The sequence below is a fragment of the Paracoccidioides lutzii genome (genome assembly GCF_000150705.2).
Source record: "Paracoccidioides lutzii Pb01 unplaced genomic scaffold supercont2.21, whole genome shotgun sequence".
Lineage (NCBI taxonomy): Eukaryota > Fungi > Ascomycota > Eurotiomycetes > Onygenales > Ajellomycetaceae > Paracoccidioides > Paracoccidioides lutzii.
Genome location: NW_015440967.1, coordinates 259,957 through 329,926, shown reverse-complemented (window position 1 = coordinate 329,926; position 69,970 = coordinate 259,957). Strand labels below are relative to the sequence as shown.

At 41.3% G+C, this 69,970-nt stretch overlaps 17 protein-coding genes and 1 non-coding gene across 18 annotated transcripts in view; 6 read left to right on the top strand and 12 right to left on the bottom strand.

Moving 5' to 3' along the window:
- Positions 1-380, bottom strand: part of PAAG_07008 (hypothetical protein) — a gene marked incomplete at both ends in the record, with an annotated part of 1,196 nt that extends 816 nt beyond the window's left edge. Inside the window, one exon of the mRNA XM_015846092.1 lies at positions 1-380. This exon is cut by the window's left edge and continues 19 nt beyond it. Coding sequence (XP_015700527.1) covers positions 1-380 — 380 coding nt within the window.
- A 1,420-nt stretch (positions 381-1,800) lies between these two features.
- PAAG_07007 (vitamin H transporter 1) lies at positions 1,801-3,770 on the top strand (the record flags this gene model as incomplete). The annotated part of the gene is made up of 4 exons (XM_002791050.1): positions 1,801-1,937; positions 2,075-2,386; positions 2,463-3,057; positions 3,195-3,770. 4 exons carry the CDS (start codon positions 1,801-1,803, stop codon positions 3,768-3,770), a joined length of 1,620 nt encoding a protein of 539 aa, XP_002791096.1.
- Positions 3,771-4,282: 512 nt separating this feature from the next.
- Positions 4,283-6,296, bottom strand: PAAG_07006 (hypothetical protein; the record flags this gene model as incomplete). The annotated part of the gene is made up of 3 exons (XM_015846091.1): positions 4,283-4,790; positions 4,943-5,923; positions 6,031-6,296. 3 exons carry the CDS (start codon positions 6,294-6,296, stop codon positions 4,283-4,285), a joined length of 1,755 nt encoding a protein of 584 aa, XP_015700526.1.
- Positions 6,297-7,363: 1,067 nt separating this feature from the next.
- On the top strand, positions 7,364-7,891 carry PAAG_07005 (hypothetical protein; the record flags this gene model as incomplete). Its single annotated transcript, XM_002791048.2, has 1 exon — positions 7,364-7,891. The coding sequence occupies one exon, from the start codon at positions 7,364-7,366 to the stop codon at positions 7,889-7,891; it is 528 nt and encodes a 175-aa protein (XP_002791094.2).
- Positions 7,892-14,385: 6,494 nt separating this feature from the next.
- PAAG_07003 (glutamine synthetase) lies at positions 14,386-15,695 on the bottom strand (the record flags this gene model as incomplete). The annotated part of the gene is made up of 4 exons (XM_002791046.2): positions 14,386-14,403; positions 14,483-14,904; positions 15,013-15,517; positions 15,606-15,695. The coding sequence occupies 4 exons, from the start codon at positions 15,693-15,695 to the stop codon at positions 14,386-14,388; spliced, it is 1,035 nt and encodes a 344-aa protein (XP_002791092.2).
- A 3,868-nt stretch (positions 15,696-19,563) lies between these two features.
- PAAG_12314 (hypothetical protein) lies at positions 19,564-20,157 on the bottom strand (the record flags this gene model as incomplete). The annotated part of the gene is made up of 1 exon (XM_015847821.1): positions 19,564-20,157. The coding sequence occupies one exon, from the start codon at positions 20,155-20,157 to the stop codon at positions 19,564-19,566; it is 594 nt and encodes a 197-aa protein (XP_015702565.1).
- A 9,540-nt stretch (positions 20,158-29,697) lies between these two features.
- On the bottom strand, positions 29,698-32,024 carry PAAG_07000 (hypothetical protein; the record flags this gene model as incomplete). Its single annotated transcript, XM_015846090.1, has 2 exons — positions 29,698-30,312; positions 30,399-32,024. The coding sequence occupies 2 exons, from the start codon at positions 32,022-32,024 to the stop codon at positions 29,698-29,700; spliced, it is 2,241 nt and encodes a 746-aa protein (XP_015700525.1).
- Positions 32,025-32,585: 561 nt separating this feature from the next.
- Positions 32,586-33,545, top strand: PAAG_06999 (hypothetical protein; the record flags this gene model as incomplete). The annotated part of the gene is made up of 5 exons (XM_015846089.1): positions 32,586-32,681; positions 32,766-33,190; positions 33,245-33,315; positions 33,392-33,422; positions 33,476-33,545. 5 exons carry the CDS (start codon positions 32,586-32,588, stop codon positions 33,543-33,545), a joined length of 693 nt encoding a protein of 230 aa, XP_015700524.1.
- Positions 33,546-35,137: 1,592 nt separating this feature from the next.
- On the bottom strand, positions 35,138-36,662 carry PAAG_06998 (hypothetical protein; the record flags this gene model as incomplete). Its single annotated transcript, XM_015846088.1, has 3 exons — positions 35,138-35,889; positions 35,998-36,526; positions 36,603-36,662. 3 exons carry the CDS (start codon positions 36,660-36,662, stop codon positions 35,138-35,140), a joined length of 1,341 nt encoding a protein of 446 aa, XP_015700523.1.
- Positions 36,663-36,982: 320 nt separating this feature from the next.
- On the top strand, positions 36,983-38,422 carry PAAG_06997 (TPR domain-containing protein; the record flags this gene model as incomplete). Its single annotated transcript, XM_002791040.2, has 1 exon — positions 36,983-38,422. The coding sequence occupies one exon, from the start codon at positions 36,983-36,985 to the stop codon at positions 38,420-38,422; it is 1,440 nt and encodes a 479-aa protein (XP_002791086.1).
- Positions 38,423-38,816: 394 nt separating this feature from the next.
- PAAG_12313 lies at positions 38,817-38,932 on the bottom strand. Its single transcript, XR_001551855.1, has one exon. It is a non-coding gene; the product is annotated as a 5S ribosomal RNA (ribosomal RNA).
- Positions 38,933-39,717: 785 nt separating this feature from the next.
- Positions 39,718-41,085, bottom strand: PAAG_06996 (G-protein comlpex beta subunit CpcB; the record flags this gene model as incomplete). The annotated part of the gene is made up of 4 exons (XM_002791039.2): positions 39,718-40,143; positions 40,380-40,697; positions 40,796-40,922; positions 41,006-41,085. The coding sequence occupies 4 exons, from the start codon at positions 41,083-41,085 to the stop codon at positions 39,718-39,720; spliced, it is 951 nt and encodes a 316-aa protein (XP_002791085.1).
- A 476-nt stretch (positions 41,086-41,561) lies between these two features.
- Positions 41,562-42,581, bottom strand: PAAG_06995 (TPR repeat protein; the record flags this gene model as incomplete). Its single annotated transcript, XM_015846087.1, has 2 exons — positions 41,562-42,019; positions 42,122-42,581. 2 exons carry the CDS (start codon positions 42,579-42,581, stop codon positions 41,562-41,564), a joined length of 918 nt encoding a protein of 305 aa, XP_015700522.1.
- Positions 42,582-43,168: 587 nt separating this feature from the next.
- On the bottom strand, positions 43,169-44,380 carry PAAG_06994 (endoplasmic reticulum vesicle protein; the record flags this gene model as incomplete). Its single annotated transcript, XM_015846086.1, has 4 exons — positions 43,169-43,187; positions 43,337-43,634; positions 43,725-43,854; positions 44,150-44,380. The coding sequence occupies 4 exons, from the start codon at positions 44,378-44,380 to the stop codon at positions 43,169-43,171; spliced, it is 678 nt and encodes a 225-aa protein (XP_015700521.1).
- A 1,395-nt stretch (positions 44,381-45,775) lies between these two features.
- PAAG_06993 (hypothetical protein) lies at positions 45,776-49,782 on the bottom strand (the record flags this gene model as incomplete). The annotated part of the gene is made up of 2 exons (XM_015846085.1): positions 45,776-47,320; positions 47,398-49,782. 2 exons carry the CDS (start codon positions 49,780-49,782, stop codon positions 45,776-45,778), a joined length of 3,930 nt encoding a protein of 1,309 aa, XP_015700520.1.
- A 5,339-nt stretch (positions 49,783-55,121) lies between these two features.
- Positions 55,122-55,991, top strand: PAAG_06991 (hypothetical protein; the record flags this gene model as incomplete). Its single annotated transcript, XM_002791034.2, has 4 exons — positions 55,122-55,411; positions 55,548-55,622; positions 55,694-55,738; positions 55,814-55,991. 4 exons carry the CDS (start codon positions 55,122-55,124, stop codon positions 55,989-55,991), a joined length of 588 nt encoding a protein of 195 aa, XP_002791080.2.
- Positions 55,992-59,975: 3,984 nt separating this feature from the next.
- On the bottom strand, positions 59,976-61,264 carry PAAG_06990 (hypothetical protein; the record flags this gene model as incomplete). The annotated part of the gene is made up of 2 exons (XM_002791033.2): positions 59,976-60,652; positions 60,721-61,264. The coding sequence occupies 2 exons, from the start codon at positions 61,262-61,264 to the stop codon at positions 59,976-59,978; spliced, it is 1,221 nt and encodes a 406-aa protein (XP_002791079.1).
- Positions 61,265-65,998: 4,734 nt separating this feature from the next.
- PAAG_06988 (regulatory protein wetA) lies at positions 65,999-67,627 on the top strand (the record flags this gene model as incomplete). The annotated part of the gene is made up of 1 exon (XM_002791031.2): positions 65,999-67,627. One exon carries the CDS (start codon positions 65,999-66,001, stop codon positions 67,625-67,627), a length of 1,629 nt encoding a protein of 542 aa, XP_002791077.2.
- Between the last annotated feature and the right edge of the window lie 2,343 nt (positions 67,628-69,970).

The following is a 69,970-nucleotide window of genomic DNA, read 5'->3' as shown; positions in this document are numbered from 1 at the left end:
GAGTGGTATCTGGAGTCACTTCCGGCCATAGTGCCTAAGATTAAACCCCAGAGATGGCGCTCTGAGAGCTCCGAGAGCACGCCATAGACAACTTGCATCCTCCGATACCTGCCCCGATGCCAACAGTCCCAGATTACGTTGCCTATGAATACACCCGCCGTGTTGGGAAGTTTCCCATGTATGTCTTTATCAATCTGTCTTGGAATTGTGTAGTCCCCGATTTCAGAAGCTGCCGCATGCTCACCGCAACATCGAACTTCCTTCCTGTAACATCGTTGTAGTGCCTGATGGGTAAAATATGTACCCAGCTGGTGGAAGTAAAGATGACGAAGGCGATCCAAAGTAACGTTAACTGTTTGCGGGATAATGGAAATGGTCATTCACATACAATAGTTTCCGTTCGAGCCTTGTTGAGTGATCCCGGGTTGAGTTGTCAACAGTTGCTCGTTAGATCTCCAAAGGTACATACGAAGTTCGTAGGAACTTAACTTCCACAACAACTTTCGGAAACTTAAAAGGTTGAAGGTCACTGTGCTAGTAGTTAATAACTTTCTGCCAGTAAATAGAAGAAATTTCCCGGGTTTTACCATAATTTTAACGAAAGTAACGCGGGGGAAGATCGCATGTTGCCTGGAGTTGAACTAACCTCCGACTTTTCCACCAGCAAGAAGAACATGATAGTTATCGCATATCGCGCATATATAATTGCCAGCCGTATCATTGCCAGTGTGTCTGTCATTTACTTTTCCTTCCGCTTCTTCATCCTTTTGATTCCGCGAGTAACAAGAAAAGTTGAATGGCTTCCCCGACCCCAGCACTTGGATAACCACAAGGCTCCCCCTCGGTGATTGAAGTAGATTAGGGACTCGATTGGATGCCGAGCATCAAAGGAGGATCCTGCGAGGTAAGTGACATAAGACAGAGTTGATCGTGAATAGCTATTGCATTCCTTGTACTCTGCCTTGCATTGCAGTTTTGAGGAGAAGCCAGTTCAATTGCACTATCCCACCTCTGTTTTGACGCCCCGGGCTCTGAGAACAATATTTACTGCAATAAAAATCTCGCAGAACCGAATTGCCTTTAATATTTCTCCGGAATGACTGACCCGCTGTGCAAAGGTTTACATTTCTCATCTTGCTGGGGGCGCATGGGAATTCCGGAACAACTTTGTTTCTCTTGTCTAGTTGTAGAGAGAGCAGAATTGAAAATTCTGAATCTCGAAGTTAACCAATTTTGCCTTCTCCACTGCTGCGGATACTCCACTTTTTAAGACCTCGGGAGCTTAGTTGAAATCTATGTAGCTTTCTGCTTTAAGGAACGAGAACAAGTCCATTCCGCACCGCTAGATTTATTTATTTATTTATTTATTTATTATTATTATTATTATTATTATTATTATTATTATTATTATTTTGCATTTTTTACTTTTTGGTTGGACGGTAACTACATACGGATCCTGCCTTCGCAGTCTTGATTTTAGTATTATCCGGTATTTGTTAACTTGGCTTTTGAGAACGGAGGGATTGAACAAAAAGGTAAAGTCGATTTACCGCAAATTAGTACAAAATGAACAACTTCATTATTTTCCGATCATGCTGCCCACTAACTAATTAGTGCATGAAAAGGTCTCGAAAACCCGAAGTTACACTGTCCAACTCCACTGTGACACACCCATCCGCGTAAAGCGAGCAGAAATTGCAAATGCCCATAGAGTTCATTTTTATCGGATTACCCCGGTATATATAGATAGTACTTGTTCACTGCACAAGACCACTCATTTCATTCCCCATCATTGACACCATGGGGAAAGACCTGGTAGAGGAGAGGGCCCAAGAGCAATTCGGGAGCGGGACCATTATTGAAGATAACTCAACTAGCTTCCAAGATGCCGAACAGGGTGATGAACCTGACATGGAGACGATTGATCGCATTTATAGGTATGGAACTCCCTGTTTTCTTAATTTATGAATCACAGAAAATAAACGCCTTCAATCGAGATAAAGTGTTCTTTTTAGTTAAAGACCAGATCGACAAAGTCTAAGGGGAAAATAATGAACACTAACTTCTGGCCTAGGAAAATCGATTGGAGGATAATCCCGCCATTTTGGACCCTTTATTTCCTGTGCGCGGCTATCAGGTCCAGTATAGGGCTGGCTCAAACGATGAATATTGACAAAAAGCACGACCTTGGCAGCGTGCTAGGCATATCTTCTCACCAGATTTCAACCAGCCTGGCGCTGTTCTATGTCTGCTATGTGATTTTCGATCTTCCGTCCAATCTAGTAATGACGAGGCTAAGTCCTCGTGTCTGGATGAGTCGCATTGTTATCGGCGTTGGCGCCATCGGGTGTTGCTTCGCCGCAGCCAAAGCTGCGTGGAGTTTATAGTAATTACTCCCATTATATCCTTCATATATGTCATTTCACTCCACAGAACTACCCAGGCTAATTCAATATCCTTAGTTTACTCCGACTCCTCCTTGGAGTGGTCATCGCGGGCATGTGGCCAGGTATGGCGTATTATCTCACACTTTTCTACCCACCCTCACGCACCGGAAAACGAATCGGCCAGTACTTCACTGCAGCCCAAGTATCCGCCGCAGTCGTTGGCCTTGTCTCTGCCGGCTTCCAAAAAATGGACAGCTTGAAAGGCCTCGTCGGATTCCAGTGGATGTTTCTCCTATATGGTATCGCGGGTACCCTTACTGGAATAAGCCTCTTCTGGTGGCTCCCGGAGCGCCCGCTTCCACCGGGAGAGAAATTACTACCGAGATCAAAGTTTTTACGGTGGGTTCCCCAAACGACTCCTGTGCTCAGAGGGCGGGATGCAGAAATTCATTTTCGCGATTTGAAGCGGGCATACCATAGCACCCGATGGACCCTGCGGGACCTCTTCCACGTGTTGATTGATTGGCGCCTGTGGCCACTTGTAATCATGTACTTTGGAGTCGTTGGCGTGGGAATCGGGGTGCAGAGTTACGGGACTGTTATTATCCGAGCGGCGAATCCGTCATTAACGGGTGTTGAGTTGAGTTTATTATTCGCTCCAATCTGGATTGTATGAAGTCCCTATTACTCATTTCATTTTTCCATTTTCAGAAACTCTTTTCCATCTCCTATCCCCGACCCCAATTAACCTGCCTAGATTAAAATATGAAAGGAACCACCGGTCTGACTAACACTAACCTCCTACAGATGGACCTAATCGCCATTCTCCTCATAACCCCAATCTCGGACCGCTTCCACCACCACCGCGCCATCTTCTTCGTCGTCCCCGTCCTAATCCAAATCGTAGGCCTGCTCCTGACAACCTACGCCGGCACAGCCACAAATACCTGGTGGCGCTATGGTGGCCTGCTCATCGTCGGTTTCGGCCTAGGCCCCACCGTTCCAATAACTATGACGTGGACAAACGAGCTCTTCCAGTCACGCCATGGGGAGGTGGGCGTAGCAGCAGCATCTGCGCTCGTCTCGGGTCTAGGTAATTTGGGAAGCATCCTCACTACATATGCACTGTATACGGGCTGGGCGAGCGATCGTGAGGCCAAGGGAACTAAGAAGTATCGGAAGAGTAATCTGGTTATGGTTGGGATATTGTGTGCAAGTACTGTGGCAGCGGTGTTGCTGGAGGTGCTGTTGAGGATTTTGGATAGGAAGAATGGAGCCGGTAGTGGGGATGGGGATGCGAATGGTGGTGATGGTGCAGCGAGGAGAGAGGTGAAGCAGAGGGGGTTGAAGGGACTGTGGGTTTTAAAGTTGTTTAGGAAGTAGGGATTTTGTTTACCAAACTAATTCAAAAGTTGCTGGGTTTGCCGAAGGAAATTTTGGAAATAAAGTGTTAGTATTAGCATATTCCTAGCCGGTTTCGTCGTAAACGTTGTATAGATGTCGATATAATGTAAATAAATGCATAGATTCCTTCAATGTTGATTGAGGACCATGAGATAACAATTGGGGGATGATGCTGGCGACAACGGATCGGAGCGATTGCTTGATAATTAATTTCCCCAAGGTCTCTTTCAAAGCTCATCATGGAATTTCATGGGCAATCGTTGTTCTTTGGATGCCAGTAAGCCCCGGCTTTGGGCATTCAACTGATTACAGCGAACACGGTATTGCGGCGTTTAAGCCTAACTACCGCGCGCTTATTTTACCCAATCACAGAGAGACATCATTAGCCGCCATGCATCAACCTTACCCAGAGCCAAAACCTCCTGGGGCACATTGGCGAAGATGGTATCAAGAGCATTTAAAAATAATACAGCGTCCCACATTCTCTCAATTCAATTCGGTTGTTTACAATAAGTTGAAGAACCCATCACCCCACCGTGTATATTCTCATAACTCCATTTATCACCAGCACCAGCAGCAGCAGCAGCAGCGGCGGCGCGAGAACTAGCAACAGGTACACCGCTAGCAGCTATAGTAGTCTCCGCCGACCAACTCGAGAACTGCCTCGTGGGAACCTTCTGCTCAAACATTATATCTAATTCTGCAGCAGAACGACCCATCATTTCAGGCACAAGTTTCCAAATGAGGTATCCAGTCAGCGCGCACAGGCCAAAGTAGATAAACCCTGTTTTGGCTCCAAGATTGCCCTTGTCCGTGTTGTATATGTATGGCAACGCAACTGCGAAGATACATGCATAAAAGCTATGCACAGCCCATCCGATAGCCTGAGTCCTCCCACGGAGACGAAGGGAAGATGTCTCCGCCGTGCCAAGGACGGAAGCTGGCCAGACGCCGTTCGCGCAGACAAATATGACGCCAATCATACTTGCGGCCGTGAACCTATATCATTGTGAGAAGAATGTTGAGTTAGAAATTATCGCTACCAATTTTCCTTTCAAGGGGCGCAGTCGCTACATCCATGCTGCCTTGCTTTTGCGCTCACGATGTGAAAACTTGTGGAATGAATGAAAATGAAAGAAAAATCGACATACCACATCGTCACCGGGCTATCAAAGCAGCCCGAAATCCCCATTGCACCCCAAAATGCTCCAGCAATACCAAGCGTCCACAGCATAAGCGGCCTGCGCTTTGTAACAGACAATGTCCACACAGATATGATGTTCGCCACCAAGCCAACTGCAACACCAATCTGTAAAAGCAGAACACTGAGGATCGGCTTCATGCCAATGGTCTGTGCAAAGTAACTGGCTGTCGCAAGCAAGCCCAGGCCAAAATTCTGCGGTACAACGTGGCAAACAAGCACGATGATCGTCCTCCGAAGATCCACACCCCTAAAACAATCGATGAACCGCACCTGGGAACCTATCCTCTTCTGAATCTCCCTCTCCAGCTCCATGGTCTCACATAGCTTATCCACCATCTTATCTGTATCGACTTCTTTCCGGTGGAGACGCCGTTGCGACTTGCGAGCATCATCCACTTTACCCACACGGATAAGATGTGGCGGACTCTCCGGTATTAAAACCGCAATACCCAACAAGATCGCCGAAAACACCCATTGGGACGCAACGGCGATCAAATACCCCCACCATCCATCGACAGACAAACAACCAAAGACCACCAAGGTCCCAAACAGCTGTCCCATCATGGTCATCACGGGTAGAAGTGCCTGGCTGGACCCTCTGAGCGCACGCGTCACGATCTCAGAGGTGTATATCTGCACGGTACATATAGCCTGACCTGCTGCAAAGCCCTCGACAAGCTTGCCCAGCAAGAATATGCCCCGACGAACGTCTATGTCGGGTGAAAAGGCGGACACAAAACAGATTGCGATGCCAAGGGCTGATATCACAGCGCCCAGTGCGAGGGAGAAGCGGCGACCGTACCGATCAGATACCCAGCCGGCAACGGCAGCCCCTGCGATGTTGCCAAGGGGTGGTGCGGCGGTCCATACACCCAACCACGCGGAAGGGATGATGTATTTTTTGCCGAACATTTGGCCGTAGTCGCGTCTGTTGTGGATGGGGTTGGCTTTGGATTAAATAAATTTAAAAGGTAAAAGAGGTAGCCCTTTTGCAAGGACAAGGTAAAATGCAGAGAGGCGAGTCATCTAACTCACTGGAACTCAGGCATTGCAGTCAGCGTACTGACAATGACCATGTCAAATCCATACAGGAGAATGCCCGGTGTTGCGGCGAAGGTATATGCAACAACTCTAGGGAATTGTTTAATAGCCTTGAAAAGAGGCAGTTTGGCGGGATCAGCGCTGTCGAACTCGTAGATGGAATCGCTACTTCCACTGCTATTACCCATTGTCATTGTCGACTCCGTGGACTCAGTCAGTTCCATCATCGTCAGTGTAGCGGTACCCTTCTCCTTCTCCATGACTACTCTCGTTTTTGACAAATTATATTTGTCTTGGTCTGCCTTGACGAAACCCAGGGCTGAAAATGCGACGATGAGTGTGTCCTTCGTTCCTTCAGAGCTTGGTTGGTGATCAATATGTGGCGGATAACGCGTAGTCAGACACCGTACGTCGACAGGGTAAGACCGAAGGGGGCATGTACCGAACAACTCTAACCACAACAAATGATACAGCAACTCTCAAATGACAAATATGCGTCGAATATAACCAAACAAGAAGAGATGTATAAACAGATATATATATATATATATATATACAGAGGGAGGATAAATCGAGTCGTGTCATTCAATATCCTAAACTCGCCCTCCAGAAGCCCCAAGCTGACGAACCTGCCGAGAGCTCAACAACAGATTGAGATGCAGTCTTCTCACCCATGGAATATGCTGCTGAAACAGACCAGTTGATTCCCCAATATCCTATCGAGAGGAAACAAATATCATAAAAAATAACTTGGAACTTGTCACAGTCAAGGTATATAAACTCAGATACAGATTTTTGTACATTTGCAGGATTCTTATATTTTGCAGGGTATACTGAACATGGAATAAGGGCCTGAAATCCCGGACCCAAAGCCAAGCGAATCGGCGCAAAAACCTCATGCACCAGTCCAACTCAAAGAGAGCCTTCAGGGGTTAGTGCTCGTTGGATTACTCTACAGAGTCTAGTGCTGTTAAAAATAATCGAGCCCTATGGAATTGCTACTGGGCTTGGAATTTAAACTCTACCGGAGTTCCGAGTATCCTTGCCCCCTGCAGTGGGTTAATTTTGATTTTACCAATCAGCAAATTCGAGCGCCTAGAGGATGCTGATTAAAGACGGGACGTTTTTGTTGGAGGATTCCCCGGCTTCCCGACGTCACGTGCACCTATGTATTTATTAGTAGCTAGCTAGCTTGATAACGGTCCTCTAAGAGGTTATGAGACCCTCGAATTAGAGGTCTTTCGCTGCGAACAACGTGAGGAGAAGCTACAAACGAACAGCTACAAACAACGTGAGGAAAAACACGAACAACAATTGGACGACATCGATGGTCAATCTACGTTCGGGTAGAACGCCAGATTTGACAGAAGAATACATGCCAAAAAGGAGACAAAACCAAGGATCTGAGAATAGGACCCCAGAGATTAGGACTTCAGAGCCCACAGGTTCGCTGCCTACACCTATTACAGTCTGTAGAAGTGCCCCTGGAGCATTTGAAATAGACAAGATGATTCCAGAGAAATCAGATGAGTCTAATAACACATATGAAGACCTGGTTGATGAAATGTCAGAGAATATAATTGACCCTAGTGGCCAGGTGTCAGGAGTTAGTGAAGAAACTCTGATAAGATTAGAGATTGCAAAACTTCAGCAAGAAGTTGAAATGATAAGAGCTAGTAGGGAGGCACTTATTACCAATGCTAGTGATAATGAAATAAGCAAAGATCTTGCAAACTATCTACAGAGAAATGATAGCATTATTGTCATAATAAAGATCTTGACTGAATTTAGAGATCAAGTGAAGCATATCAAGAAATCTGTCATTCTGATTAATTTCACAAACTATTTAATGTGAAGAGAAGAGATAATACTGGTTGCTAAGCAATCTGAAATTAATAATATTTTCAATGAGAAGCAATCTACCTCAGAGGATGATGCCAGTATGAATATACAATATTTTTGAACTGAAAAAAATATATAACTCTATAATTATATGTTGTCTTCAATCTTTCTATAAGTAAGATCTCATTTTATAATACTCTCAAATCATCAGTTGTCAGTATATATTCTATGAACAATCATAGAAGAGAACTTTTTAAAAAGGTCTGCAGTTCACTACATTTATTTTTTTGAGAAATTAATTAGCTTGACAGCTAAGATGAAAGATTTAGATAGAGCTTTTATAGAATGTCTAATCATCATTCAGACTGAATATACTTATTTGAAATATAAGATTGAAGATTTTGTTCTTTTCAACTGCTTGTTAACTGATGTCAGTGCTGAATGAGCATTATTCATCAGAGATAGAATGAATCACACTAAAAAAGATGCCAACACTTATAATATTGAGATAGATTTTATGAGACTGTGTTGAGATATTCTATTATGTCTATCAGTCTCTGAACAGAATATTGTCTTGATAAATACAAGAAATTCTACAAATAATACTCAAGATTCATGAAAAAAGAATAAAAGTAAGAATAAGAATTTAAGAACTAAAGATAAAGATAAAGATAAGAAGTTCAAGCAGCATAGCAACAACATGAAAAAGATATGCTATTACTGTCAGAAGACAGAACAACTCAAGATTGACTATTGAATAAAATATTCAGAAAAACATTCTGCAGATTATAAAGAAAAGAATAAACATAAGAACAAGAATAAAGACTACACTACTTCAGTTCATAATATTGTGAAGCAAGTATTCTCTGCAAAAAAAATGATTTATTTCAGTGATAAAGTGATGAAGAATATCTGAGTTCTAGACTCTGAATCAGAAGCTCATGCTACATCTCTGAAGAATATTGTTGAGGTTATACTTCAGAGGATGAATGTCATATTGAAGATAACAGATGAATCTACAACATCAGTAGCAGTTGTAGAGAGAGTGTGCATTCCAACTGAGAAATTAGATATTGAACTGAATAATATCTGTTATGTTCTGAAGCTGAAAATCAATTTAATAAGTCTTAGAAAACTTGTATGCAAAGGTTATACTTTCAAATAATTGATATATAACAATAATCATTCAATTTTGATGATACTTTCTGACAGAATAACAGGTTTCACAGTGTATTTGAATGAAAAGAATATCTATATGATGGAGAAATCATCAGCATTAAGAGATTTAATTTATTTTGCAATGTCAAATGATGATTTTGAACCTACATGTGTCTTGTAATCAAATAATGATTCTCTAATGAAGCTGCTCAAAGAGAATATCAAGACTTTAAAATACATGATGATACAGTAGCATCAAAAGCTGAGTCATTTAAACTCAGTAGATATATCAAGAATAACTGCAGATTCTAGACAAGAAATGTGAATAAGAGATCAAAGGACTTTGTCATTCTGCAAGACATGTATACAAGTAAAAATGATCTATCTATCTTTTGTTTCAATGAGCAGAGCTGTCAAATCAGCAATGAATTTTTTTGTGAATCTTGCAGAAAGGGAGAAAACACTATATGATGAAGAAAATCTACTCACTGAAGAAGATGCAAGATATTGAATAAGAATTACTAATAATATCACTCACTTTAGATAAATTATTCTGATTATCATAAAAGTAGAGATCATATCAGTACTCATGAGCTTTATTAACATGATTGAAATAATATCTTAATAGTTTGTAGGAACTCTACACTGAAATGATGACAGAGAGTTCAAAAGTGATGATCTCAAGATATTTTATAAGAATAAGAAGATAGTATATGAAGCGGCAACTTTAGATACATCTCAATCAAATGACTCTGCAGAATATGTGAACTGATTAGTGATGAATAAGACAAGAAGTTTACTATTTGATAGTAAGCTTGTCAGAAAACTTTGAGATGAAGTAATGCAGGCAGCTGTAATATTGATAAATACATTTTCTACATCAATAAAGATTTTTAACTGCAAAGATGACAGTTTATTGACATCTTTTGAAATCTGAATAAAAATTTAACTGTCAGCTCATTGAATCTACAGGTAAGAATGTAAGATTTACAAGAAGAATCTGAAAATGACAAATAAACTCACAGACAGAACAGATGATAAGAAATGACAATTGATGAGTTATCAAAAATTGCATCAATATCATATATGAGACTGAAAAGAATATAAATTAGAGATTGTTAGAGATGTTATTTTTGATAAAGATCTTGTTACAAAATCTGTTCCTGTGAATGCTGTGAGTGAAGCTGTTGAGATGATGAGAAAAGATATCAAACTGTCAAAAAAATTAGATATTATTGACTCTCTGAATGATTAATATTACTGTCTGCTAGAATAACTAACAAAAGATAAATCAGAGGTTCTGAAAATATTAATTAATAATAATCTGAAGAATATCATTAATTCAGTTTATCTGCTTAATGAGATAGAGCTAGTTAAGGATAATGAATCTGAAATACTCATCAGTAACACTGATTCTGTTCTGAATATGTTTATAAATCACTCAAATAATCTGACAGAGATGAAGAAAAGTCCAGATTAAAATCACTGACTTGAGATAATGAGAAAAGAAGTCAAAACATTCAAGAATAAGAAGACATATATTATCATTGAGAAGATGTCTAAGATGAATGTTTTGACAGACAAATGAATGTTTGATCATAAGTTGAATAATAGAGATGAGATAATTCATTTTAGAGTCTGCTGAGTGATTAAAGAATTTCTGCAACAGCAAAGTATTCACTACTTCAAGTTCTATGCTACAGTTGTCTCAGAGTCTATAAGTCACTTTTTATTCACTATATTAACTGCTAGAGGTTAAAAATCAAAGTTGATTGACTATATGTCAATATTTTTGAATGATATACTATCACAGGATGAAATAATTTATATGCAGTTATCTACAGGCATTAAACATGAAAGGAAAGGACTGATTAGTCTTCTCAGACAGAGCTTGTATAATATGAAGCAAGCTGCAAAGATCTGATATTTTGTGATAACAGAGCATCTCATATTACTAAGATTCAGAATTTCAAAATATGATGAAGAATTTCTATTTCATTCTATCTACAAGATCTATCTAACACTACATAATGATGATTGCAAAGTTATAAGCCCCAAAGAGACAGAATTAGATTGAGTGTTAAGTGAGATATGAAAGAAATTTGATACAAAAGATATTGAAGAAGACAAGTCTTATCTTGAAATGAAGATCAAATGCAGGTCAAATGATGATTTAGTGGTCTCACAGACCTACTATATTGAAGAGATTCTTGAAGATTTTAAGATGTATAAGATTAACCCTGCTGGCACACCTATGATGACAGGTATACAACTTGAATTTACCTCAGAGAAGAATAGTAAATTGAAAGATGAGTTTACAGCTATAAAATATCATCAGGAACTTGAATCACTTTAATATTTTGTATCAAGTACAAGGTCAGATTTAACATTTACTATGAATTATTTGTCAAAATTCAACTCACACCTGAATAAGAACTGCTAAGCAGCCCTGAAGCATGTCCTTCACTATGTAAAAAAGATGAAAGCTCTGAAGATAGTTTACAAAAATAAAGGAGATAATAGAAATCTACAGTCAGTTGCTTATTGTGATTCAGATTGAGCAGATACAGACTCTTAATATAAATCAACATCTGACTATATCATCATAATTAATGAATCCTCAATATCATGACACTCACAACATCAAACATCAACTGCAAAATCAACAATAGAAGCAGAGTATATCACTGCTAGTGAGATTGTATGTAAGCTTATTTAATTGAATGATATGCTGCAAGATGCAGGCCTGATAAAAGGGAAGTCAAAGATCTGCACAATATTGCAGATGAATAATAAAGATACCATTGATCTGGCAAAGAAGGAGTCCTTAACAAAAAGATCCTGTCATATAGAGATTCATTATCATATACTTCATGACCTAGTTGAGAAGAAAGAGGTAGAGCTCTCATATATAGATTCTACAGTGAATAAAGCAGATGAATTTATGAAGTCTCTGCCAAAGCCAGCTTACAATGAATTTGTGGAGAAAATAAGATTGATGGAGGTCTGGTCTCATTGATGAGAATGATTGATTTTACATGATTTTGTAGCCCCTAAGGAGGTGTAATAAGAATACAGGTTAGGAGAATAATTGTGTGCTTTCTTTGCAAAGTTACAGTACAGAGGTGTAATAGAGCTTTTCCTAATAGGGAAACTAGCATCTGATTCCTGTATTTAATTTTTATTGCGGATTTGAGGGCATTCAGCAGCTAGGGGATAGGTGGCAGAGCTCAGGCTCACCGTGGCATGGGGGGGTGTTAGAGGATTCCCCGGCTACCCGAGGTCACGTGCACCTATGTATTTATTAGTAGCTAGCTAGCTTGCTTAGAGTCACACAATGCAACAAGGTTGATAACGGTCCTCTAAGAGTTTTGGTGTTGGGTTTGGTTGGTGGGTTGCCGAATCTTGAGGCGTTGGTATCGACATTGGCATTATTAATTTGGCGTTGAAGCGTTGGTTTTAGCAGTGCGTGCGAGCTGTTGGTCCAAAAGCCATCGCCGCCCGCTGGTCGATATTCCCGAGCGTGGATCCACCCCGAGGTTGAATATCACTCACTTCCCCATATCAAGTTGAGGAACTGCTAATGTTCATATTCCACATTGTAGAGAAAGAGGAAGTGTGGTATCTTGTTCAAATGGTTTTGAAGGGTAATTCCATCCATAGACGCAAGGGATAGAAACATTCTTCGTAAACGGATTTAGACCCGGTTTCGAGAGAGATAAAGATTGGACCCCCCCCTTTTTTTATTTTTTTATTTTTCTCTCGAAACCAGCAGCACAAGAGTATGGGGTACCCGGTAATAACTTCACATGAAGAATCGTAACAAAAAGCAGAAGAGTTGGCAAGTTAATCGAACCCACTTTTTGCACGCCATACCCCGCACAGAGTTAGCCGTTCATATGCTTCCCCTTTTTTCCATCTCTCTATTGTGATGGATAGGTGGTGAACTCTCCAGACCCTATCCACCTAAAGAGATTTCACATGGGCTCTTCTTCTGTTACATTTCCCCAAGATACACTACCCAGCTTTGCCAGACGGTTGGGTTTAAAGGGTCTGTCTCATTGTGAGTCTTGGACTTTTTGGACTTTTTGTTGGCATGTGGTTGGTGGTGGCCCCTTAGTTAAGCTAATGTTTAACTAATAATAACAACTGACCCTCGGGAACCAAGACCAACAGGACCCATGGATTGGACAGAACTTCAGATCAACTAGCATACGCATAAAATAACTTCTATCAAATGGGTTCCTGATCTGTATGAGCTTGCAAATATATGTACTTGGGCATTTGGGGCGGACATGTGTTTTTTTTGGTCTTCGGTTCATCGATTGCGTCCCCCACGGCCCTCGCCTCTGCTCCCTTCTATCAACATGTGGGAGAAGATGAACTTTGGCATAACTTTCTAGTCTATGCATGCGAGGGGTTTTGGTTGTACCTAGGGTAAGATCTGTAGGATCCAATGGCGGATTGGGGAGATGTATGGATAGATTCCAAACGAGATGGTGGCATAAGAATCCTGCATTGTATACCTCCCTAGCTAGGTATTTATATAATAAGTAACTTATCAGCTGAAGGCTCCCTTATAGTATAGATAGGGAAAATACAAATGATTGTCTTTGAAGTATTCTGGATAAATATTCTGCTATTGGATTTGTTTCTCACACATCAGATATGAATATAGAGTGTGGATTATATCCCTGTTTTTTGACAAAAGCATCAAGTGACAATATAAATATCGTAAAGGTATTATTGCCTATTATCAAGAAAGAACTAGCGGTTCAGACCAACAGGCAAACAGGCAAGTAAAACAGAGGCAGCAGAATTAAGAAGTGGTGACATTAACATTAAAACAAAAGAAAAAGCATGGCTTGAGAGAGACAGCCAGTACTGAAGTGAGTCTATATGAACAAAAGAAAAGAATGGAAACAACATGAACTCCAAAACACACGTGAAACAATGCCACTATTATCGAATCAACAACGGCGTTTGATGATGCGAACCTGGACCAGACGAGACAAATGGAACAGATCATAGTCATCAACATCATACGATCATAGTTTAACCCCATGAAGAACGAATGTGCAATTAGGGAAAAGGGGGATTGTAAGGGGGATAGTAAAGGGAGAAAAGACTGCCTGTATATATGATTTATGACTTCGCGTTGGTTTGGGGGACATGACAATGATCTTTCTGTCAGGCGGGGAAAACGAGTGAGATATATCTTTAGCCTCCTCTTAACATGTCCAAGCTGCTGGATATCAAACACCTCATCCCTCCAAACACCCAAGTTCGACGCCTGAGGGTATAAAAGAGCGCATGCAAATATGAAAGAGAAAACGCATTCAAACCCATCTATGAAGCGCCACAGAGCTACAGGAAAGAAAAACATGTTAGTAACCGTCAACCACCACCACCACCCTTCTATCTTGAGCAAGAAGCGAAAACTTACAGTTTCAACAATAATCCCGGTAATCTGATACGGATCCGCATTAGACGCAGGTCTTCGATCCTCGAAGTATCCCTTGCCATCCTTCGCGACCTGGCGTGGGATACGAATGCTGCCACCACGGTCTGCTACACCATAAGTGAATCGATCAATGCTACCCGTCTCATGGCGGCCAGTCAGACGATCTTCGTTACCCTCACCGTAGACGGCAATGTGTTCTGAGTGGCGGGCTTCGAGCTTCTTCATCGCGGCCTCAATGACCTTCATGCCACCTTCAGAGCGCATGGCTTCCGTGGAGACGTTGGAATGCAGGCCAGCTCCGTTCCAGTCACCGGGAATTGGCTTTGGGGCAAATGAGATTATGGCTCCGAATTCTTCGGCGACGCGGCAGAGAAGGAAGCGGGACATCCAGAGCTGGTCTCCAACTGTGATTGCAATGGGTTAGATGTTATATATATATAAATATATATATATATATATTTCCCCCCCCCCCCTTTAAAATCACCATATGCAAAATGCATGCATGTACTTACGGGTGATGCCTTCACAGGGTCCAACCTGATACTCCCACTGAGCCGGCATGACCTCTGCGTTGATACCAGAGATTTTGATACCAGCGTATAGACAGGCTTTGTAATGCGACTCGACTATGTCACGGCAATGGACTTTGCCAGTGCCAACACCGCAGTAGTATGGGCCCTGAGCTCCAGGGAAACCACCCTTGGGCCAGCCGTATGGCCAACCATCGGGGCTTAGGAGGGTGTATTCCTGTTCAAGGCCAAACCAAAAATGTTCGTGGGCGTGAGTGCGCATCAGCTTGGAAGCCTCGTGGCGATAGTTGAATTTGTTAGGGGAGCCGTCCGAATCCCAGGTTTCGCAGAGGACGAGGATATTGTCGCCGCGGCGGAACGGGTCTGGGTACATGGCAACGGGTCGCAGGTAAACGTCTGAGTTTTCACCGGGGGCCTGGCCCGTAGACGAGCCGTCGAAATTCCATTCTGGAAGCTCTTCGACTGACTTGACGGGGCCGTTAAGGGTCTGGTGTTTGTTCGTGATAGACATGTTAGAACTTCCTTCGACGCACTGCACTGTGCTGTCTAGTTGGGAGGGTGGGGTGAAGTCATACCTTTGTTTTTGATCGGACGCCACTTGAAGCATCAATCCAGACATACTCCGCCAGGACATGGCCCCGCTGATCAAGGCTCATATATTTCATGAGCTGTAAACAGCAATAGAAAAAGAGAAGAGAAAATCCATCAGTCACACTTCCAGCTGGGAATTGAAACGCGGTCCTCAAACCCGTTCAATATTGGGGGGCTTGAGGAGGGAAAATTGACAAAAAGTGAGTCAAGCAAGGGAAGAAGGCAGAGAAACGTACATTCTCCGTGTTGGAGAGATGTGTTGACTGAAAACCCTACATCACATACTGTTTGTTAGCCGATGCTTCTTTTCTATAGCACTTGTCGGCACAACAGGAGAGGGGCGGTGACCGGAGAGGGCGCGTGAAGGCAAACCTACCATGTCTAGAATGAGTGCGGTGTTGCTTCAAAGAAGGGGTGGCGAAGTAGTTCTTGGGTTGAATGGACAAGATATGCGCGCAAAAGGAGAATTGAGCAGTTATAGGAGATCGATGGCGATGACGACGGAGAGAAGTTTAAGAGAAGAAGATAGAAGAAAATGGATCTGGCATGAAGAGAGGGGACGGGGTTGAATTTGAATGGAGAGCTGGAAGGAGGAAAGAGGAAGAACGAGAAAAAGTGGAAGTGGGAGGCGAGAAGTTATTTCAACCTGCTTTTTTACTTTACTTCATTCTGGGGGTGGGGTGGCATGTGCGTGCGTGCGTGCGTGCGTGTTATCTGGGCATCCGTCCAGTAATGTATCGTCCTGTATCGTCCTGCTGTTACCGTATCGGTATCGTTTCCGTTTTACGTCCGGCAGCTGAGCCACTGGAAATGAGACTCCAGTGTGGCGGTGCGATCGCCCAAGTCGCAGGGTTTCCTCTCAACTCATTATAAGAATGGTTGAAATTTCCCCCGGGGGGTTTTCAGGAAGAAAATCACTGTCCTTCTTTCGAAAATTCCACTATTGTTTTGTTCCTTTCCCTTCCTAGAAGAGTATTTTTAATACAAATATATTTTTGATCTCGGATTTTTGTCGATCGAACTAACTAACTTTTGCGCGGTGTTGTTGGTCTTAGCGCAACTTGGAAATGGCTTGAGGCAACTGGGCAGTTCCAGAATCACGGTATTACTACCGTGGCGGTATGTCACGGAATCGATATAGCGAAGCACACAAAACCGTTATCGCAATTAAAAAAAATAAAATAAAATAAATAAATAATAGTCATCAATAATCACAATGACTTTTCTGCAGTAACTAAAAAAGCTTCGGAGGGTTGTTATCTCTTAACGTTATATCGCATCAATCACCCCGCGCGCATGGGAGTCTTTCAATTGCCGAACCAACGAGGATCTACAAAGTACTGTGTACGGCTGTTCGAATAATATGCCTGTGCAAATAAATCTACATGAACAGCCTGGCTTCAATCACCCGTTACTAGGCAACCTGGGTTTAGATTGGGTTATTTCCTCTTGGAAAGGAGCTCTTGCCCGGGCCAAATGAGGGTCCCCTGGGGGGGGAACGAAGCTCGCTCGCTTCCTTGCCCCAACACCCAACTTGCCCGTTTTTTCGGTTAGCTCCCACACAAATATTCCGGATTTGGGCCTGGCCGAGGAATACTTTCTTGGATATATGCCGACTTGCTTTGGACCTGGAATGACTTCGGAATAACAGAGTGTAAATTGCTTCGTCTAATCAAAACCCGAAAGAAAAAAAACAGACTCGATTCCAAGAAGATTCGGGTTCCAGGAATACACAAGCGGGGATAGAGATGAAGCACAGTCCCGTCATAGTCGGGTGTAGCCGGGATGTCGCCGGAAGCTAATCTTCGGGACGTGGCAATTGCACCCGTATTTACCAGGTATTTCACGTGCAACTTGCTCTCTGTGCGTAAACTAAACTTGTGGGGCAGTTATTTTTTCACTTTTGTACGTACTGACCCGAGAACGATGATGTCATGGATCACCCGAATATGCGTTATGGAGACCAGTTCTCACAGGCACGGAGTCTTTTCACACCCTAAAATATGAACTCGGGTCTGATGTAAACTGTTCAATCGTTTGGTCTTTCAATGCTTAGTTCAGCCTTGCCGTGATATAGCACTGCACAAAATGATGCAACCATGCTCAGTTCTTTTAATAATAGGTTCAATGGATATTATCTTCTTGGTCCCCTTCAGCCCTGACAGGTTTGTTTATTTAATGCATGTTAATTGGTTGCATGAGGGAAATGCCAGATGCAGTAATAATTCCGCTCCTTTACTTCGTAAATTTTCCAACGTCTGATCGCTCAGCGGCCAAGGGTCTGGAACAAGTGGGCCCTGGCAAACCCGACATTGCCCGCCCTGGGCGACAATCCGCCCAACCGACAATCGCTGACAATATGATATTTTGCCAGCTGATTTTCAATTGAAAGGTCGTTTGGTACTCTGTGTTATATTACGGAAGGGGGTGGGTGTCATGTGGAAGAATGTTGAACTGCTGCTTGCTTGCTGTGTCTGATATTTATTTACGGGTTGCTGCTGATAATATCCCCTTGTTTTTTTACACCAAGCAGGTAACTAGTGTGGTTATACAACTAATGATGAGGGCAGCAAATCATCGACCCCGGACACACCTGTCAAAGAATGAAAATGGCTCAACCCGCTCCGAAAAAAACGTAGATTAATAAAATCTGGGGTTACAGTTGAACGTATCACCTCGTCCAAATTTAAAATAAACAGTCGACATACGCTGCACATAATTACGCCACACGTATTACTACTGCATCTCGATTCAACGTCCTCAACACCAGGGGCAGGGATTAGGGTTGGTCAATGGTCAGAGTTATGTGATAAAATCACTGTCGTCAAAGAGCAGATGGTGTATGTAGTTTTAATGAGGGCATGTCAACGATTTACAGCATATTTAAACCACGCCGAAGATTTTTAGGGCGGAGATTTTAAAACCACGTTCAAGATAAGTTGTCTGTACGCACGAGCAGGATGTGGGCGTGTGTATGTGTGCGCAGTACCTCGGTATTGTATATATACATACACCTTAATAGTCACAGCATAGCGTTATCTTCTTTGACATTTGTCAATGACAAATCGACATATTTCATCTCTTATCTGATGAAGATATATAACTTTTTTCTACCCCCCCCAACCCCCTCCATGGTTTGAACCCATCAGGCTTAAAACTGTCTCTCCGAGTGAAAGAAACTTAGCTCCCGCGCCGGAGAAATCCGCGCACAAGAAGGTCCCGATTTGCAAAAGTCCTCCGAGAGCCCCGTACTACCCTCCGACCGTCGTGTGTGTCGTAGCGCATACATACTTGAGAGGCAGGGGGAGTGGGGGATGTAAAGATCCTTAAGGGGGTTGGGGATTGTGGTATCAAATCTCCGCTCACATAATAACTAACTATATCATAATTTTTTATTTTTTTATATTTTATATTTTATATATATATTTTTTATTCATTATTGGTTCAAAAAAGCTCGCCAGAAGTGGAGGAACCATATGAGATGGAGAGAGGGGGATGGGAAACATCGCTTCACCCCATCGCATATCAAAGCGCCCCCTCTCTCTGTGATTATCCCCAATCCCACCACTCCGATTTCAAACATCTGCCTAAGGTCAAAAAATCCCAAGTTTGCCCTTCCGATTCCCAAATATAGTAGTGGGTATATATAACATGTTTCAGCAGAGCTGAGCAACTGTGAAGGAACGAGCAAACTCAAATGAAATTACACACGAGTCAAAATAACAGCTGGATACTGAACCGTAATTTACAGACGAAACCGATTCTTACACATCATCATAAACCTCCCACCTAATTAATGGCAGAGAGAGAGCAGAGAGAGCAAGAGATAGGTAATAATCATGCGCAAAAGTGCTAGCCTGAGAGACTTGAGGACGCCTGAGCTGAGAGCCGTTAAGAACATTCCCGCCTTTAGGCTTTCGCCCGCATGGTTAAAGCCGCCTCTCATTTGCTGACGCTGCGTGCCTTATCAGCAAGCGACCGGGGGGGCTCGAACAGAAGGTTGTTCTTTTTTTGGGTGCCCCGAATCGGTTCAACCAAGCTTATCGGAGGGGGTTGATTGGCTGGGTGAAAGCTGGGGCCCGGGTCTTTGGAAACAAGCCCGTTCGTTCCCTTGAAGACAGATTGGCCTCTGCGACAGTTCAACTCCGCAAAAGCATTGGTAACCCCCCCACGGAATTTTATTCTGCTTGGAATGGGCCAGAAAAAGCAGAGAGGGGTTGCCGATACTTGTTGCATTCCGGTTCTGTCTGTACGGAGGATGTTGAGAGGCACATACTCTATCGGCATGAACATGTTATCCTCTCCGTCACAGGGTTCAAACGGTGAACAGAAGGCCGGGTGTTGACTAGCTCCAACAGCCGTTTCAATACGTAACTGCTGCCGCCGCCTGGGAGGTGTGGTTGGGGGGGGAGTGAGTTGGACAACCCTTGCGCTTAGGAAGTGCTGATGATGCATAGAACCGCTGCCGGGCGCAGAACGCGGTCGGAGCGTTGCCCCTCTGTAAGAATGAATGATGAAGATTGAGCTCATTTCCATTGTATTGACTTTTTTTTCTAATTTTCAAAACGATAAGATTTTTTTTTTTTCCCCAGTTCCTTCAGATCTAATAATAATCACTCTTATTGTCGCAAAGACTTTTTCATTAAGAAAGTCAATTTCATCATCTAGGTCATGTAGAGAATATTATTTTTTGATATTCTTTTCATTTGATTGTTCAAGCATGAGTTTTAAGGATTTTTTTTATTTTCATTTATTTCTTCATTACACTTGTACGTAGTGAGTGATTATGAAGTTCCATGATGTGAGAATGCGCTCATGCAAGGTGTTAAACCATCCCCTCGCCCGTGAATGTTGCCAGAATTAGCATGGTTTCAGTTGGGGTAAAATGTGAACAAGGATCAGAATGGCATGAGCCAATGGAATCCCCATATGTTAAATTTATATGGGGAGTCTATTGGCTCATTCATGCCCACCGGGAACCTTCTTTCTTCACCACATGAAACGCGTGTAGCTCCTTACCTAGCTAACCCATGGAATCCCTATCCAGACAGCGTGGAAGTCATGAAGGAAGAAGCACGTAAATCCCCAGTCTCTGTTAATAGAACGTATATTCATATCACTGACTAGGTCAATTAGGCCCTTCTAATCCCCTTAATAATACCAGCGGGAGCTGGAAGAAGTCATAGCTGATATACCACCTTTTGAAAAATCAGCTACATCCTGAGCTTCTATTCTCAATCTACCCCCTGATCTTGATATCAAGAGCCCCTATGCTCCATTCAGTCTATATATCTCAGAGAAAGACTTTTGAGCTATCTCCAATTCAACCAATGCCTGCACCCAAATTCAAAAGGAAAAAGGGTCAAATAAACATGCTAAATACTGGAAATCAACTACTCCTGCTGAGATCAAGGTCTTCTTTGACATATTAATCTATATGGGAGTATGTGATTCTCAGAGAATTGATCTCTATTGAAGGAATGATATTGAGCAAGGATCTATCTGTTCACCTCAATTCCATATGCTGTTATATAAATTTGAGCAGCCAAAGAGACATGTTCAATATCTGGCCCTCAGCAGTCTCAAAAAGAAAAGAAATGATGGTATAAGCTTGGATCTTTGGTCTTTAGCTTTCATACTGCTTGTAGGAGTTTCTATATTCCTGATTTCAATTTTTCTTTAGATGAGATAAATGATTTGCATCTTTGGTAGCAGCCTACTCATCTATAAATGCCTAATAAGTGTGATATTAAGACTCTCTATACTAGCTCCTTGCCCTCACACTGTTTATCTCACACTGCTTACCACTTACTAAAACACTTACCTTCACACTGCTTATTAAAGCACTTAAGAATCAGTATCTTCTAGAGAATCAGCATTATTTTAAGATTTAGCACTTGGAATCAGCACTTTTTGAAGAATAAAATCAGTATTTTATATGAAGAATCAAATCACTGCATTATTAATTCTTTATTTTATAAAAGATTAGAGATAAAATTTATTATTATTCATTTATATATATAAATATTCTGAATTTTAAAGTTTTTTCAAAAGATTCAGTGATTAGCTACTATTCAATTCTAAATATATATTTTATTTATTATTATTCTTTTCTCTTTATAGCACTCATAGCGTCTACATATTTATTCTCTTATAATCTTAGTTATAGAGCTTTTTATATTTTCTTTTAATATTTAATTCATTTATTTTAATGTTCTTATAGTTTCTAATCACTCTAATAGAGATTGCTCATTAAGTCTACAACAAAGAGTTCAAAATATAATTTACAAACTGACATTTTACATGCAACATTTAATGAAAAAACATATATAGAAGAAACTCTCTATAAACAATCATCAAATCTAACTTTAGAAAGAAATACTGAAGTATCTATTACATCAGTTGATAAAAAAATTCAAATAGTTTAACAAGAACAAGAACATCAAAAGATATATAAAAAAAATTCTTAGAACTACAATAAGTTAATACTTTTAGTACAGAACTTTAAATCTTTAAAAGTAAGCAGTGCAGAGCAGAGTCAACAGATAATACTATTAGTGTTAATTTCACTTCTTTCAAGTTTTATTTTATATCAATTCAAATCTTTCTAATGAGTTTAAAACAAAAAGTTTTAAGAAACTAGAAAACTTTATCTTTTTAAGTTTTATTTTCTATGTTTATCAAAGATATTACTTTGAAAATGATAATGAATATAAGATTTTTGAAGTAGCAATATATTTTGATATTAAACTATAATAAAAATAATAATAATACTATATTAATTTGAAGATATTGATTATCTGAGATGAATTCTATAACTGAATTCATATTAAGATCATTGACTCAGATAATACAAGTCAGAACTATAAGTTGAAATATTAAATATTAAGATAATCTGAAGATCAAACTATTTATGACTTTGTATTCATTCTTCAGTTAATTGAAAGTCATTTTCTAGAGAAATACAGTGATTATCAATGAAAGATATATCTATTTAACAAGATTTTATTCTATCTTTATATAGAATTTGAGAGATATACAGTCAAGCTATGCGATCTCCTCTATGATACTTTTATCATAAAACTGAGTATTATGAAGAATAACATTTCAAAAGCTATCATATTAGTATGCACAACTGTATAATAAAAAAGTACTCTTCATAGAAAAGATTCACATGATGATATATTAATAGTATTTAAAAAAAAAAGTTAGAAATATAAGAAATATTCTAATATCTGATGTGATATTCATTGAAGCTTTATATATTTTAATGTAGATTACAAGACTTAGAAGAATAAATTCTTTAAAGATAAATTCTCATCTTCAAAGTTTTTATTAAAATTTTCTTTTAAATCAAGTTCTAAAGAGATAAAAAATAAATAAAAAATATCATTTATACTATAATAATAACTTTTAATGTACTTAAAAGTCAGTTATCATTAAGTCTATTCTTTCTTCTTTCTGTTCAAATTTTAACAATTATAAAAGATATATTAATTCTTATTTTTATAAATTTTAAATTTTAAATAAGTTTTATTAGTAAATTCTGAATTAAATTATATAAATTATAATTAACAAAATATATATTATACAAAATAGAGAGATTTAATAATTATTAAATACATTTATTTAAAATTATTAATTTAAAGATAAAAGTCTTAGATAGTAAGAAAACTATAATTAAAGAATTTTATTTCTTTTATATTATTAAACTTTCAGAATATAATATAATACTAGAATTTTATTAACTCAAATAACTCAATTTTCTCATTAATTAAAAAGATGAAGAATTTTATTTTCATCAAAAATCAAATAATTAAGAAATAGCTCTGAGTGTAATAGATGCTATTAATAAATTACTTATTGATATTTCTGACTATGTACTTATAATAGTATATATATCAATTTCACAAATTTCTAAGTTTTTTATCAAAATTTCTGAGAACTTTATATTTATTTTCAGACGTTATACTGAGAGTTTTCAGATCTTTGTACAGATCTTTAAGTCTTTTTCTGAAATTTTAATACTTTTAGAAGACAGTTTACTTATAAATACAATATTTTTTAATAATTTACCTAACTATCTCTGATCATATATGCATCTTTTCTCTGAAAAAAGTGTATTTATTGTATCTGTATCTGATGCAGAGTATTCAATCAATTTTAAGAAATAAGTCAGACTCTCATTCATGTTTATCTATAATTTCTCTGAAATAAAGCTAAAAACTCTTTAAAATTACTTCAATAATATGTTGAAAAGAGGCTAAATATCTTCTTCTCAGAGCTCTGCAGATGCTCTCATTCTTTTTATTTTAATGAAGAATGAAGATCTATAATTTTATATAAATTATAAAAATCTAAATTATCTTACAATCAAAAATAAATATTCATTATCTATTATGAGTAAGATACTAGATAGACTCTCTGAAGTACAAGTTTTCTCTAATATTAATCTTAAAGATGCTTATTACAGAATATACATTTGATATAGTGATAGATGAAAAATAGTATTTCATATATTATATAATTACTTTGAGTATAATATTATATTTTTTAGCTTATAAATATTTTTATTATCTTTTAAATTTATTTAAACTATACTTTAGTAGATTTTCTTGATATATACTATATGATTTATCTAGATGATATTTTTATCTATTCAAACTCAATAAATAAGTATAATATGCATATATAAAAGATATTTAAACATTTAGATCATATAAATCTATTTATAAAATATATTAAATTTGAGTTTATCAAAAATAAAACCTTTTTTTAAGGTTCATTATTAGATTTCAGAGTATTAAAATAAAATTAAATTGAGTAATAATTATTACAGAATAATTAATCTCAACTAATATTAAAAAAATTTAAATTTTCTTAAGATTTATAAATATTTATTATCATTTTATTAAAAACTACTTTAAAATTACAAAGTCTCTCTTTGATATTATAAAAACTCTAAAAAAAAAAAAAATAAAAGTCATAAATCATATAAATTAAAAATATACAATATATCTTTGACAGTTTAAAATAATACTTCATACAGACTTTTTTACTCACTTATTTTGACTTAAGTCAAGAAACTCAGATTAAATCTGATACTTCTACAGTAGCAGTAACTATTATTATCTTTTAAAAATATAATAATAATTAATAATATTCAATTATATTCTAATCTCATAAGCTTTTAAATATAAAAATATAATATGATATTTATAATAAAAAACTTCATGCAATTGTTATATCTTTTAAGAATTGATATTATTATTTGAAAGAGAGTTAATACTTAATTTTTGTCTATTCTGATCATATTAATCTTTAGTATTTTATAATAATTAAAATACTAAATTGATGTCAGTCTATATAAGTAGAAGCACTATTAGTATATAATTTCATTCTGTATCACTACTCAGATAAATAAAACTCAGCTAATGAACTTAATTATTATACAGATTATATTAACTCTTTTCATGATAAGATTATACTTTATATCTTACAACAGAAGTTCTATCATAGTATCAAACAGAATTGAGAATTTAACTCTTATAAAAAACTTACAATTCTTATTAACTGCATACAAATCTATGATCAAAAGTATATACTTCATATAAAATCTCTTAAAATTAATACTCTGAGCTCTAAGTCTCTCTCAAATCTCACTCTGAATACAAATTCTCTCTTATCATTGCATTAGATGCTTATTTACAAGTTCACATCATACTCATTAAAATCACTCAATATGCTGATCAGAAAATTTTTAAGAAAAAAAATTTAGTTTTAAAGATATATATTAGAAATTGAGATACTTTTAAACTACTAATTAATAATACTATAGTCTTTGAATCAGTATATACAGATATATCAAAGTCTCTCATCTCTCTTCTTATTAAAATATAGAACTTAGACTTCTTTGCAATAGTAAAAAAGTAGAAGATAAAAGATAAAGATATAATTTTGAATAGTGATATATTCTAAACTATTTCAAAAGATAGTTTATTTTAAATAAATAATATAGTCTATATTTTATTACAACAAGTGTTACAGCGCAGCTATTTCTATGTAAATTAAAATTGATTCACTTTACTATACTCTTAAGATTAATTCATTCTGACTTTAATCATATTCAGTTACTCATATTAATCTAATCTGATCTTCAATTATTTTTATATATTTAGCTATTTATTTATTCTTTATTCTAATTCTCAGTTTAGTATTATTATCGTAGCTATCTAGTTAGATAGATAAATTAAAGCTATTGTTTTATTATTATTTTGACTCTAGTTGAGCTATGACAACAAGCACTGATTAAAAAAAAATAATTCATATTAATTATGATAACTCACAAGAGAATCATTTTGATATAAAATGATCTGTTTAATATGTTCAAAGTAAGTACTATTGATATAATCTTACTCAGAATATCACTAAACATGTTTATAATTATAATACTTATCAGAGGATGAAAGTATGCTGCTACAAACAATATAATGAACTTGATTCAATTTAACATCAATTCATGATAAATCATTACTATAAACTTTATTACTAATCTTCTGATCATCATCTGATTAGATAATATCTATGATACAATTCTTATATTAGTTAATATATTAATCAAATATATTTTGTATATTTCATATATAAAAAAATATTACTGCAGAAGATCTTGTAAATATTATCTATACTCATATTTATAACATCTTTAATATCTTTAAAAATTAAATTTCAAACAAAAAAGCTCTTTTTATAAGTTAATACTAATTAACTTTTTATTATTTATTTGAATTAAATAAAGACTATTCATAGTCTTTCATTCACAAATAAATAATTAAACTAAATATCAAAATCAAATACTAGAGTATTATCTTCAATGCTTTATGAATTTTCATCAGAATGACTGAGATAGATGATTACATTTAGTGCAGTTTATCTATAATAATTTATGACATAGCTCAATCAATGAAGTTTCAGCTTATGTACTTTTTGACTACAGATTTATTCTTCAAATCAATGTCAGTAATTCACTTTATTCAAACTCAATTAAGACAATTGACCAGGTAAAAAAAATATAAGTAATATAGAAAAAAATTCAAAAATAGCTAGAGAAGATTAAAACTATATAAAAGATATACTATGACTTTAAACATAGTATAGAATATTTTTATATAAAGAACTGAATGCTTCTTAAAGTGAAGAACTTCTGCATACTCTGTCTTACTAAAAAATTAAATCATAAATTTATTGACTCTTTTTAAATCATTAAATTTTAAAATATATAGATATATAAACTCTCTTTTTTATACTCAATATATAATATTCACTTTATCTTTCATATTTTACTACTTGAACTCTATAAAATAAGAAATGATATTACTTCATCTTCAGCATCAAATCTATTAAATAATGAAAAAGAATTTCAAGTTGAGAAAATATTAAAGAAAAAAAAATACTGAGATAAAAAACAATACTATATATATTAAAGAAGTTATAAATCTTCTAATAATATATGAGAATCTGTTAAAAATATTCAAAAAACTGAGGTATTTGATATTTTGAACAATAGAAATCATAGTGATAAGTATACTAAACTTATTTTGAAAAGTATACTAAGCAGTAATTCTTTTTCATACATGTACTTTTTTCACTATTTTTTATTAAATGAAGGTTTTTTTTTTTTTCATATAATTTTAATAAAATAAACAAGGTATTAAAAATTATTAAGTTTTCAGAAAAAATTTATTTCACTATCATCTAAACAAGTTAAGATACTCAGATACATATCTATAGTTCTCTTTAACTTAATTTCTATTTATAATCATCACAGTCATCATATACTGCTCAGACACAGTAATTATTCTCTTCTCAATCTCAATACTTCTCTCTTCAAACTTAATACTTTTCTTATCAGTCAACTCAGAGTTCTTTATTTTACATACAACTTTTTTCTCTATATTCTTTCACTTCTTATTCTTAAAAAATACTATCAGTGCATCAGCAGTCTCAATCTAATACTAAGTATAATAAGCAACATCAATTAAAATAGTAGTATAAGCTTTCACTGAATGAGCAGCATGAAAAGAAAGCTGTAAACACTGCTATCAGATACAGTAGCTTGATTTAATAATATGAAATCTTCATTGATCTCACTTACTTTGCAAAAAATAAAAAGCTCTGAAGAATAAATAATCAACTTAACTTAGAAGAGAGAGCAAGTTAGATAAGTAATAATTAGTTATCATACTGATAGTGCAAAGATTTCTCTGACATAGTAGCTAAAGACATACTATATTCATTCAGATACACAGCTTATATATAAGATAACAAGAATCATAGCACTTATTACAGTGAGAATAATAACATATCATAGATAAATTACTCAGCTTGAGCAAACATTACTTACAGAGAATATCTTTAAAATAAAGTAAGTTATATAATCAATAATCATAAACTATAACTCAGTATATTCATCAACTGTCATCATACACATGATGATGTTAAATGCACTAAAAACAGAAGAGATTATTCAAAAAATACAGAGATAGATTTTGTTATATTAACAGAGATAAAAAAGAAATAAAAAAGACTTTATAATTAAAGACAGCCGTAACTGCAAGAAATATATAATAATTATAATTATAAAATTGTAAAGAAAGAAAAATTCAGAGAATAAAAAAATTTTTCTCTCTTCATTCTTATAGTAATAAATGTTATTATGACAATTATCTCATGCAATCAGTCTCTAAATATTATTAAATAAATATTATAAATATTATTCACTATATTAATAAATATTTTATGTTCACATCTTATTTCTATATTAATAAATATCTCATATCTACATATATTCAAAATAATCATTTTCTAGAGCTGCTGAGATCAGTATTTATGAAAGAAGAAATAATTATGATATTAATACTCTTTATACTAGCTTCTTACTCTTACATTGCTTATCTCATACTGCTTATCATACTACTTACTAAATCACTTATTTTCACACTGCTTATTAAAGTACTTTAGAATCAACATCTTCTAAAGAATCAGTATCATTTTAAGATTTAGTATTTAAAATCAATACAGATCAATATTTTTTAAAAATCAGTTTTTTAGAATTAACACTTTACAAAGAATCAAATTATTATATTATTAATTTTTTATTTTATGAAAAATTAAAAATAAAATCTATTACTACTTATTTATATATATAAATACTCTGAATTCTCAAAATTTCTTCAAAAAATTTAGTAATTAGCTACTATTCAATTCTATATATACATATTTTATTTATTACTATTCTCTTCTCTCTATAGCACTCACTACATCTATACATCTACTCTATTATAATTCTAGTTATAGAGCTTCTGATACTTTCTTTTAACACTTAGTTCATTTATTTTAAATATTCTCACAATTTAATTTAATAAATAAAAAAAATAATTATTTAAATATAAAAATTTACAACTATTATAAAATATATAAATTATTAATTATTACTACTATTATCAAACTATTAAATAATTTTTTTTAAAAATTTAATAAGTAATTCTCTAAATAAGAAAAAGTAATATAATTAATTAATTAATATTTAATTGATATTTAAATAATTTATACTTTAATTTTATTATCAAATAATTTTTTAATTATTTACTTTAACTTATATTAATATTTTTTATTTTCATCTTTTATTTTTTATTTTTTTTTATTTTTTTTTTTTTAATAAATTCATTTTTAATATATTAAAAGTATTAAAGCTATATTCAATAGTATACTCATTATAAATAATAAATAATTTTATATTAAAATCTTATTTTAGATGAATATTATATAAATTAAATAATATTTTTTGTTGTTAAAATTATCTATAAATATTAAAAAATACTTTTATATTTAACTTAGTAGTTATATTAATACATTATTTGTGTATTTATTTTTTTTTTTTTAAAAAAAAAATTTATATATTTAAATATCTATTAAAAAGTTTACCTTATTTTTTAAATTAAAGATTTTCATGCTCAACTTTCTTAATATTTAATTATAATAGTTAACACTTATATCTGCGGAATGATAAAAAATTATTTACTGCCTTTGTTTCCGCATCCATTTCAACGCCCATTCTACCAGCAACCCCAGATCTTCCGAAGTCTGGAGCACCTTTGCAAGCTTTTCACTGAGCTTCCATACTTTCCCTTGAGAAGCAGGGGTGTCCGGTTGCTCATTATTGTCCCGATCACACATCCCAGAAACCCGCGAGACTGTGATATTACCATTGGACCCGATATCAACGTTAATTGTGACTGTCTTTGGATTGTCAATTGCATTGGGACCCTCGTTTGGCGCGTTAAATAATAGCATTAAAGATGGTGGTGCTGATATTGGTGTTCGCAAGGAAATATCTATTTTCTTATCATTGATTATGGTAGGGATGTTGGAAGGCATAGCAAATGGAGAAGCAGTACCGGTCTGTTGATCACTCCCCTGAATTGAATCGCCGTGGAGCATTGAATCAAGTCTGGATATCGTGGGACTTATATTGCTAATTACTGTGACGTCTGACTTACCTGTATGGGTCGTGGAAGGGGGATCCATGGGGTTGGTGGAGTGACATTTGTCGGGAGCGCCAACGTCGTTGGTTGGAGTGGTAGTAAATGCCTTTTGAAGAAGGCTAGAGAGCAGTGCATATTGCCGCAAGATCTAAACATGGCTGTGAGCAGTCTGACATGGAAGATTGGTAGATTGCAAAGAAATTAAAAATGCGCAAAACGCTTGCATCCACTCACAGGAAGAATATCAGCCAACTGCCGCGGATGAGAAAACGGTAGGTCACGAATGGTCCGTCCAACGATATGCTCGAAGGGGTGGAAAGTGTAGGTATGTACGTGTTTTTCAGGATGACCGTTGGCGTCGAAGCCGTAAACAACTTTTTTATGGATTCTTTCGTTGGATACTGGGTAACCATTTTCACTGTTACTAAATTCTGGCGAAAAGCTATTCGGCAGGGGCACCACAAGCCCATCATATGTAGCAGGTTTGGGCTCGGGTGGCATGTTCATTCCGAGCAGCCTGTATATCTCCGCCGCTGCAATTATAGGAATGTCAATCGGGGGCTCCAACCGTGCAACGAAGCGCCGGTTCGGTGTTGTAGTGCCCAAGGCTGTAGAATTGAGAGAGACGTCATTCGGGTTACTAACGAGAGTGGCTGGAGGATCGATCCAGTTAATTAACAGAATGTCAGTGTCGTTTTCGTTCACTGCAGAAGAAGATTCCCCTGAATCCATAGTCGTAAATAATTGGGACGCGACCCATTCTTTTGACACTCTCAATGATGGATAACCTTCTTCACACTCAATCATTGTGCTCCAGGTTTTGTGTTTCTCCAGATCGGATGAAACTTTGTCGTCTTTAGAGAATTGATCTATACTCATTGCGTCTGGGACATTCCTCGGTTGTGAGTCTAGCGTTCTTCTTTGTTCAACCCAATACCGAATACTCAAGCCAATCCTTCTGTCCTGATGGAGGACGGGCTGTCCCACGTGTCCTGTGCAAACATGCTCCCAATGGCCCTTCCCTGGGTATCGTTGAATTTCGCCTTGCCATACTCGGTTTAAACTTTCGTACAGTCCTTCCACTGCTTCAAAGCAATTGACATCCCGACTTAGTTGATCCAACTTGGCTAATCTATGCAAGTTTGCATGGAAAGCGTCGATCTTTTTCCAAGGCTTTTCTTCAGGATTTCCCGCAGTTTGGATCAAGTCCCGTTTAAGAACCGCAGTGGCCCCCACCCTTCTTTCTCCCTCCACCCCACTGGGGGTAGTATACTTCAGGCTGACATCCTTAACATTTTCCGTCCCATCTTCAAACTGGATCTCCAAGTCCACAAAATTCCCAGCAATATTTAGATCGTTGTCTTGCCACATGCATTCGAACCCTTCAAACTTCCCCAGCCTCTCCACACCTTCGCGACATACTCCACGTCCAGAAACACGCGTTCTGAGAAGTCGAATCACTTCTTCCATCCGTCGAGCTTTCTCCACGTCGGTGTCCCTTGGACCTCCCATGCCTAAATTCGACATCCCTACTGAATGGATGCCACTCTCGTTGATTCCAGGTCCAGCCAACGGATCATTCCCTGCAGGAGATGGTGAGATGCCACCTAAGCCAAGAGCTAACAATGCTGATGGTGAGCTGAATATAGTAGGATCATCCAATGATGCTGGAGCAGCCATTGGGGTCGGATATTGGTGAGAGGACACACTTGGCTGATGGCCATGACCAGAAACGGAAGGTGTTTTAATGGACGGAGACTTGTGAGAAAGAGGGCGACCCATAGGCACCGCTGATGGGTAAGGCGATGATGTTGGGTGAGGTGTCTGCCCAGGGTTCTGCTTGGATGAAGGAGTAGCCATTGGTGAAATGTCCGTTCAATATGTTGGTTGCAAGGGAACGAATGTTTGAGTTGATATGGCTGCACCACACTTTATTGAAGGTGTCCGTATATTTTCAATAGGGAGTCACAGGCAGCTGTAGGACAGACTACAGATGCAAAGCCCAAGCTCGATTAACTCTCAAAGAGTATAGGTCCTAAGCAGCTGCAGAGAGGAAGCATCAACGCAGCGAGATTTTGGGGTATTTATTAAGCTCAGACAGTGCCGAAACCAATCTACGAAACCATTTTTAGGTCTTCAGCAGAAGCAGGGATGCGCAAAGAACTATCGAAGTTGCCTTGTCTTGTGCACCCTTAACCATTTGATCTTTGTTGATGTTGAAAGATTATCGATTCGTTAGGAGTCAAGTTCTTACTAGCTGGAAGCTTGCCAGATGAACGCATAAATAGTCACGTGCTCTCCGCCCTGGCAAAAATTTCCCAAGCTTTGAAGCTCGAAAATAAACACCGTTCATCAACTCGAGGCTATATACCTACCTAACTCCCGATACGGCGTCAACACGACGTGTAAATTTAATCAATTATGACCCCTATTATGTGTGGTGCTCTCCGTGCGTTGATAAATCCAATACGTCTTCACTTTCGGTCTTTAACGACCCTCCAGGGAAATCCACATATTGTATGTCGATATTAACCCAAGTTCCCAAGCATCCGTTGGAAGACATGATATACTGAGAATACGGATTCTAATTCGTTTCTGAAGTTTGTTTTCCCAACTGAAAGATCCCCGAATGGGTACATTCTCTCTCTTTTACCAACAGATCCTACCAACCCCGAGCTTGCAATCGGTGTAACTTCTAAACTGCCACCCACTACCGATTCCTTTAAAGAAAACCCGGCATTCCTAAAGACTCTTCAATCTGTTATTTCAGAACATGCACATGAAGACCCTGACATAATATCGCAGGGGCGAGTCATGGCTTTCACTTCTGGAGCAAATATCGACTCCGGAGGCATGGTTTTCTCCGAAACAAGACATAGTTTCCGGCGAGGTCCTGGTGCTACTGGTTTAAGGGAAAATCCTCCCAGCGGCCCAAATGTTAAAGATAGTCCAAGTTCTGGTGGCAGGGGTGGTTGGATACACATTTCAGATACCAGAAATCCTCCGGAGTATGGCAGGATCGCTTGGTAGGACATACAGCGCAATACCTATCTCGTCTTGTCACATTAATTATTTTATAGGCCAGAGGATATATTTGGCAGTCTGGAAATTGATGCGAATGGAAATATTGAAGGAAATTACCAGCCCAGCGGTATGTGAAGGAATCTTGTCTGGAGATACCTCTTTTTATTTTCAGCAAAGCTGTTTTCACTAAGTCGCAGTTTTAGGAACCTACCGAATCATCACGCGGAATGGAATGTAAGTAATACTGCTTCGTGAAATAAACTATTGATGACTGAAATTGCGTGCAGCCTCGGTCTAAGTACATACCTCCGCGAGAAGCTCATTCAACGTCTTCGTTCAGCGGAAAGCAATTCATAAGGCCACTGGCTACTACATATGAGGCAATTCTACTCCTGTTTATATGTACGTCGTACCCCAAGGTACTCTTAAGCTAATCGGTAAGTGGTTCATGTAAGCCGTCGAGTTTACAAAATGTAGCTAAAATACTTCAAATCGCTGCATCTTGAATTGACTGCTTCGCTCGAAATTTATATGCTCTGCATGACATATTGCCAGTCTCCCTTTCGACGAGCCTCTCTATGCTGGCAGTTTGAAGCTTTTACCTTATCCTTTCTGGGTAATATTCCTGAGATTGCATATGGACCCATGCCCAGGCCGGAGAAAAGGCAACAGTTTGGATTCCTGCTATGATGATTACATATACCAAGAGAGAGAAGGCAAATGAAATGGAAGAGGATGTTAAGATGGGGAGGTAACGAATGAATATTGCCCCCAAAATTCGAAAGAGGGCAAGTGATATGGGATCTCTTTACCGAGCATGAAACTAAATCCGATACCATTTTTAGTCTTAATAAACTAAGTAAAGAGAAACAGATGAAAGCATTAAAAATGAAGAACAAACGCATTCAAAGACAGCAGAATAAACCACGCAACCCCGTTCTCTCGCTCGTGGGAATTAGGCATCGTCCAGCTGAACAGACTTTCAAATTAGAGTAGCTAAGTCTTGGTAGATCAACCTCAATTTTCTCTTTTAACTCTGTTTTGAGAGTCCTATGATCCCATACAATTCGGGCATTTCACGGGACGAGCTTCATACGCCGTAGACTTTTCGCATTCTGGATAGCATTGACGTGGAAGGATAGGATCTGATGTCCGACAACCGCACAACCACATCAACAAGGATTACGCAAAGTGTATATAGGATGACTACGGCTGGGCCGGAGTATTCATATTGATGGGTGGAAAATAAAAATGAAGTGAGGTAGCTAGTTTCTTTGAAGGATTAGAGGAAATTATTTGCAAATTTGAAGGATGGATGATGATTTCTTGGTGGAGAGTTGCAAGATAGAGAGAGAGAGCCACCATAGTTTATATAATGCCTAGAGAGGCATTTGGTTATTAGACATTGATGAACACAAGTGAAATGTGAATCACAGATTTAGTTTGACCACTCAAAATTCAACGAAGGAAAAAGTTTAGGGGATTGTTGATGTGAATAAAGTTCAGGGCATAGTTACAGAAGGAAGACAAACAAAAATAGAAACTTGAAAAAGTGAGGAGGTGAATACATCAACAAGCTTTCAAAAATGAGAGGTGGGGATGAATCACCATCAGTTTTGAAATTTGGATTTTATCTCTTGTTTTAGTGACTGCAAGCTTCTACATTCTGTGCTGTCTGCCCACCTTCATGGAGTATGAATCTGAAGAATCAATGACCATTTTCACGATGCCACAGCCATTCTCCATAGGAGATCAAGGAAAACACATGATACAGAGGCATAACTATATCGTGACGCCATAGGTTTGAAGAAAACATGAAGATGATCAGGTTTTGACCGTAGCATGCAAAACAGTATGTGGCAGTAGCCATTCGAGTGGTATCTGAGTAAGTAAACATGGTGAGAGAATAAAACAGATGGAAAGTCAGGCAAAATCTTCCAGCGTCGCTATTACTTAAAGAAACTTGTAATTCGTTGTGTCCCATGCGTTGTTCCTTTCGACTCCCCCTTTTTAAGAGTGGACCCATTGCTTGTAGCGCTCCTCATTTTCTTATTTCCACCGCCTGGTTTTGTAGGTGAACGGTAAGGATCTCCTCCAGGGGTGGGCTGCGACGATTCTGGTTTCTTTATTTTTGGTGATTTCGTGGTAATGTCAGCACCAGCAGGTTCTGGTGATGTTTGTTTGCGTTTAACCGCTACCGATTGTGGAACTGAATCAATACCGATCTCTGATTTCTGGACGGTAGAATTTGCTTCCTCTTTGCTTCCTGCTTTTTTCTTATTGACCTTGGCACTTTCGTCAAATTTTGAAGCGCTCCTTGTTTGCTGACCTTCAACCCTAGCTGTACTGCAATCTTGGGACAGTGTTTCAATTTTGAATTTGCTGGCTTTGCTGGAGGCTGCAAAAAAGTTTGCGATGTTGTTTTTATTTTCCTTACTATTTACCGGAATAATGAAGTCTGGGGAGTTGTTTCCAACTTTCCCTACCTCTTTACTGACAGGATAGCACTCAAGCTTCCCCTCGTACGGTTTGAGGATCGACTGGAGTTCCTTTGACCAGGTTACGCGGTGGGGGTCAAGCCACGTAGCCATTTCTGGACTGCCAGAGTCAAGGATAACGGGCATCCGATCGTGAAGAAACTTAAGATAGGCATTCGAGCTGGTGGTGATTATGGTGTATGTGTAAAGTTTCTCGTCAGAGCCTGTCATTGATTGTCAGAAAACAATGTTACCACGAATGACGCTTCGCAATGGCGACCATCGCAAATATCAAATACCATATTACAACACACAGACACAAAGACACGCACCTTCGTACTGAACGCAATCCCAGAGGCCAGCAAAACACATCAACTCTCCATCTTTTCGCCGAATGTAATGAGGGACTCTCTCCTTCCCACCAGGTCCCTTCTTCAACCATTCGTAAAACCCCTGGCAAATTACAACACATCGCTTCTTTCTCTTCATAGATGTCCACATTCCCCTATCCTCGATTAGCGAGTCATCACGACAATTGATCGTTTTAAGCATCGAGCCGTAGTCTGGTGATCTCTTGGTCCACCACGGGATTAAACCCCATTTCATGCCCTGGAGTCTGTAATGCGTCCTGCGTTTTGCTGCCTCCGCAGGTTCAACATTTTCGTCGTTGCCCTCCACTAGCTCATTGTTACCAGTATCATCTTGTGAGTCCACTCCGCCTTGGTCAGACGTTTCAGCACGATAAACCGCACCGTAATTCCCAGGCGCAAAATTGTACGTTTCCCTCACGTCATCGTCATCTGCTGTCTCATCAACTGGTTGCCCATGCTGCTGCAACTGGTTTCGGATGAACGCAAGGCGCTATGACAGCACTACTATTAGACATGAGAGGGAAAGATAAAGAGATAACACTACGAAGGACAGCGGGGTTACATACAATGCCCATAGCGTACCGGCCACACATCTTGAATATGGCTGTGTTTTCTTGTATCACCATAAGTGGAGCATTGGCAGACGTTGTATTGGTTTGGAATCGGCCCTGGTAGATGACATGCGCCAAGACGTCATTGCCTTGAGTGGAGCGGAGTGGAACCCGAAGCTTGGACCAGTTCGCCAAGAACTAGCAAACCGAGCAAACAACGCGAAACCCTATTCCAACTTCATCCTGCAGTAAAAAATCGCTTCCATCGATTTACTGCGGTATATCTATCTCTATTAATTCAAGCCATTGATGTACACCGGCCGTGGAACGCCTTTCGAACATATTATATTGATCGATATTGCGAAACGGGTTTTACATCATCTCTCCTATCAGTCATGTTCGGGCGAGTGGCCCGGCGCCTAGGAACCTCCGCACCTCTCCGGCCACCACATACCCCTGCATCTGCAGTACGATTACTCTGCAGCACACCTCGATACACGTATAGACCTCGATTACACTCATCCTCGAATCTTCAATTAGCGCTCAACACGTCTACACAAGGCCGTTTAAATAGCACATCCGCGTTCCAAAAATTCAACCGGAATTACAAAGAAGCGTGGAGTAGAATATGGCAAACGAACCCTATTGGCTTCCCGCTCACTGTATTGTTCGTGGCGGTAAATGCAGGGCTACTTGTATACGTCATATATGACAGAGTTACTCGGATAGACCCATATCTTAGCAGATTTCCACCGGAGGTGGCTGCGCCCTTGCGCGAAGCCCTTCGTCGTTCAGAGATCCGGCCTGATCCTATCTTGGCACTGCAAAAGTTCAGGGAGGCACTTATTGTTGCAGAACATGTTAAGATGCACCCGTTTTCGGACGAGGTCCTTGGCATCAGAATCGCTGCAGCCGAGATGCTAGAGAAAAATGGGCTAGTGAAGGCATCCATTGACATGCTTGAGAAAGCGCTAGCAGACTGCAAGGAATGGGTAGTTAATGGAAGGAGGAGGCAAATGATACTTGATAAGCAAAGGGCGAAAAAGACTGCTACTGAACCCGCTGACCCTGAAGCTGTGGAGGCAGAGAAAGAAGCGCGCGAGAAGGAAAGAATTGAGGAGAAGCTTCGCGACCAGGTTATGAAAAAAATCATTGGCATCAAAATTAAACTAGCAGACCTATACTCGAGTAACTCCGTGCTAGATATGGACAAAGCAGAGAACTCCCTTATTGGCGCAGTCAACGAGAGCGCTGGCGAGGTCAGACGGCGTAGAGAATTGAATCTGCCAGTATCGCGTAACGATGGCGGTGATTACGTTAATCTCACGGAGATAGCTGCGTCATGCAATGACCTGGCTGATTTATATGTTAAAAGAGGGAAAAACAATCTTGCAGCAACCTTGTACATGCAAAGTCTAGGGTTGATTAAGGAGGAGGAGGGCCAATCGACAACATGCGCGCAGGTTGTTCTCCTTAACAACATATCTTCCCAGATGGCGGAGGAAGCTCAGAAGGTAACCAGCAAAACACCCTCGATACCTAAGAGAGCCGGCCCTCCCATATCTCGACCGGAGTTGCTCGATGCTGCATCACAGTGGGCAAAGAAGGCGCTGGATGTTGCAGCACATATCAAACCGGCAGTCCGTACTGAAGAATGCGATCAATCATGTCAAGTAGCACTGTATAACCTAGGTGAAATAGCAGAGATGCAGGAAAATTTCGTCGAGGCACGAAAGTATTATGAGGAGGCAAGGAATCTAGCCACCAAAATTCAATTTGAGGAAGGAATTGAGGCAGCAAGTGATGCTATAAAAAGGCTTGAAAAATATAAATAGAACTTCTCTCCCCTTCAGAATGGTTTTGGGAGCATGTACAATATAAATCTGCATTTGAATGAACAGGCATAATACCACGGCGTATTGTTTCCCCTGAATCATTATTTCGATCACACGGCCTCGCTGCAGAGTTGCTTTTCATCGCAACTGGGAACCGAACCACCTGGTTTCAAGGCTTGTGGCAAAGTTCCCGCCGCCTTTTATGTTATATGGAGCAGTAAATATCTCATCTATTTCTAATCCCCATATGTATCATGTAGTAAAGAAATGCGGCTCCTGCTATCAACATCAGAAAAATAGAAATGCAATTAAGATAGCTTCTGGGACGCGAAGCACAAAAAAAGTTTTAGTTGAGAAATTTTAGTTTAATATTGAACAAAATCATAAATAAAATAACATACGAAAGCCCGGATTCGCTGGTGGTCACCCACCCAACTACTAACAGGCCGGCGAGTGGCTTGAGTACGGCTGAGCGGACGGGAAGCCCTATTTTCCACTCCCTATGTTCGTATGTGATAGGTGATACCTTGTTAGAGATAATTATGATTTCCGCGTATCGGGGTTTCAGCTGGGCGGCCAGACGACTAAACATAAAATGAAAAGCGGGAAATAAAGGGGGTGGAGGGCGTATTCAGGGGCCGGTGAACAGAGTGGTGGATGGGAGGAGACACTCTTGGAAGGGGAAAAGGCTGGTTAGACAGCGAGTGTCTAGCATTGATCTTGCTCATTGGAATAAAACATTGATGGAAAGGTTACGTTTAAGAATCGGAGACTGGAAGAGGTATATGATGGGATAAGCCACGAATGGGGAGCCACAGGGAATAACTTGTAATAACTAAGCTACCAAATATTGAGAAAACTCCATATGTTTATAAAGACAAAACAAGACCAAAGAAGACCAAAGAAAGTGGACAGATGCAGAGCCAGAATGAACTTGATGAAAAGTTAATATTTTTGGCAAGTTAATAGAGCAAAGCTTGAGTGATTTCAAACAGTGGCTTGGAGTATCCTTTGATTTGGCACAGAAGGTGTTGTTTCTCGACAAGAATTAACTTCATCCCTTCTTTTTTTTTTTTTTTTTAAATCAATAAAAGAAATTAAGTTAACTCTATCAAAACGAAACACAAAACTCCCGTTCCAGTCCGCAGAAGAAGAAAAATAGGGTTTTTTGTCATTTGCTCATTGCTCATCCATCGCAACCTAGCCAGCCTGTGTTTCCGTAGCTCCGTCTTCCATTGGTTTCTGCTAGACAAAACACATGCAACACACGCGTGCACCACATATACACACACCCATTACGTTCTCGACATAACGCCCCAAGCGCGGATTTTGTTATCAGTGTATCCAGCAAACAAGGTCTGGCCATCAGCACTCCATGCCAAACTTATGCACTCAGGCTCACGGCTCTTCTTTCCCTTCTCAACATATTCAGGCTTGAGCTCATCGACCTTGCTCTTCTTCTCCAAATCAAAAATGGTGATGCTGCTGGATGTAGCAGCGCAGAGCCAGTAGCGGTTGGGGGAGAATACGAGGGCGTGGATCTCGTCACCGGCCTGGAGAGAGTAAAGGTGCTTGGACTCGTTGAGATCCCAGAGCATGGTGGTGCCGTCCTTGCCACCGGAGGCGCAGAGGGATCCGTCGGGGGAGATGGTTACGGTGTTGATGTAGCCAGTGTGGCCGATGTGGTCAGTTTGGATGCGGCAGGAGGAAAGTTCCCAGACCTGATGTTTGCGATATTAGCAAATATATACCGGGAATTTGTAACTGTTCGCATTTTGTTTCCAAGACATCAAGAATTGTGTAAAGTTGTCCATCAGGGCAATTAGTGAAGGTTTGTCTCATCGCCTCTAAGGGCTCTGAAGTAGCAAATACGTAAATGCAAGACATCATTTGGGAATATAAAACTCGATAAAATAAAAGGGGGCCCCAAATTTGAGAAGTGTATGTAATATCGTACCTTGACGAGTTTGTCCCAGCCAGCGGAAACGATGACGGGGTTTTGAGGGTTGGGGCTGAAGCGGACGCAGGATACCCATTCGGTGTGTCCCTTGTCGGTGATGGTGAATTTGCAGTCACCCAGGGTGTTCCACAGCTTGATGGTCCGGTCGCGGGAGCCGGAGACGATCTGGCGGTTATCGGCAGAGAAAGAAACAGACAAGACATCGTTGGTGTGGCCAACGAAAGTTCGGGTGGTGTTGCCAGTAGCCAATTCCCATAGACGAAGGGTCTTATCCCACGAGGAAGAAAGGGCATAGGCGCCATCGGAGGAGATTACCTATTTGTATAAAAAAAAAAAAAAAGGCACAACAATCAGCCCATATAATTCCTCTTACATTCTCTCATAATCCTATATTTCCTAAGTTTCTATCATACACAATCGGAGACAATGTGAGAATGGCCATGGAGGCTTCGTTTAGGGTATCCGTATGCGGTGTCATCACGGGTCAAATTCCAGATGATCAGGGTCTTGTCGCGACTGGCGGACAGGAGCATATTTGGGCTAACATGAAATTTTGCCTGTTAGAATTGCACATGAACTCGAGTCTTAATTCGCCCCAATATATCAAAGGCTATATAGCTTACTTCTCCAGCGAAGTGGCCAGGGAGGTAACCCAGCCATTGTGGCCCTCGAGGGTCCCGCGGTGGACAAGCTGCTCAGCCATGGTGTGCAGGCTCTCGGTCGAAGTCTGAGAATGCCAAAAGAAATCCTCGTTGGGGGGAGTGGAAAGGAGGAGGAGGATGGATGGCGAGAGCAAAGCAATGTACAGGCTGTCGTTGAGCTGTGGTTCTTTCGTTCCTCAGAGCAAAATGGCGGTTCTGGCGCCCAAACAAGCCCTAAGCGCAATTTGGCTGCAGGCCCTTTTTTGTGTGTGCGCTGCAGCCCTAGCGGGGGCCTAAGCGAAGGGGAGGGAAGGGCGGTTGGTTGCCAAGAGTAGTCACGTGCGTTGGATGTTTACACCCCTTGCCCGCTCTGGAGAATTTTGGCACAAGGAATACCAGTAAGAAAAAGACAACGTTTTTAACTCCCTGGGTATAATAAGCGATAGGGAGAAGTTCCTGTACGTATACGGAGTATTATACATAATACGTAGTTTCAGAAATGGCCTAATTATATATATATCAAATCCAATTACCCTCCTCACTGCTTGGATGTATGCAGGTCAGGCATCCGCCCCAACCCGCCCCCACCCTGTGTCTTCTCGCCCTTCAAGCCCAATGCACTTCTCTCATGAACGTGTTCTCTCAGTCGCACGAGGATCTCAGAGTCCTTCCATCGCTGCGGAACAGGCCTGTATGCAGGTTTGAACGCGCCCACAGTCTGCGCCCATTCGCCGCTCTTTGCAGCGCCGCTTTTCCACGTCGTGGTAGGTGTATCCTTAGTTGGGATACTCGACCTTCTGGCAGCACTATTAGCTTTATCTGTCGCTAAGGGATCTTCCGCCTCCTGGGTTGCCCAATAATAAATATCCCAGTCATTCTCGTCTAGGAATTTGTCAAATTCCTCTAGCTGCCTGGCTGTCATGGTTGGAAGGTTTTTGGACGCGAAGGTTGATAGAAGAAGGTCCGACTCCAGGGTGCCTCGTTTGCGACTTTGATCTACTTTCTGTTAGCTTGCGTTGTACAGATTGTATTTTATATGTAATGTTCTTGAGGGATAGAGTGTTCAATTAGATACTATGCATGAGTAGTGAGACCCACACAACAACCTCGCGCGCATCGTCGTAACATCCTCCCCTTCGCGCTTCAATGGCTCAACCTTGAACGTAATACCTTCCATCTCCCCCACATCCAATTCGGGCTTCCTCCCCTCGCCCGTCTGTGCTGTCCTGCCCGTCATGTGCTCTGTATTCCCCGGCACCGCATCGCGCGGTTGATAGTTTGGATCCGTCGACGATAGCAGGTCAGGCGGCGCCGACTTCTCCCCAACTTTAGGAAAGTCATTGGTTTTTGTTGATGTCGTATTCGTCAGATGTGGGTTCGAGGATTTGGATCTCTGGATGTCGCGGTGCAATGGAGCCGTTGAGTGACCGCGATCATTCAGGCCATTGGCTCGGAAAGCTGTCGAGTTGAACGGTGCTGGGACAAATGGCGATGCAACCACCCTTGCACTAGAGGAGAGCAGGGTGCGAAAGAAAAGCTTTGGAGCTAAGGCTGCCATATTTTAAAATTGAATTGGAGATGGTTACTATACTCAAAATGACTTGTGCAGAGTCGAAGCAGGCTGGAGCGATCTTAAAAGTGCAATTACCGAGCCAAGGTTGACATCATCCCGAAAATCATGTTTGCTGTGTTTGCATCTCTCAACATCAAATCTCGAGGAGCCATCTTGATCAATTATTGTAGCTACGTATATCTGATAGGACACATGTCAACAGTCAAACAGATGCTTTTTTGCCTGTTCATGCCGCTAGATATGCCTTGCTTAATTTATAATGACCTTGTTTACCATTAGCATCACGGATCCGGGTAAACATTCGATAAGTGGTATCATAGGTTTCCTCTAGGGGTATCGAAGCAGTTATATTATATAGCCAAGCACAGAAAAAGAAACTTATTTGGTATTTCATAAAATAAGCATATAGGAAAAACAAGTTGCGAAAACGCTGCCAAAAAAAGCATATTTATATATATATATATATATATGTTCTCCATCATCCTTCATTGCAATTGTCATCGCACCTCCCCGGTTAAAGGACTCAGATGGGGACAAAATAGTGCAAAGGCAATAAGATAAATCGTCATGGTCTAGATAAGATGCTTCGACCTATTCGCGGGTAAACAAACAATGTCAGTCATAAGTTTTCGAATAAAATGATAGCCTTAAAAGACGTTATGAAATGGGTTAAGAGAGAGAGATTTTCTACCCATCCAAACAAGCGGAGAGTCCAAGCGAAATAAAAGAAAAAAGCTGACCTGAAATACGCCCTTAAATATACAACCTGCCATGCGCCAAGTCCAACAAGCATTCCCATAGTTCCAAAGGCAAACCATTTAACCCGCTCATTCGTGCTCTCATTGGTGTCTCTCAGCTTCTGCTCACGGGTCCTCATGTAGTCCATCTCCGTCACTATCTCACCAACCATCGCTTCAATACGGCGCAGATCAGCCTCAACGGGTTTCAACTTCTCCTGTGCCTGGATGGCGGACCAGTCTCGCGCGTCGGCGCCAATGTCAATGTCCAGTTCAATGGGGCGGAATAAATTGCCGGAGTCTTCCAGAAAGTTGAAAGGAATGTGTGTTAGATTTTTGGAATCCGCAGCATTCATGGATTGGGGAATGGGACGAGGTAGGGTTTACATACGCCGACCATTAACGAGGATGTTCTCGAAGCACACGTCAAATGCGGTATCTGCACCGGAGGTAAAGGCTTGTCGTTTCTCGCCAACAACGTCCTTGGGTCTGCCATAATCATTTCCCATTGAGTCCTTGATCTGTATCCACCCCGAGTACCAGCAAAATTTTTAGCCAGAATTCCGCTTAGACGATTGAAATGGACCGATGCTTCTCAGACAGACATTTTTCTCTCACGGAATCCGAGAAAACAAAGGTTCCAGCTCGAGCCAATTCCAATCACGATCACGGGAACGACAGTAGCAAAAGGGAAAAGAAACTCAAGCTCCTCCATTCCCCCAAAAATAAATAAATAAATAAAAACAAAAAAAAAAGGGGGGGGGGGGGGGGGGGGGGGGGGGGGAAGAAACCAAAACACGGTGCGCACAAACGTACATGCATATTGACAATCTGCCCGTCGCCCTTCTGCCCGCCCACAATCGCCGTGACAACAACTAGCTGATCTTTATTGACGAAGTTACGTATACACCGTTCATTTTTCCCATTTTGAGGGATTGCGTGGAGATCGAATTTCAACGCCGCGGAGAGTTGGGATATGCATAGGAGCAGGAAAAGGAGGAATGGTCGCTGAGGCCCTAAAAGGGGTGATGGACAGGTGCTGCCCATCTTTTCTTTTCTTCTTATTTAGCCCGTCCCCGTTTCCGTTGAGATGCGCAGGGACAGGAACACCAAGCAAGCTATAGGAGGTGAGATGCAGAAGGTAAGGGAAATGTCAATGAAAGGTGTTATGGTGTCCGCAGTCAATTGCAGGCAAAGCGGAGGTGCTGTTGAGGAATGCCACGATTAGTTAAACAGTTTAGGGTGTTCATAACGGAGTCACTCGGAGAAACGTTTTCGCGGGTGTCATGATTGGTTATCTCAACAGCAAGGGGTTCTTGGAGAGACGAAATGGTAAAATCCAGCCTTTGTCTATATAAAAAATATTTGATCGTGTCGCTCCTTTTCACCTTGCTACTCCTATTGTATCGCTAATATGTCTCATCTAGAATTAGAAAGAGTAGAGCACATTACGTGGCTTTAAAATCTCCCGTTTTCCTTGTTTTTACTTCGAACATTAACTAGTTACATGCGCTCCGTACCGTCTGATGGTCTAGAGATTGAGGATCAATTTATTCTGTACATTGTCGATGATTTACAGAATTAGAAGAAACAACGGAATGAAGTCATACTAATGCACACCACTTAACTTGTACAGGGTTTGCAGTCTGCCTGTGGAGGAAACATATTTCCCCTGCGAACCACCACGTGTATAATAAAGAGAAGAAAAGATCACGGGGGGTTAAAATAGGGACCGTATGTTATCGTATATTTTTACCACCTAACCAACTAAGAGAATTATACACAGCACTATTACACAATTGAGTAAAAGAAAAAAAGAAGAGCCGGGAGAACAAGCCACAGTTACAAGGAGTGCGGTAAAGTGCCATATTGAGAAAGGTCTAACCTGGATAGCAAACTGGGATAATTTCCAAATAGACAAGGAGAATAAATAATATGGATGATAAAGTTAAATGGGGAAAGGATAGAATTGTCAGGCTGATGAGTAAGAGTCCAATGCAGTTTCATAAAGAATTGAAAAAACAAGTACATGTTAGTCGCCAACAGGCCGACAGTAAGGGAAAGACAGAGATATCAGAATGAAAATCTCCAACATACCCAAAAAGGTGGTTGTGGAAAATGATGGGATGGCTAAAATGAGAAGATAGAACGCAGACACAGTGAGGTAGAAGAGTAGGTGCAGTATTAAGGAAATAGGTAATTAAGAAATAAAATCATCGCCCCAGATCGCAAGTACCTGGCTAGATGAGCAAGAAACAACCTCCTGAAAAAAAAAAAATAAATAAATAAATAAATAAAAGGTGTGCGGGAAATAGGACAAGGGCTGGGTATCCAAATATACAACGAAGGGAAGCTCACCAACATTACAGGGAATTGAAATGAGTCCAATAAAACCTCTAAGAGAAAAAGAAAAAGAAGGGAAAATTGATCAAAAAGGAAAACTTACACCGCCTGTCTCTTCCTCCGCGAAAAGATTTTGCCAATGGAGCCGCCGGTACGCTTCTCCCTATCAGCGCTTACGGATGATCGCGAAGAATGTATGCCTAGGGGCTCTGGAGGGCCGGTATTCTTTAGGAAGTCCGCTAAGTCTGCAGTCGAGGTTTGATTGGCACGAGTGTGATTTCTGGGTTCAACTAGTTGGGAACGTAGAAACCCATCTGTCGTGCCGTTTCGCTGGTGTTCAATACGAGCACTGTAAGCGGAATGTGGCGGAAAGTTACTATGCTGAGAGCTGGAGAGAAAGCCTTTGGGCCCAGTAGCTTCCGGAATCGGAGTGGTAGGACCGGCTGGGGAAGAAACAGTTGTGGTATTTGATCTATGAGATCGGAGAGAGGATCGAGATAGTTTAGTCGACGGGACTTTGTCAACAGACGTGGCGCGCATCAGGCGAGAACGCATCGAGGTCGTGCTCTTCAATTTAGCCTTATTCACTGCATTCGCATTAACGGAGAGTAGAGGAGGGGGTTGATCAAAATCAGGCGGTGGCGCAGCATTGCGTAGGAAGTCGGCCAAGCTCTCTTCTTCCTCTTTGTGTACTTTGAGGCCGCGGGACAGTAGGTCATCGTCAAAATCGTCATCGCTATCGAAATCAATGGCATATGGGTCTTTCACGCGTCGCTGCTTTCTTGCAGGCAGGCCACTTTCTCCTTGCTCAAATCCCCCGTTTGAAGCTGGCTGCCCATTATACGTCCGATTATTAATGCGGTTTGTTGATTCGAGTAAGCCCGTACGTGAGTTGAATGAAGAAGACACGGATTTCGGTAGGACAGATTCAGCATTCGCATTTGGTACTGAGCTTTGTTTTCCAGAATCACGATTTGCACGACTAATGCTCAGATATTGTAATTCATCGGAATCCATTGTTGTGCGGAAAGGTGCCACTGTTCTGGGGATACGGTGTGAACCATACTCCGGAGGTCCTTCCCGTATGAAATCGATGAGATCCGATGTGCCATCATCTTTTGGTGTAAGAGCAGACCTAGCTTCCAGTTTCGGGGTTGGACGTTTCGGTAATTCCTTAGTAAGGACCTTTTGCGAGCGAACTGATGTTGCCGATGGGGCACCGCCGCCAATCGCATGCCGCGTCCGGTTGACTGGCCCGTTGCTACCATTAGTCAAGCTTGTCGCGGGACGTGAATTATTCTTCGGAACTGTGGTGGCGTGTTCTGGACCTGTGGACCTGATGAAATCGGCAAAGTCTTTCAATGACTCTCTTTCTACTCTCGCATCCCGTGCTTGCGGTGGGCGGGGTTTATGCGATGTGGGTTGTGGATGGCTAGTATTCGCAACAGGAGACTGCGTATGTTTGGGTTGGACAGGAGAAATAGTGGAGGGCGTATGTATGCGCAATCCGTTTCTATTGGAGGAAGACACACTGGGTCTCCCACTTTCACACTGTGTCCCTTCTGGAGGACCGGTTGTTTTCAAAAACTCAGCCAATTCAGTTGTTTCAGTTCGTGTGGGAGCCCATCTGGGTGAATTGGGATCCTAAACAGAATATTAACATCAATTACTAACCGCGCATATTTAAATGTATAACCGGAGAGGAAAATGGGTAAACTTACCTCCATCTCTCTCATATTTCGAGGCGTCAGAGTATATCGTATAGTCTCATCACTCTGAATCAATTCGTCCAAGTTAGATGGGTCTGGAGCTGCTTCCACGAATTTGGATTGGGTTCCAACGTTTGTATCAGTAGAAGTGCGTATCGGAAGAGGAACCTTGGAATCGCCGTCACTAGCCTGCCTTCCTACGAGCCCCTTCAATTTATTAGAAACCTGTGACGTTGCAGATCCCGAAGTAATCGGCCGCTTATCTCGATGGCTGCCAATACTCACAGAACGACGCGGTTTAGAAGTCGAATCACGAGGGTTCGAGGGTGGCGGAGGACTGACACGCTGGACGGCAGCACGCTCGGATCCCACAGAAGCAGCGGAATTTGGTTGCGTATAGCGGGGCGTCGTGTTCTGCCGCGAATTACTCCGAGGGAGAGACTGTCTACTTCGGATACTAGCTGACCGACGAGCAGTATAAGAATAGGGATATTCTTGATCAGAGGCACCATTAGAGTTCTTCACAAATTCTTGATGTGGAGTGAGTCGAGATGGATGGGCGGCGGCTCTGCTTGTTTCGGCAACAAAGGAGGTCTCCACAATTGAGCCTTGAGAAGAGGCACTTGATTCTTGACAGGGTTCCACCTCGTATTGATACGAAGAAATAGACTTGAGATCAACGTTTCTTTGAAAATGTTGGCTATTGGCATTTACCCCTGAGGACTTGGAATTTCCATGTTGCTTTGTGGTTTCCAGTCCAATCGTCTGAGATGGTGAGATATTGTATTCTTCACTCCTTTGCGATGAAAGCTCAACTTTATGGGACTGTCCATCGAGAAACTGCGGACTTTGTAGACGAGACGGGTTTGCAGAACCATAGAATTCAGAATGGTCACTGTTATCGGGATCATCCTCAATATTATCACGATCCCGACGTTGCTTGCTGCGAGGAGGAATTTCAGGAGGATAAAATGCTTCCCCGAGGAGCCTGTCCGGGAGCTCATCATCCTCAATCATTGTTTCAAGGTGGTGCGGTTCATTTCTGGCAAGGCCAACGACTGGACCAATGACTGGTGAAAGCGCCAAACTAGAGAAAAATTTCGCGCTCCCACCTGCATGCTGTCCGCAAGGCGATGACGGCAAGGATTGTGAACGAGAATGAGGCCAGGATTCATTTATACCGTCTCGCAGCGTAGCAGAGTGTGAGGGTGAGCTAATAGATGTGGGTGAGACGATATCAGATCCCGAGAGGAAAAGGCTTCGAGGACGGAATGATCGTGCTTGGACAGCTATGGAGAGGTGGGTAGTAAATCCAGGGACCTCAATTTCGTCCACGTCATTTTCAGATTCTGGGATGGGTACATCAGCCGGATTAACCACTTCCTCCAGAGGGAGGGCCTTTTGGGAAGCTTCGCCAGCGGGTGGCTCTTCAATTGTCCCGATGCTACTTGCTCTGCTATTCCTTCTTAGCGGAACTAGACCCCGTCGTATCATCGACTCTCTCGAAAGCGTTCTAGAAAGTACAGGCGCTCTCACGTTCTTTCTCCATGTTCGCCAAAGCCGACCAAGGGTTGGATTCAGGGCCAGTTTCTCCATGTCCGTTTCCTCCACCACCAACATATCAGGTTCTATCGAATCCAAATGTTCGTCCCGTTCCCTGCTGGATCTCCCTGACGAAACTCGAGTAGCAGCTGTTTCGCCAGCGATTATCAATGAGTGTTCACCAAGATATTCCAAAATTGATGTTAGAAATATGGCAGCAGCTGGTGTAATGTGCCCAACGTAGTTGGAAAAACGTGCCCGTCCAAAATCTGTTTCATTCAACCCTTCTCGGTGTAGATGCTCATCTTCATCCTCTTCCTCCATATCACCCAATCGTGTATAAACCATGCACCGTAGGCGGGTAAGCTTCCATGATCTCTCGAGCTCGAAGTGACCCGCAGGCTCACGGCCTCCACGGAAATCGGACAGTTCCTCATCCTCTCCTCCACCCATATATTCCCTTAGTTCGTCATCCGCTGCAGAAACCACCTCCTTTGCGAGTCTTGGTTTCAGCACTTCAGCTAGTGCTAGTCTGATCGCATTCAAATTCGTAGATTTAGCTGTCATAAGAATGTTGAAAAGAAGGTTGTCCAAAAAACGGTTTAGGAGGGTCAGGGACGCCGGAGAGAGGGAGGCACCAATGGTGCCTGCTGACGGATTTAAGCCATTCAGATTTTGGTCGGCGGAAACGATTTGAGCAGCAGATGTTGCAGCGATGAATTGGGGCTCTGGCTTAACAGGAGGCGGCGACCGCATGCTTTGTATTGGGGAGTAAACGTCGCCACACAGGCTCACACTGCGACCGTGACGGCCCGGGATTGAACCCAGCGAGTTGATGAATGGTTCGCACTGCATTGTGCCAGGAATCTCACATCAACCTCACATGAACGCTAGGAGTGGGGGGAATAAATAGTGAAGTGAAGCAGGAGAGTCGAAAGTCGAAGGGGGTTTGTTAGAAGCGAACCTGGACAAGGCTTATTGCAAGAGCCCGCAAGGGGGTAAATCTTCAACAATCTCAGATCAAAAAAGATTGAGAATCTGCAAAAGAGGCAAAATTTGTTAGTATGAAGAACTGAAGTATGTATATATTTATATATATTGCCAGACAGCCCTTCTTTTTAGGTTTATTTTTCTTTTCTGTTTTTAGGTGTCCTCCCCGTATCCCTAAGGATAGGATGCTAAAGAGGAGACAGCTAATGACAACAAGGGGGTTTGACAAAAACGCAGTCCAGTCAGATAGACGGACACAATAAGAACACTGGGCGAACAAGCGACCTGCGATTGGAGATACGGACCTACTCGGAAGGAATTGGACTTGGAATTCAATGGGATAAGCAACTTTGAGGGGGCGATGTTGACGGAAACGACGAGTGGAAGGGAGCGGACTAGAGAGGTGAAGATACACACCGTAGCGCAATTAAATGAGGAGAATAATCGGCACCAAATGAAACGGACAACAGGCTTGTGAGGATAGTGAGCGCCGTCGAACGAGTCTAGCAATCTAGTGGGAGAACTGGAAGAAGTTTGGAGTGACTGGACTCGTGGTGAATATGGTAGTTAATGGGGCAGAGGCTGACGGACCATTAATTGGAGGTTGAAGCCTCTCAAAGGCGACACCAGGCCAGATGCTAGAGCGCACACACACTGGACGGTGGCACTTGGGGCTTGGCGCAGAAGTCAGAAACTTCAGCGTTCAGGAGAAGTGGGGAGAAAAGCGACTAGCAGCAGCAGCTAGCAGACTAGCGGGAAGTGGGACGTTGAAAGAAAAAGAGGGACGCAGAGCGAGAGCGAGAGATGCGCGGAGACTCTGATGAGAGACAGAGCTGGGCGGTTGGACACTGGACGCCGGACGGAGGATAGTTACAAGACAGAAGAAAGCCAGATCTTTGGTGCTGCATACTCCGTATTCTCACCTTTACCCTTAAGGAGAATACAACCTGTCGAACTTGTCGGGATGCAGAAAGCAGCCATCCAGTTAGAACAACTGCAGACATCTCCCTATACCACAGCCACTATTATTAATTCCTATTAACTATTATTAATGATGATGATGATGATGATGATGATGATGATGTTGTTGTTGTTGTTGTTGTTGTTGTTGTTGTTGTTGTTGTTATATGGTTGTTATTTTTCCGACGGGATCTGAACTCACTCCCTGTTCCACATAACAACACATCGCCTAGTTATCTGTTGCAGTTAAATAAAGCCTATAAGACATAGGCTGATAAAAAGACTTATATTTAAGCCACTACAGACAACACAATTGCCAACATGCCATGAACCAGTATACCCTGTGCCTGTTTGCCGGTTAGCCCCTTGTTCTCCGCTGCTAGGTTCTTTATCCAGCCCGTACGATTTCTGCAGAAACGCCAGATCGGGTGTCTTCCATTTATGACAGGCCAAACCCTCATAATTACCGTGATATCTCGGCGCCATGTATATTGTCAATTGCCAAATCATGGGCACAACCCGGTTACGGCAGAGTCAAAATACGAGTCGATAATGCCAGAATTTGGCTCACAAAAACGAATGAAAGAAAGAGAGAAAAGAAGAAACAAACGAGCACGCAAAAATGAAAAAGAAGAGGTTTTCATCTCCCCGCATTGCCGATATGCGAAAACGCCAATCAGTGGTACGTTGTGCCTGATCCGAACCAATCAATCAACAGAGTTTATAATGGTTCCAAAGGAAAAACGCCAGAAAACAAGGGGAAAACAAAAGCAAGAAGCAAATAATAAAAGCAAAGAAAGAAATGGAACAGAGTTAGTGCTAAGACGGTGGCGGCTCCACTAGAATGTCTATCGAATCGCCGTGGAAGGCAGAGAGCTCCGTTTTCAAGTCCACTAGAATCACAATCTCCAGTTTAGCTCTCTCTAGACCCCTGGGGAGGCCAAACTTGGGGGAGCCGTCTCTTCCAATATCTCCTCCTCTCTGATTTTATGCTAAGATTTTTTTTTTTTTTTTTTTTTTTTTTTTGGGGGGGGGGGGGACCGCTGAAAAATGTAACTCTCTGGATGTAACAGAGTGAGAATCTCGACCGCACCAGACCGACAAATGATGACGGTAAATCCGAACCCTACTGGAACTATACCTGTTAATTATTTTAACGAACGAAACAAAACCCGGTGAACTCTCAACATCTTAATAAAATGAATCAGTTCCACCACTGGAATTACAGCAACCGCCAAATTCCAGCTTTGCTAACCGTCTAATCAATGCAGCCGCAGTCACTTCAGCGTTGGCCCAACTTTTGCTAACAAAAGTATTCACGCACTTGATTGTTGCGCTTTTCGTTGGATGAACCGCCGTGTGGCAAGCCCGTCCTGCATAGATTGCTAATGTCAGTTACCTCTATCCAAACGGAATCTTCTCTTGTTTCTTTTTCTCTCCCACCATCGGTTTTTTTTTTTTTTTTTTTTTTTTTTTTTTTTTTTGCTTTCTTTCTTTCTTTCTTTTCTTTTCTTTTTCTTTTTTTTTTTTTGTTTGTTTGGATATGTTCCTGTCTACAGAACAAACGGAGGATAAATAATAGAAATCTCACGACCACCGACTTGCCGACTTGCCGACTTACCACAAGCTAAAACCTCGAGGAAATTAACCCGAAACTTCTTACCAAACAGATATGTCTAGGACTGTGAGAACCAAGTAGAATTAGACTGCCTATTCTGCAGGTCCCGTATGTGCCACCTGAAAAGATTTCAGTATGACCAGGGATGTCCTTTTATGATTACTTGCAAAATAAGATTGAACTCAGAATTTTGGCATCTGGTCAGCTTTTCGTGTCTCCAAGTAGGAAACTTCCTCGTTAATCAGCTAATCACTCGTCATAACTTGAGGAGTTGTTAGGAGCTCCCTTCATCAGTGGCTCAGCAACTTGTGAACTTGGGAAAAACTTGAAAAGTTTCAACCTTCCAAACAATGAAAAAGAGTAGAGAGTATCGGTAATGAGGACCTTCTTTGGCGGCGCATCAACCTTTCCAGTGGTAGAATGTCAGGGCTGAAAGGAAAGGTTTTTTTGTCTGAAGGGGCGGCTTCCATCACTATCTTTTGTTTTATAGTTCCAGCTTGAATCCCACGGTGGGTGGTACAGGTGAAGAGAAACCTTTCCGTACATTTTAATGATAATCAGACTAAAATCCGATTGAACTTAAAATATCATTTCTATCATTCCTAGCTGCAATGGATCAATGAACATATATATTCATGCTCCTCGCCAGGTTCATAGGAATCTCCATATAAATAGTGCATCCTATCTCTTCGGAAGCGTCGCTGTTGTGGACTCCCCGGTTCTCATTTCACTCGGAATTGACTACCGGATGGATACCATTAGCACCGAGTTCCCGAACCCTCACCCCGGCTCGGACATGATCCCCTGTTCTGAATTTTCTCACCTTGGGAAATTAAAATCCGGTGTGCGGGATCTTAAATTATCCAAAATTGAAAGGTCTTTGATCCAGCAGCCCTGTGCTGGGAACTCTAGCTGATCGGGTGTTTCGGGGACATCCCGTCTGTGTCTCCCTTCATTTCGTTGTTCCCGAAGGCAAATTTTTATGGGTAGATGAAAGCATTATTGACATTCATATGAACAGCATACCTATAGGTACTGTATATGGACACAACTACGTCCGTCAAATACATGGAGGGACCCATATGACGCATCCGAATTTTTGGCCAGAGCGGTTGGGTGCTACGTAGCAAATGGACAAGAGCTGCTGCAGGAGATCAGGTTTCACATCTAACTCTGGATTGAGGGTTGAGAACCGACCAGACGTTGTTCCAAGTTTCGTCAAAATATGCAATGATTAACTTAATTTCATGATACAGGGCATGACCTCGAATTATGGATGCAAAATGGGAGTCACAAACGGTGATTCCCGCCTCCTGCGTCTTGTTCATAGACTGCACACCGCTGCGGAAATTCAGGCGTTTTTCTATTTTATCCTCTGCAGAATCATACTAGTTGCAGAAGGTATCAGTCATTCAGGGACTTACAAAAGAAATCATCTTTTCACCAAACTGACTTCTCTGCAGAGCCCGCGAATCGATAAACCTGAAATGGAGAAATGGATGCTTAAGTTGAGAGATAAATAATTGCTCAGAGTTAGCGTGGAGAACTTCTTCCAACCCGAGCGACCAAACAAGGGGTGTTCGAGCATGGCTGGCCGTCGTGGGTGTCAGCCCCAACCGCGGATCCCACTCCTGACGAACTCAACTGTTCTGATCAATCACAGGGGAAATGTGGAGTCGAAAATGGAGGAGACTGTGACAGGAGGTGCTTAATATGACTGGCTAATGCTTCAGGATTGCGCTCAGGCAACATGTCATATTTTACAATAACAAGACTGATTAACTATCAGCCAGTGATCACGAAGTGACATTAACATCATGATTCGGCTCCGAGCCTCAACGTTTCTAAAATTTTGCTTTGATTCGGGAATTTGAAGTGACTTTACCAGCCCATCCATTGTGGATAATACCCTGGTTTTCAGCAGAAAAAATACCATCTTGCTGAGTTTTCGAATGGCAGTTTAGCAATGTTTAACTTAGGGCATAATCCTTGCTGCCAGGTTGAAGAATGGATTTCCTGGATGGCAACAAGCATAGCTGGTTTCAGCCTCATCCGGAAAGAAAGGGATTGTTCGTGTGCCGGCTCCAAGCAACAATAAAAGAAATCAGCGATATACGTTTTACAGTTGGAGTGTGAAAAGAGAATCTTTTTGGGTGTGCTTGGTGTCTTTTAATGGCCTCCTTCCCCGGTTTTTGAAGAGTACCGGAATTTTTGGAGGATGGTATAAATTCAACCTTAGCATCATGAATGGTGCTCACGATACCCCTGATATTCGTGGGGGGGCAAGCCATCCGGGTGTGTGCTTTCAGAGTAGATTGCGAATGCTAAACGATTTGACAAGTATTTGAATTTGGATCGTGCATTTCTTATTTCAAACATGGAAGGCAATATGACAGGTTTGAACCTGTCATAAATGGACCTGGGGATTTTATATATCTTTCTCCAGGTTTACGAGCTCATGTCATTCGACGGGTTATGAATAAGCTAACTGGGAGTTTTAGGGGTCGAGCGTTCTGTTGATTCACCGAATGATTACGCAGATCTCAAACTCCAGCGATTTAGAATGAAGGAAGAACAGGAAACCCCGGCTTTGCTTCCATGTCCTCCAGCTACTTGATCGGAGAGAATGGAATTAGGGAGTCCAAAAGATGACTTTGCAGACTCTCACCTTGACGGAAGCCCTCAGGTTAAGCTCAATTTGCTGAGCCAGACGCAGTTGACATTCCAACTTAAATTCTTTGGCGAAGGCGAGCGATTGGGCTTAGATGTCTGCCTTGCACTCTTCGTGCATGTGCAGTGTAGCAAATTCGAAGTCTACCCAATTACCTCCGCATATTGGTTTAATTATGAACGATGCATTGATTTTGCAGCTCGCAGAAGAGTTCCGGCGGGTCTCACGAGGCAATCTGGCTTGTTGTAATGCCCTCGTTGTCCTATCTGTTTATTTATTATGCAGATGATAGTGTGCTGTAAACACAGATAAGCCAGAGGTGAGCATTATTTCATATGTGGTGGATACCACATTGGCTCAACTATAGTTAACTGATGTCAGTGAAACCATATCACACAAATCTGGGCTGCTATCTCTTTGGTCCAATATACACCAGTCGCGACCTTACAGTGTTTGGTTAATATCCAATCTATGAGATTTATAAACGGCAAATGCAAACAGCTTCAAATTTCTAATCACCACTGGAGGATGCCCTATGATGGCAACCTCAATCAGAATCTCTCAGCAAGGGGGTATAAATAGCGATGGACATCAACGCACAAAACAAAGATGAAGTGCAAAACACGATGACATGTTAATGTTCCTAGGCTGAATGGCGTCCGTCAGAAGAGGATTTGGGAAGTTTACAGTGCTTTTGGCCTTATCAATATCTCCGTAGGTTATGGAGCGTTAAAGGCTTCCATAATTGCCTCAAACAAATTGGCACGCCAGCTATCTACCACGAAGGACAAGCAGTACGCACGAACGGTCCCATCAGGCGGCTAAATCACGATTTCAGTGGTCATGCTAAAACAAGCCCATTTTGCTTGCTGGCGCTTACCATCCGTCTCAACTATTCGGCTTTAATCATTTCTTCTTGGTGCAATTCAAGGCGCGATTCACCACTTCCTTGACTACACGGCAAGGCTTGACTGAACTGTTTGCAATTTCCGATTTTTACGGCACTTACTAGCATCAGACAAATACTAACCATTCCGGTAGAAGTTTAAGCCGTCAATAGCAAATTCCTTCCATCTATCGTTAGAGCTGGTACACTACTACGGCACAGAGAATTGCAGGATGAAGATCCCAAAGGAGTGTGATCTGTAATTCTGTTGAAAGAATCCGTCATCGCTACGCGGCCAACACGCAACCGTGCTCCCGCAGAAAATGATTGCAGTACCAGGAATACCAATCATTGGAGAAAAAATCAAGCTGACGCGAAATTTCCGGAGCTTCGGGTGTTGTCGCTTCATTATTATCCCTAAATTTGATGGAACAAACCAGATATTCCCTTCCCAGGTTTATTGGCCTTCCAGTTGGGTAAATGCACTCATTGGCTTCAGGTGAAGCACCCGTATCTAGTGAGAAAGATCCGTATGCTCCTTGCTCCTAGAACAACCAAATCCAGGACGACTTGTAGCATGAAGAATTTATGGGACACCGGAACTTTGCTTTTCATTTTGACAAGGCCCAATATCCTCTTGGGCGTGTCCAACCTACTAAGGTAGACGGGGAGTACTGTGAGATCTCGGTGTTGGCTATTGGGTTAGTCATGTAGATGGAGGTTACCCAGGGACGCGCTCTTGGAATTCGCTATATATGGTGCGGATATGGCACACCAGCATTTGTTATTTACAATTGAGCCATTTCGTGTTGGAATCCGGCATTCCTGAGTTGGGACGAGATACAGTTCTCAAACGAAGGGACTTTGACGGCAATACTCAATCCTTGTGCAACTTGGTTGCACGCTATGGGTAGTTTATCCAAATCAAAGGTTAATTTATATTTATCCCTGCTCACCTCTGCTGGTAACGCTTTGCTGGCAGGCACAAATCCAATAAAATACCAATTGATAACTGCCACTAACCTCGGTTTGTTCAAAATAGAATGACTTGGGGAATGTTTGGTGCCTCAGTACCTCTCTTTTCTATCAAATTATCGACAGTGATTTAGGAGACTTTAGGGTAACATGTATGGATTATTCTAGAGGTAGAATAGACGAAAATAAGGTTATCCTCCGGGTGAACATTGAACTTAGGGAACCTCATCGATCTTAACTATTCGATGGTTACCGGGATCAACCAAACTTTGCAATATTTAGAGCCAACCCTTTAAAATCTTTTGTCTTGTCAACGTCGCCTGTAGTTGCACTATCACAGCTCAGAGACCATTTTATATCCTGGCAAACGTGGAACCAAATCTATACATTAGTCAGTTTGATTCGTGGGGAAGAGCAAGATACGACGAAGCAGGATCATGTAGTGTAAACACAGCTTCAGTATCCTTGGGCTGAGCAAGAATCTGGTGACCGAATACTGTTTTCTCTCCTTTCGCGCCCCGTATCACCAAGTCTTAAGTAGAGGCGTTGCTTTAAGCAAATGAGGTTATTCTTGGGGAATTGGCATTTGACGTAAATCCATCATATCCGCTGAAGTTTTATGCTGAACAATTTCAGCTACTCTGTGAGCAATATCACTCCAATAAGGAATGACAAGACCACAGCTTTGCCGACCACTTTGCATGTAGTTAACAGTCGCGGCTAACATTGGGGACCTAGAGTTCATGCTTGGGAGTCTAATATTTAACAGTTCGTTTTTCTACCTTCAAATGTGCAAACACCCATTCCAGCTTTTTGTTAGCTGTATAAAATGCAGCAACGCAGCAGAGTGTAGGTCCAACTTCAAGCTGAGCCTCAAACGACAGGATTCGGATTAAACGGTGCCCGGACCAAAATAGCTAACTACCGACTAGGAAGACACAGCAAGATAATGCACGGATTGTAAATGATGGTAACACAGAAGGAGACATAGAAATCCCCAGTTTTCCACGTGCGGCAGCATTAAGCATGCCTCCGTGACCGTGGGTCAAGGAGTATTGCGAACACACCGGAAGGAAGAAATTGGGAAAGCTACGAGGAGCCATAAAGAGTAGAGTTGGGGGAAGCTCGCGTGGCAGACATGGCGTCTGGCTCCTTATGCTGTCACACCAATGATCGGGGCATTGCTTGAATAGTTTGGATGTCATAAAAAAATGAAATGGAGACCACAAATCAAGGTCTCAGGGTGTACCCCTGGACGAAGGCAGCAATCGAGGCAATGAAAGAAAATTGAGGGGAAGTCCTAAATAAATGGATCTGGGGCTGATGTGCGCATGTCCATTCGCAACTGCAGATATCCTGTCGAATTGTGCCACGAGTTCCTGAACTTCGAGTATCAACCATCTTTGACCGGGTGGCGTACCATCACAAACATTCCGGGGTTACTATTCCGCATCATTACTAAGTAGGTCCAAGCGATGTCGGCTTGTGGGAATTGACCGGTTCAATTCCCGTGTGTCCGTCAAAGCGGTTTTGACTATGTATTCCCCATCAGCAGCAAGTAACCTGGGGGCCAAAATCCATCATATGAATAAGTGTCGTGGTATCAGAAGCCTTTACCAAAAGAAAGAAAAAAGCTCCCGCATGACTTGAATCAAGTCAAATTATGCATATTTGTAGGAGAAACCTGGCGAAACCGTTCTTTATGTAATCTTTCCCTTTGACTTCTCTTTTACCCTTCCCAACACCTTCATTATTGTTCATGTCCCCGCTTTGGCAGATTATTCTGCATAAAACGTGGAACCTGGGATCCCCTCGTCATAACATGCATTGAGTCAGGAATAGAGTGCAGGAGGTCGTTTGTCGGATCACAGGAGAAAGTCCGCAAAAGGCTTGCAGCCGTAGAGCGGAATTCATCGAACACCATTGAGATCCTTGCAACATCTTGAATTTCCCATGTGGCCTTGAAGTCAACTTTTGTTCTTTGACCATTGGTCAAAAACCCACGCTCCCAAGTGAACCGTTGGTTCAGTCTCTGGACATAGAGAGAGACAGACAGGCATCTAGGTAGTTACTATAGTTACCCAATAAGATACGTCTTGTGTGGACGCCCAGAGATGAGCTCTGCGGTTTCACTGTCTGGTAGAGTCAAACTCCTTGCAATATTCCGCTCACTAGGGAGGAATAACACTTGGAGATGTGATCTAGGTGGGTTGGGAGCTACCTTCGAGACCTCAAACCAGCTCTTGGACCCCCGTGAAGTTGATTTTGGGTTGACTTTGGCCAACTTCGGGTTGGCTGAGTAATAACCTCAGGGGCCCACAACCCAACGACTTAACAGGGGTAAATATATAATTAGGGGTGACGGTAAACATTGGGAATAGGATACCCTTTTTCCCGGGAGATCCGCGAGATCAAAAATGTCTCCTATCCTAAAAGCTTTTTTAAATAATAAGGGCAATTTACTTTTTAACGGAGGGTTACAGGGTTTACCTTATCACTATAAGCGCAGAAGTTTGGGGTGAACCTGCTGATTCATTGAGAATTGCATATTAACAAATCCATTTACATACAGACGAAAGTTCCAACGAACAAGACAATTTTCGAACGGAAAAAAGACGCCATGATGGAAGAGAAAGCTGTATTAGAATGAAGGTCAGAGGAATCTTTCCGGTCAAGGTAAAGCTCCCTAACTTGTAATGTAAAAAAAAGCTCTTTGGTGTTTGTCTAGCCGGCGGATGTGGTTCCTAGCTTTTTCCCGTTTTCTCCTTTGAGCACCATTGCAAGAAGCTATGTAAAAGAAGGGAAGATAAATCCGAAAGTCCACGGGGTAGTAAAAGATGGCGGAGAATGGAGCGCTGAGACACAAAGGACGAAAAGAGTGAGAGTTGGAATAGCAAGAAAATCAAGAGAGGTCATTTCTGTAATCCTTTCCATCGCAGCCTGCAATCCTACAGGTCGTAAAACAAAGCCTGGCGCCCCAGGGGTTCGATGAGCTCTCCGGCGACCCACTCAAGAATGCCATTCTCGGAGATGGCGGCAGAGGTGCCGGCAAGTTTAGTTGTCAAGTGCTGAGTAATTACCTGCTGGCAGTCACTCGAACTAGGTTTGTAAACGATACGGTTGTGATCGTCGAATGCAGTAACGTCCTCCGCAAAGAACAACAAGTTGTGATATTCCTCGTCCGGAAATAGGTATTGAAAGAATCCGAGAAGCGACTCCACAACGCGGTCAAGATATTGGTTTACAAGGTCCTCGATGAAAGGGAGAACATCGACTTCGCATGGACCCGCATTCAGGGTGCGAGAAAGAACGACGGATCGGTAGTCCTCGGCATTCATGTTACGGATACCATTAACGTAAGCTGTGAAAAGTTGCTTGTCGAGCTCAACAACATCACGTCCATGTTCATCGGAGTCATAACTTTGGTTATTGACACTATACTGTTCGAAACGTTCGCGTTCGCGTTTTGACCCTTGTTTAAGGAGTGCTTGTTCGTGGAACGTCAATTCCGGTTCTCCACAGTCGTCACCATTTCCTTCTCTATTCGGGATGATGTGGACATCAAGGTTGAGGTTGAAATGAACAGACTTGGCAAAACAAATAAAGGACCCTGTTTCATCCGAATCTGCTTTCATGGAAATGATATTAGCAAGTTGGTGCAGTGTTCACACTCGTTTTTGATATTTATCTTACATTCGTTATCAGAGTCATCAACCTCATCAGCTTCATCGGATTCATCATACTCGTCAGATTCGTCAGATTCAGACTCTTCATCCTCGTTCAAATCGTCGTCTCCATCAATATCAGAATCCTCATCATTTTCTTCCTCATATTCTGTGTCAGAATCCATCAAATTGAACCCCTGTGCGCTTTGAGGTTTGAAGGTGTTTTTAAGAATGGATTTGAGGCCAATGAAGGTTGGTGTCGGGGAAGAGCAAAGCGATGACGATGATGATGACAATGGTGAATAAATGTCTATGCCTTCTGATGCAGGAGAGGATGCGACAGGGGTTTCGGAGATTGACAAAAGCTCAAGGCCTGAGGACTCGTTGCGAAAGTGAGCTCCACGGGTGCGCCCAATTGGAAGCGTTAACTTAACATTGGTGGTATCAAGTCGGAGGGTATCTCCGTCAGCTCCGGGTTGTTGTTTCACTGCATCAGCATTAGGAGGGACCATCGCATCTGTCGACAAAAGCTCGTTTTCGAGAACGGTCTGAGTGGTAGTTGAGGAAGTCATCTCCGGGAGCTACCGTTTCCGTTGAAGTCTGTTTGCTTTGAAAACGCGTCAAGTATGTGTGGATGAAGCCAACAGGAGAAATCTAATACGACTTGATAACTTCCGGGGTCGAGCAAGGAGTGTGTGGCCGGAAAGGGGCGTCTTGATTTCCAACTGTAAAATAAAGCGTCTGAATCGCGACTTTGTGTGTTGTTGATGCAATCAACAAAAACAGGAACGAAAGGAAGGATGACATATATGAAATATAATGACATACAAAATAAAAGGCTGACAAGAAGTGGTTAACGACAAATATACAAAGAGGTTAGGAATAACACTTTAAAAAAAAAGCGGCTGGGGATAGGTGAAGTGGACCGCAGATGTTAGAGAAGGTGAATAAGACAGTGGGGGCTTCCCCCAAAGTGGTGAGAAGACATCTGAACTGGAGGATAGAGTTACAACCCCAGCAGGACATCCACACCAGACAAGACGGAGTTGCAGGACATATTTAAAGGTATTCTTTGTGGGTATCTCTTCTACTGGATTAAATCTGGAAAAGTTGCGGTAATTGAGGGGAACTGGGGTCGTTGAGATTTTGAATGGCTTCAACGGGAGAGTATCCTAAAGGAGAAATTTGGACTCTGTCTCTCCAAAGAGTATTAGGTATTCCCGTTCTTCAGCCAGCAACACAATACAATAATTTTGCGTTCGCTATCGCGGTGACCTTGATGCTGAGCTCTAGGCCTCTTCTTGGAATAGGGGTGCGATAGGGCTGTCCCGTTTTGGGTGGTTTCTCGATCCAGAAACAGACGACATCCACTAAGATTTTAAAACGCAGAGCGGTTTTATGGTTTCGTATTTTTGGAGATGTTCGAATAGGAAGACAGACGAGAAGTTCTCACGCTCTCTCTCTCTCTCGGGATCCCGGTTACGTTGAACCGGATACTATGGAGTGAAGTGCTAGGTTCGAGGAATGAAGCTAGGAATCCTCGGACCCTTCTATGCGTTCACCAACTGATATATAGTAGAGTGTGGTATATGGGGCAGTTGATAGATGTATAAAGAGGCAGCGAAGTCTATGTTAAATGGTTCAAGAGGAGAGGAGATTTATTTGGTGAGAATTTGACCTTGACATTGAAGTTGGCTTGTTGATCTGTACCAGATGCATCGTGATGTTGTCTTGATTTTAGGCGCCAATCGAGATTTTGGAGCCCAAACCCCATACTGCGACGGTACCATTTTTTTTTTTAATACGTGCTGTGCAAATCTCCAGCGAAGTTTCCTTGGGCCCGTAGCTTAGCAGGGTAAGATTCGGGTAATGTGTGTCGACATTATTACCAAGATGAGATTTTTTTTTTTTTTACCTGATCTGACAACTGCCAATCATTCTGCGTCCCTGCCGGTGTTTGCTTTTTCTATCACTGATATTTTGTTTTCCTTTTTTTTTTAACACTCTCTTTAGTTTTGCTTGCTATTGTTTGAGGCGCGAAAGGACCATGGTTGGTGCAATGTGAAACCGGGATATTTCATCAAGTTTAGTGGAATTTATCCGGATAGCCCAGGTATTATATCTATCCCCAAATTTCTAACAGAAGGCCAGCCTGGGTACCTTTTGCGTATTCGTGGGGTGGTGTTGGCCTGAGACGCTTATGGTTTCCTCTGATCGACATCGTAGGGTAAGTAACTAACCACATAGCATTTGAGAAGTGTTGCCTTTTTCCGATCGATCCCCGGTTGAGCGTTTTTATTTGGGATGTCGCTCACTAACACTGATTATTGACTTTACACTGTACGCCAAAAGAGACAGATAAATATATCCCGAGAGTCTTTTATTGGCTGGAAATGTTACGGGTTCCTTCATTGTCACTTGCCAGTGAATGGGTATCACATCTTTACTACCTTCAAAATACCTTCCGTGTTGTAAAATTGAAACTTCCAGGTAATCCTACAGGCTCACAGCATATATTGACTCTGATTCAATATACGCACATTGAAATTTCATATTGAGGGGAAATTTGGATTATTATTGCAGCATACTAGCCCTATACTAAACGTCCAAAGGCCTTTTACCTAGCGTTGAACAGGTTCGTGGTTCCACCCGGTGCCTGCTCCTGCTCTCTGGGAGAATAAGTTCCTGTTCACGGCGTACAAAGAATACTACACAGCAATGTACAGGGAACAAGTAAAATAATATTACCCAGGTGCATCAAACGACGTTGGATCCAAAATGGCTGGCTCTGCCGGCACTGCATCTCTCTCCACTGATATTCTTGCCGCACAACCAACAAATTTTCCGTGCATGTACGATAACTGGAGAGCTTTGGTTTAACTCCTGTACTGTACATATTTCGCAATGAGAACATAATTGAAAGTGGAATGTAAGTATACATGTACAATTGCACAAGAATGAGGAGACAAAACGAGCTGGAAGCAACCCCAAATCAGGGGCTGATATATTCGGAGATCATGTATGTTAGGAGCGTGGGAAGGACGAACGACGTTGCGCGCATCTCCCGCGTAAGTTGGCAGCTGGCGGGGCGGGGGGGAGGGTTCTTCCAGTTTAAGTTCCATGCTAACTAGCTCACTAGTTAGCTAACTAGCCCTGGAAGGGCAGAGGAGCTGGTTACATAATCACCGACAACAAAGACAAACATCAACCTCAAAAGTATCAACTCCTCACAAAGGCCGCATACAAAAACGCTATTATTTTTGCTATAATTCCTATTCCTGCCCACATCTCTTTGACTTCTATACTAACTATTATTGCTGGGTATCCAGCTGACATCATTATCTAGCTTTTTGCTCTACCGACTGCATGGTACCATTGTTGGTTGATGAGGACGTATTCTCCTTCTCCTTTCACTGTGTGGTTGGCTCCTCGTTCTTGATGGTGCTGATGTACCCACTCTTTTTACCACCGTCAATCCCAACGACGTCCCTACAGCCCTTGAATCTGATCAGGATGGCTTGTGCTTTTGAGTTTGAATAGTCTATTCATCGGAGTTGCCAAGGGCATACAGAATGAAAGTACTACATGCCGAAATTTTTATTTTGACCCTGGAAGAGATCATCTACGCCTCGTTCATGTCCTAGTCATTGAGACAAGGATCGACGTAGCAGCGAATTTTGACTGTCTTTGTTGATTGTTGGGGAGCTGAATATCATCTTATTGCCTCATAAATGAATGGCGCTTGTGTCAAAAACGTGGAGTTGCCTTGGACCGTGAATGTGAACACTGCGTCCTTCATCCATCATCCATGAGCATGCAGTCATGGACTGCACAAAACGTGCTTCATTCCCCATTGCAGCTCTTACATTGCATGGGTGGCGTGCACAGCGGCCATTGCAACTGACTTCATACTTAATTTCTAATATCTGTGTGAAAAAAAAAAAAAAAAAAAAAAAAAAAAACCCTTCCGTGCAGAAGCCATTCCGGACTCAAACATTCTTATGAAAGGGCGAAATCGCTCCAGAATTGACTCCCGCATAGGTACGATTGGCCAGGCACCACTGGCTTGTATTCGACCCGTGTTTCCTGTCTGCTCTGTGGAGACCGTTTGGATCATCTGGCGTTTTATTATGCATCATGATACTTCCCTCCACAAATCATATCGATGAGCAGACAATTTTCCTTGAAGTTTATCTACACCCCCGTCCGTCTTTCCCAGAAATTAGTTCATATCAACAATTACCTCATATTGATTCAAATTACTTTTGGATTACAGGTCCCGTCTGGCTATCAGCGGTATCTAAACCAGTAGCCGTTGGATATATCTCGGCTGACCCCAAAAATATGCTAATTCTGGAATCCTGTTTGGGCATCTTGAGTCTGCACAGGGATTGTATTATTCTCACTAGGACCCCATCCTGTGCGACCGTAGCAGCCCCCTTTCGACCAGAAGTATGTCCTCCTTTCCATGCGTTTTTAACAGGCATTACCCATGAGATCAGGAGATCTGGGTTAAGGTTTCTTGGGGGCTTTGTTTTCTCATTTTTCATTTTATTTTTCATTTTAGTCCTCATAGACTCATTTTCCTTTGTTTTCGATGATTCAAACCCTAACGGCTTTTTATTTGACCTTCCTTTGGTGTCTCGATGCTACTGCATGGGCTTTATGGCATGCTCAAAAATAATCTCTCAAGGCTAAGAAATGCCGAGTCCACAGTGCCACAGCGACGATGGATGTCTGACCATCAAGTATATTTTGATAATAAATCATTTCAGTCAATTTTCCAGCTTCTCAGTTCAAGTTATAAAACCCACACACCCCCTCGCTTCTTCCCCTTTTCATTCTTATTTTATATATATAAAAACATGAGAACATCCAACTTCTCCTCGAATAGTGAGTTCAATCGATCCTCCTAATTAACGGGAATCCACTGAAAGTTCTATCTGGAGACCTCCAGGTCCCCAAACATTCATCTTCAATTTGTGCATTTTGCTTTGTTTTATCTTCATCGTCCTACAGTTGTTATTCACCCCTCCAAGTTTCTTGACCGTCCGTTAGATCCTCTGCCACAGGGATCAGGTAGCACTTGCGAGGTAAATACATTGTCTGTCCTTACTTCTGAGCATATAGTTTTTCTCCCTTTAGGGAAAAAAAATATATAAAGGTGCCTTCTCTGCCTCGTCCCCATAGCTAATTTTCGTGTCAATCAGGTGGAAAATCTGATGAAAACGGTCGACAAAGCCCCCACCAATCCTTTCCAGCAGATGGATCATTCATTCCATTGTATATTTACTCCTCAAACTACTATGCACACTCTGCATGATGTTGCCGACAAAGAAGCACAGGAAGTTCCCTTTTCATGTGGTGTCAGCAATCTCTTTGATGCAGGAACTCCTTGCAAAACAGGTGGCGAGTTGCAGACTCGTAATCTGCGCAATGATCTGTTATCCTTTCATCCAGATCAAGCTTTGGCAATGGATGATAGACATAATTTCGTCCCAAGCCATGGGTATGTGGAGTACAGGGATCCTAACCCCGATGTGACGGTTGTGTTCCAGCAAAACAAGGAACCTGGTCTATATACATCTGCTCCATCTTCGCCTCCCCGCAGCGCATACAAGAACGAATCGTTATCACCGTGCGGAGTTCTCAATTATGGGTTAAATAGTCCCAGAGGATCGATGCAGACACAGGATTCCCATCTGGATTCGATGCCCTTCTCAGGACAAGGAAGCGTTGCGATGGGGTACCAGAGCCAGTGGCCAAACGGTCCTCAGATCTTTAATATCCAAGCTTCAGATTATCGCGTCCCTCTCTCATCCTCATCACCACTGAGGTTTGGCCAACACGAAAACATGCCACAATTAGCTGAGCAGAACGGTGGTTTGCAGGGTAGCCACGTCGACTGGGAATCTACATATGAACATCCTGCTATGATAAACCACTCACAGTCTACGTCTATTTCAACACATTGTACAGGCCAAAGGATGAGGAACGTTTGCCTTGATCACCGGACGCCAGTAATCTCAACAAGTACGAGTCACTCCCCACCCAACCATCACATTCTGCGCTCACAACGATCAGACCCGACGTCCATGTCCTCTTGGAATACTGAACCCATTGATTTGCCCGCCTTGAACTACCCCACGGAAGGCCTTCATGGCCCTGTTACCCAAGCTTGGTGGCCAACATTGGAAGTTACCACCGACGTGCAGTCTTTCTCCCAGAGCACCCGCCAACCCATGGTCATAGCCCCAACACCGCAAAAACCTCAAACCCACCAGACCCACATAATACAAAGTAACAACATGATGATGCATTTAAAACAATCCCCCGATATGAGATCTGCGGGGGAACCACCACTTTCCTCTTCTGCATTATCCTGCCCAGAACGTATGGGTCGGTCATCATGTACACCACTAGCACCCGCACCAATGCCCATTTCGCGAACATCACCATTTGAGGACCTGAGCCAAAGACAATGCGTGCCGATATCCCACAGCCTGTCGCTGTCTCCAGCCAACATGATGTCAGCGAGCCTGCCACTTCGATCCTCGTCCACCAACTTAATCCACAGGTCGTCGAGGTCAAAGCAGCAAATATATCCGCACACTCAGCGTCAGCGAAGGGGTCACATCCGCAAAGCTTCCAGTCTCTCCACAAATTCCTTTAGGGGCACTAAAGGGGAATCTACTATTCCAACCAACACCTCACACCCAGCTGCGAAACCTCCAATGATCATCTCTTTTGTAAACTACACCCCCGAGGATAGTCAGAAACTTTTAACTGGCGTGGCTCCCAGCGGAAGCTCGAAGACCAAAGCTAGGAGAGAACAAGAAGCGCGCGATAAAAGAAGACAGCTCAGCGAGGCAGCTTTACTAGCAGTTCTGAGAGCTGGTGGGGATGTTGAAGGACTTGAAGCGGTTTTCAGCTAAGAGTGCAAGTGGATAGGATGACGGAACGAACTGTTTCCACTACAACTTATAACGATTATGTGCACATGAAGATGAAGATGAAATATATACACCAGAGGTATGAGAGATGCTTTTCCTACCCATTTCCTCCCCTTCCTTTCCTCCAGTATAATCTCCATTTACCGCTTCCCCTTCCCCTTAGCCAGAACAAATTAAGTAGATATTTACCCTTCATTTTCGACCCCCCGTTTTTTTGGCTGAAATTTTCATTATGCATATAAATGAGTTCACGGCTTTTTTTCTTTTTAAGTTTATCATCAATTGCTTTGTCCCTTTATCTCCTGGTTGCCCATTGTCCCGAATGTTTGGCATTTTTTTTTTTTTTTTTCAGTTTATCATCAATTGCTTTGTCCCTTATCTCCCTGGTTACCCATTGTCCCGAATGTTTTTCATTAGCATTGCAGGCATGTTACATCTCGGTACATCACTGATCACATGACTAATAAGGTGAATATCAGCCTGCTGACTACTTAAAACAACCTCAATAGAAGCACCTTTATATGAATATAAGTGCTATTCGGTCACATTCATATATCTGTAGTGAAGAGGAAATGAAATGTTGCAGCTGCCAGCCAGCTGTTTTTATATAAATGTAGATTTGTAGTAGTTAGATTGTTCTTTTGCTTAGTAGTAAGGTAGCGATAGAAGTATATATATATCAAGTCATCAGAAGTGCAAGATATCATCAAAGAAGCCATGAATCATAGTTTATTAGCTGACTGCAAAAGAAAAACAGAGAAAAACAGTCTAATATTGAGATATTTATAGAAAATAAACTAAACAAATACTTTTATTCTGAGATGTAAGAAGAGAATGTCCACTCATGCTGTCGCAGAATCAAGGCAATTGAATGAGGTTGTACATGCCTGTCACTGGAGGAATCCTGGATTATAATGGCCACCTCAGAGGATGTTGAAAGGTTCTCACACCTTCAATCTCCACCTGCCTCCAGCTGCAAATTATCATTCAATTGAATGTAAATGTGTCTAAATTTTCCCTCAACATTTCAAACTCGGCCTGATACAGAGGGATATAAGAATTGATATACGAAAGGAAAGCAGGTCAGCAGCTAACAGAAAAGAGAAGAGAGATAAAAAACAGACTGACTGCAGACTGTCACACAGATGCTGCAATATATATATATAAATATACTTAGCAGGTTACTTGTGACATCACACCTGATTTGAATGCTCTGTCAAATTTTGATGAGGGTGTCAAGAAATAGAGAGATTTGATGCCTGATGTCAAAGCTCCCCTGGATGCTCCCCTTTATTCAATGAAGCACTAGATCCTTTGACGAAGCTATCTGAACACCCTTGGATAGCTCTTAATATTCAGTAGACAGATGAACAAATATCACAGAATATGAAATCAACACCGAATAACTAACCCACTGAACCAACCAAATTGTGCGAATCAACTAGTTAAACTCTTTCTTTTTCTCTGCTTCCCCCGTTTCCGCCACGGTTACACATGGTCCTGCATTATTGAGACATGCAACCGTAAGACCGCCCACATACAGCCCGTTTCTCGCCGGATCCACATCAGACTCGCCGCTCTGGAATCACAAAACAACATAATACCTGAAGTCTTCGAGATAATTATATAACCCCTTTTCTTTCCCAACACGTCAGGCTCATTTCACGCACTGGGGTACTTCCGCTGTGCATATAATTAATGGCGTGTTTCGAGAATTCCGGGTGGGCATACAACCCAACTTGCCAATATCTGTTAGGCAATGCACGAAATGCACACACTGTTCGTAGATTCAGGAATTGTTATTAGTGTTAATATGTCACGAATTGTTGAAATTGTTGTTGGCCATTGTTTTCAAGTTAGAGGATGGGTAACATAACACGCCGCGGAAGATACAACGATCTTACATGGCTTGTGGAGTTGTATCTATCTTTTTATTTTGGTAAATAAATGCATGGATGATGACAGTCTTGCATGTCGGTTAAAAAACCCAACAAATTTTATATCGCAGATGCGTATCTCTGGTAATTGAGGGAAACGTATCCAGTAGCTGCAAGGCAGCATCGAATAATAAGACTGTATTTTGATACCGAGTTATCATTAGTTAATGTACAGGGATTAATATACATTGTGAGAGAAAACCCAAGAAAAAAGAGGCAGCTAATTTCACCTTATCCAACGCCATATTTCCTATCCATCGCTAAACGGCTAAAAGAACCTCCAAACTGATATTGGGGAGAAAAATGGCGTAGCTGGGTAAAATTTGATCCACCATTCCTTGGACATCTTTTACGTTCCGAAACGTGGATCGTAATATCCATTTTAGCA